The sequence below is a fragment of the Phacochoerus africanus genome, chromosome 14, assembly GCF_016906955.1.
Source record: "Phacochoerus africanus isolate WHEZ1 chromosome 14, ROS_Pafr_v1, whole genome shotgun sequence".
NCBI lineage: Eukaryota > Metazoa > Chordata > Mammalia > Artiodactyla > Suidae > Phacochoerus > Phacochoerus africanus.
Window position 1 is genome coordinate 21,328,094 of NC_062557.1, and position 68,610 is coordinate 21,396,703.

At 51.7% G+C, this 68,610-nt stretch overlaps 5 protein-coding genes across 6 annotated transcripts; all 5 read left to right on the plus strand.

Annotated features, from left to right (window-relative positions):
• Positions 1-7,280: 7,280 nt before the first annotated feature.
• On the plus strand, positions 7,281-11,760 carry LOC125115292 (keratin, type I cuticular Ha6). Of its 2 annotated transcripts, none has more exons than XM_047759342.1 (7): positions 7,281-7,786; positions 8,712-8,794; positions 9,056-9,212; positions 9,766-9,927; positions 10,236-10,361; positions 10,527-10,747; positions 11,369-11,760. In XM_047759342.1, the coding sequence occupies exons 1-7, from the start codon at positions 7,328-7,330 to the stop codon at positions 11,538-11,540; spliced, it is 1,380 nt and encodes a 459-aa protein (XP_047615298.1). In that variant the 5' UTR covers positions 7,281-7,327; the 3' UTR covers positions 11,541-11,760. The 2 variants fall into 2 exon arrangements, with proteins under 2 accessions (XP_047615298.1, XP_047615299.1); XM_047759343.1 differs by having other exon boundaries at positions 7,328-7,786; positions 11,432-11,677.
• A 6,267-nt stretch (positions 11,761-18,027) lies between these two features.
• KRT35 (keratin 35) lies at positions 18,028-23,238 on the plus strand. The gene is made up of 7 exons (XM_047757500.1): positions 18,028-18,502; positions 19,838-19,920; positions 20,124-20,280; positions 20,440-20,601; positions 20,888-21,013; positions 21,736-21,956; positions 22,746-23,238. The coding sequence occupies exons 1-7, from the start codon at positions 18,032-18,034 to the stop codon at positions 22,891-22,893; spliced, it is 1,368 nt and encodes a 455-aa protein (XP_047613456.1). The 5' UTR covers positions 18,028-18,031; the 3' UTR covers positions 22,894-23,238.
• A 5,140-nt stretch (positions 23,239-28,378) lies between these two features.
• Positions 28,379-36,776, plus strand: KRT32 (keratin 32). Its single transcript, XM_047758473.1, has 7 exons — positions 28,379-28,908; positions 30,026-30,108; positions 30,283-30,439; positions 31,763-31,924; positions 32,005-32,130; positions 33,985-34,205; positions 36,325-36,776. Exons 1-7 carry the CDS (start codon positions 28,423-28,425, stop codon positions 36,452-36,454), a joined length of 1,365 nt encoding a protein of 454 aa, XP_047614429.1. The 5' UTR covers positions 28,379-28,422; the 3' UTR covers positions 36,455-36,776.
• Positions 36,777-48,075: 11,299 nt separating this feature from the next.
• Positions 48,076-53,233, plus strand: LOC125113838 (keratin, type I cuticular Ha8-like). The gene is given in 8 exon segments (XM_047756789.1): positions 48,076-48,487; positions 48,490-48,536; positions 48,685-48,767; positions 49,757-49,913; positions 50,286-50,447; positions 50,543-50,641; positions 51,100-51,312; positions 53,156-53,233. Coding segments are annotated over 8 exon segments (1,251 nt in total).
• Positions 53,234-61,119: 7,886 nt separating this feature from the next.
• Positions 61,120-65,160, plus strand: LOC125114871 (keratin, type I microfibrillar 48 kDa, component 8C-1). The gene is made up of 7 exons (XM_047758474.1): positions 61,120-61,522; positions 61,717-61,799; positions 62,130-62,286; positions 63,314-63,475; positions 63,574-63,699; positions 63,883-64,103; positions 64,730-65,160. Exons 1-7 carry the CDS (start codon positions 61,175-61,177, stop codon positions 64,875-64,877), a joined length of 1,245 nt encoding a protein of 414 aa, XP_047614430.1. The 5' UTR covers positions 61,120-61,174; the 3' UTR covers positions 64,878-65,160.
• The last annotated feature ends 3,450 nt before the right edge of the window (positions 65,161-68,610 follow it).

Genomic DNA, 68,610 nt, shown 5'->3' on the forward strand with positions numbered 1-68,610 from the left:
CTGTGCTCAGACTGTGCTGAGTCTGGGGAGGCCTGGCGACAGCAGCAGGCAGGCGGAAGTTTGGGGCACGGGTCAGGGGAGCAAGCAATGGAGCAGAGAGGGACTTGCCAAATCTTGCCCAGGAAGATCTGAGTCACCATGGCAGCTGCCATCAGGGTGGAATGTCACCGAGGTGGCCAGGAGACAGAAAGGACCACTTAGCACTGTCCTTCTGAGTCCTGCTCGCCCGGCCTGTGAGGGCAAAAACAGCCGCCCCTGAGATGGGGCTACGAAGGACAGAAAGTCACAATTTTCTAAGGGAAGCTGATTCTGAGAGCAGCCCCCTGGGGTCACTGGTCACAGGGGGAGGATGGAAGGGACATTTGTGACTTGTTTGGCCAAGGTTCTCAACCAGTGAGGCTTCGTTACCGAGCATTACCAGGGAAAATGCAGGGCGCCTGGTTAAACTGGAATTGCAGATACCCAGTGAAAACCTTTAAAAAAAGTATATGTCCTAACTGTTGCATGTATTTTTATTTGCTAAATCCGGCAGCCCTGCCCTTAGCAGGTCGGCCAACCACCTTGAGCCTTTTCACCCTCCAAACCCAAAGAGCGAGCCTTTTCTCGGAGTTGCTGGACAAATGAAACTGGTGCTTCCAAATGTCTTTAATTGCAGTTTGTTTTCCCTCCCCTAATGCTTCCTTCTACTTTGTGTACCTGTTCCCGCAGGTCTGTGCGAGGATCTAACATCAGCTGGCAGGAGGTGTGGCCGGAGCTTTTGATGTGGTTATTTGACACAGAATGTACAGTAACTCTGCTTTTCAGGGAGGGGCCTGAAACCCAAGCGCTTTGTTGCTTGAACAAATTCTTTGATACTAAGAGAAAACACTGGCGTTCAGGGCAGTGAGACCGGTGTGGGTCTCCCTGTTTCTGGGTGACTTCTAGGCAGGTGTCTAAAATGTTAAGCCATGGGATCAGCATTGCTTTCTTTTTCTTTTTTTCTTTTTTTTGCCTTTTCAGGGCTGTACCCGCAGCATATGGAAGTTCCCAGGCTAGGGGTTGAATAGGGGCCCACCCCACAGCCACAGCAACGCCAGATCTGAGCCACATCTGTGACCTATGACACCACAGCTCATGGCAACTGGATCCTTAACCCACTGAACGAGGCCAGGGATTGACTCCATGTCCTCAGGGATACTAGTCGGGTTCATTACCACTGAGCCACAATAGGAATTCCCGGGATCAGAGTTTCTTAGATGCCTCTTAAGGGGGGAATTTCTGTGGGACTGTATGTGTGGATGCCAAAGATGGGATGGGTGGCAGGAGAAAAGTGAGAAGATGAAACCCAAGCCAGCAGGACACTCTGACATAGTTGCTGGGCTTTTTTTTTTTTTTTTTTTTTTCAGCATATAGAATTTCTCAGGCTGGGGGTTGAATCAGAGCTGCAGCTGCTGGCCTACACCACAGGCACAGCTTGGGATCTGAGCCCCATCCACAGCCTGTGGCAATACCAGATCTTTAACCCACAGAGCAGGGTCAGGGATCTAACCTGCATCCTCATGGATACTAGTTGGGTTCTTAACCTGCTGAGCCACCATGGGAACTCCAAGTCACTGGGCTTTTTGAATGGTCTCATTCCCCTTGGTGTCCTGTTGTAGGTGACCTGGCTATCCTAGGGTCCACTGCTTGCTTCCTCCGATGTCACCAGGACACTGTGGGTGCCGGCATGTTCTGACCACAGCCCAGGGGAGCAGGGCTCCTTGGGCACATGGTGACAGGTGCCTGGTGCCTTCTGCATTGAAGGGCCAGCTCACAGCTGAAGAGGAGACTCAGATTTGATTCCTTGGGTCTTTGCCCTTGGAGGAAATTGGCTTCCAGGTGGAAGCTCAGTTGAGGGTAGAGACCCCTTATTACCAAAGAAGGAGGTGCACACTTAGCTGTTGATTTTGAACTTGGTGGCCTTCCAAGGTGGGTTTAGGGAGAGTGGGGGTGTTTTCTGTTCTTGTAGCAGAATTCCCTCTCCTCTTCCTGGCCCCCAAGCTGGGGTCACAGTTGTCAGAGAGCATCCTGTCAGCTCTGTGGCCCCAAAGCCAGAACCTATGTCTGCAGTAGGTGGGGTCCGGGGGCCTTGGGGAGCTTCTAGTGTAAAGGTCAGAGGCCAGAAAGTCCTGGCTGAGGGGGCCCCTGTAGCGCTGGACACAGTCCAAGCCACAGCCTCTTGTTAAGCCTCCGAATCAGTATCTCATGAAACAAGGGTGAGTGGTTTGTGCTCTGGAAATAGCATTCAACTGGGGCTCAGATGCACGGGCTGTAAGCAGAGTTTTGATCTGTTAAACTGAGAGAGTTCCGTTTATCAAGCAGGTTTCAATCCAGTGGTCACAATCCTGCAAATGTGGCCTTAAGAGCTCCACTCACCTTTGAAGGAAACTGAGGCTTGGAGGAAGCAAGTAGCAGGCGCTTGCTGGCTGAGTCCAGGCCCAGGGCCCCTGCGGTCCAGCTTGATAGTGTCTCAAAAGCCCAGTCTCATTTGGCTCAGTTGGCCAGAGAAGTCATTTCAGCCTGGACCTTGCTGGGATGCCTGACCAATGTCCTGGTGACAAGGTAGTGTCGGAATGGGCCCTCCTGGGGACTGGCCTTGAGAGGTGGGGGTTACTATTGCTTCTGCCTTTGAAGGAAGGCTGGGAGGGAGCTGAGCCGTCTTGCTCTCCTGCTGGGCAGGTACGGGAGGATGGCTGGAGTGAAAATGGCCCACCCAAGGGGGACGGCATCTGAGACCAAACTAACAAACAAACAAATGAAAAACAAACAAACAAACAAAATGGAGGCAGGCAGCTCTATCCAATCAATGAATCCGTTTATTACAGGGTAACATACTCCTGGGGGGGATGGGATGCACAGTGATCCAGAAGCATTTGTGGCTACAGCCCACACCCCTGAGGGGCCACTGGGACAATTAACTTAAGGTATGGGGATAGGGGCTTGGAGATAGGATGGGATCTCCTAAGTCAAGATTTAAGATAAAAATTTATGACAGATTTATGGGGTAACTCATCTCATGGGCACGGGGGATATGTTATAAAGGTTTTCATCATTGTTTAGGGTCTAACAGAACCTAGAGGCTGCCTGGTCCAAGTGACTATTAAACAATATCTATTAACTACAAAATTTTTGACTATACGGAAGTGATTTACTGCCCAGTACAGTCCTGGGTAGGGTCAGAGGAAAGATAGGAGGGACTGAATGGGCCCAAGATGGGGTCAGTTATGCTAACGGCCATCCGTTGACCTGGAGGCACAGGGAGACTGAGGATCACGGGGGCTTGCAAAGAAAAGAAAACCCAGTTATATCACCGGCCGAACCTCCGTAACTCCTCTTTGTTCTGTGGTCAGTGACAGAGAAGGGACAGTGGCTGATCAATGAGTCACAGACACATCCAGGTGACTCCTGGCTAGCTCCACAGGACACACTTGGGCCTCAAATCCTATACGAGCTCACATGGATGGGACTTGAGTTCCCATTGTCCAGGCCCTACCTGTTCAGATGGGGACTCAAGTGGAGAGTCTGAGGCAGAGCTTGGCCAAGAGACAAGGCCCCCTGACTCTTAGCCTGGTGTATTTCACTTTTTTTTTTTTCAGTCAATTGTAGTTTTGATTCATGTTAGAAAGGATATCTGAGAATGGGACTCTACTTTGAGATAGCACCTGATGCATGGGTACCCCAGTGTACCCAGTGCATTTTCTCGGGGGCTTGGCTACCCTGGGGGTGGTGGGGGTGGGCTGAGTTGTCTCCAGCGATGAGCAGCCCTGTGTGTCCCAGATTCTCTCCTTGATCCAGGTAGAGGTTTTGTTCTACTCGGGCCTCCATCCCTCCAGCGAGGGTCTAGGCTTCTGTGATAGAACAGAGGGGTTCTGCCCATACACACTTTCCGAGAGGTGGCCTTGCAGTCGACACCATGGAGACAGGCTGGGAACCAAGGGTGACTGAAAGACCTTCTCTGGCCGGCATGTCACCAGTGCCAGGAGAGTTACATGCCTCTCCTTATAGTCCTGGAGCCACTTGTCTCGACTTGGCCCATGGTGGCCCTTCTTTTAATTTTTTTTTTTTTCTTTTTAGGGCTGCACCTGCAGCATATGGAAGTTCCCAGGCTAGGGGTCAAATCTGAGCTGCCTCTGTGACCCAGGCTGCAGCTGCAGCAACCTGGATCCTGAACCCACTGAGTGAGGCCAGGAATTGAACCCGCATCCTCACAAATACTATGTTGGATTCTTAACCAGCTGAGCCATGACAGGAGCTCCACGGTGGCCCTCCTGATGCCCAGGCTGAGTGATGGGGCCACCGCTGGAGCCACAGACACCTGCTCATTCAGTCGCCTGGAGAGAAACCTAGAATCAGCTTCCGATATGAATTACACAGGGAAGGGATTAACAAGGCAAGGAGAACATTCACTCGGAGGCCCAGCAGCCAGACACCCCAAACAGGGGAGAGCCGAGTCAGGGGCTTTGGAGGGGCTGACTTCTGGACGAGCACGCTGTGTCACAAATGAGTTAAGTTGGGGTCTGTGGGTAAGAATGGGTCCTGATGTGATAGCCAGACTCTGCCCTAGTTGTCCTAGAAAATAAAAGGGTTGCTCATAGGAGGTCTGCTCAGAGCCCAAGCCCCTGTCCTGAAGCGGTCTCAACGAGGGGCAGTTTTGCTGCCCAGGGGATATCTGGTGATATCTAGAGACATTTTTTGGGTATCACAACGGAAGGAGGGGGCTGCTCCCGGCATCCAGTGACAGAATCCAGGGATTCTGCTAACATGTCACAATGCACAGGAAGCCCCCCCCCCCAAATAGGAATTACATAGTCTATGACGTCCACGGTGCTGAGGCTGAGAAACCTGGAGACGGCTCCCTCCTAGGCAGCTGTTGCTGAGGAGCCATTGCTGGGGCAGCCAAGCTCTGGAGGGCTGAGGCCCCTGTGGTCGCTCCTAGGAGGGGCTGCCCGGCAGGTGCATTCCTCCTACCCCCTACTGGGAGCCCATCAGGTGGCTGTCGAGCATTCTGCTGAGGTGTCCACTGGACTGGGAGAGGCGCATGCACCACAACTAACCCTCCTGAGTAATATCAGAGAGAAGCTTATAAAGTGTTTTAAGAGGTTGCTAAATCGCAGCTTCAGAAGCACATAAATGCATCTATAAACGCCGACCGGCCCTGCTGTGTGTGCCTGCGTGGGAGAGGCGTGAACAGGTTGCTCAAGTCTTGGGAAAACCCACTTTGAGGGTGGAAGACTGAATTTACTTTTGGCCCTTAATTCTCAGGTTCTCCTCCCGGCTTGCTTAACTCTCCAGCTCCTGTCAGCTGCTCTCATTGCGTCCCTGTCCAAAAGATCTGCATGAACCGTATCTGTAGCCTGTTTAGGCACCAGGAGGTGGGCTGTTCAGGGGCCTGATTCTACCCTCCTAGCTGCAGGGAACTGGGCACCACAGAGGAAGCTGCCCCACTTGAGGGGTCACAGCCGTGACCCTTTTCCAGCCATAGCCACAAACCATCACCAAAAACTGTGCTCTTCGCCAGGCCAGCATTTCTACAGGACCTGATGGTTTTCAAAAACACTTTTACTTCTGTCCTTGTTTGACCCTCCTTGTAACTGTGTGAAGCAGGCAGGGCGCGCTGACAGTCTGTTGTCCCAGCGAGGACACTGAGGCTCTACCAGGGAGGGAGCGATGTGCTCGGCATCGCGGGATAGATTATCAGCGGGGCCGGGGTCTGAACCTAGGTTTCCTGTCCCGATATTCTGGGTGCCTGCACTTGACCTTCATGGTGTGAGAGAAGCAGTGGGACAAGGGCACAGGATTCGGGGTCCAAGAGCTCTGATTTCAGATCGAAACTCTGTACTTACTGTCTGTTCATCTTGAGTAGGCTGCTGCTGCTTCTTATTTTTCTTTCCTTTCCCTTTCTTCTTGGCTTCCTTCCTCCCTCCCCCACCCTTTCTCTCTCTCTCTCTCCCTTTCTCTTTCTCTCTTTCTCTTTCTTTCTCTCTTCCTTCCTTCCCTTCCCTCCCTCCCTCTTTCTTTCTTTCTTTCTTTCTTTCTTTCTTTCTTTCTTTCTTTCTTCTTTCTTTCTTTCTTTCTTCTTTCTTTTCTTTCTTTCTCTCTCTCTCTCTCTCTCTCTCTCTCTCTCTCTTCTTCTTCTCTTTCTTCCTTCCTTCCTTCCTTCCTTCCTTTCCTTCCTTCTCTCTCTCTTTCTCTCTCTCTTTCTTTCTTCAGCTGCACCTGCAGCATATGAAATTCCTAGGCTAGGGGTCGAATCAGAGCTGTAGCTGCCAGCCTATGCCATAGCCACAGCAACTCAGGATCTGATCCACATCCGAGACCTACACCATGGCTCACGGCAATGCCAGATCCTTAACCCACTGAGTGAGGCCAGGGATTGAATATGCATCCTCACAGGCACTATGTCAGGTCCTTAGCCTGCTGAGCCACAATAGGAATTTCTTCTTCTTCTTCTTCTTCTCCTTCTCCTTCTTCTTCTTCTCCTTCTTTTTAAATAAACCATTCTAACTTTCGGTTTGGCACTAGTAAAATGGAGACAGTATTGGTCACCTCCCCAGATTGTTGTGAGGTGTAAATGAAATAACTATGAGCCTGGCACATGACAGATGTTCTGTGAATTTTACTTCCCTTTGCTCCTTTTCTTTTCCTTTCTTTCTTTTTGTCTTTTTAGGGCCATACTCTTGGCATGTAGAAGTTTCCAGGCTAGGGGTGGAAACAGAGCTGCAGCTGCTAGCCTACACCACAGCCACAGCAACGCCTCATCCTTAACCCACTGAGTGAGGCCAGGGATGGAACCTGAGTTCTCATGGATACTAGTCAGGTCATGACCCCTGGGCCACAGCAGGAGCTCCCCCTTTGCTCCTTTACCTCCCCACGGCCCAGTCAGAAGTGAGCAGCTCTCAGGGCTGGGGGTAGTGGACGGAGGTGACAAGTGGGCAGGCGGGTCTCCTCAGGGGAAGGCACGCAGAGAAGGCAGGCACCAAATGTCATTTGTGGGCCACTCCCAATTTACGGGATCTGGTGCAAAGACTTTGAAGAGGCAATAAAATTCATGCTAGGAAATGACAATAATTGAGAGTCCTGACTTAGCAAACTAAATACCCCATTTTTTTTTTTTTTAACAAGGCAAGGGATTCTGGATGGGTAGCAAAAAATCGCATTCTAATGAGATTAGCTTCCTGGAATAGGAATAGTCTTTCCCAAGAGCAGCATATGCCCACACCCCACGGAGAGTGTATATAAACGCCCTGAGAGGCCATGAGAGCCCAGAACCTGAGCTCCTTGCGAAGCTACTACCTACTCTGCGAGCATCATGGCCACCCAGTTCTGCTCTCCCATCTTCTCCTCCGGGTCCGTCAAGGGCCTCTGTGGCACATCAGGTGGCATCTCTCGGGTGTCCTCCGTCCGCTCCGTGGGCTCCTGCAGGGTCCCCAGCCTTGCCGGCGTCGGGGGGTCAGCCTCCTCCATCAGGCTGGGCCTCTCCGGCTTCGGGAGCTACTTGCCTGGTTCCTGCCTGTCCTCTGGATACAACTCCTCCAGCTTTGCCGGGAGCGGGGGCTGGTTCTGCGAGGGCGCCTTCAATGGCAACGAGAAGGAGACCATGCAGTTCCTGAACGACCGGCTGGCCAACTACCTGGAGAAGGTGCGCCAGCTGGAGCGGGACAACGCGGAGCTGGAGAGCCGTATCCGGGAGTGGTACGAGTCTCAGATCCCGTATATCTGCCCAGACTACCAGGCCTACTTCAAGACCATTGAGGAGCTTCAGCAGAAGGTAACGGGGACCTGGTCCCTCTCCAGCCCAACCCCCCAAGCCCTGTTGGGGGAGCTGCTTCATCCTGCTAAAGATGGGACGGTTGCTCTTGGGGGATTCTCTCTTGCATCGGGACCAGCTTTTCTCTTTAGGGTCTTGGTTTTCCGGGAGACCCAGACCTCTCTGCGGCTGGGAACCTCCCTTCCCTTCCAGCCATTCCTCTAGCCAGCCATCCCCCCTCCCCTTCTGTCTCAGCCATGGGAAGGGCCATTCCACCCACCAAGTCCCTGCTGGACACAAGCTGGCGCCTGACGCCTTTCTATCCTTTCACTTGTTAATTCCTCATTTTGGAGTGATGGAGCTCCCTGGGTCCATTTAAAGATGCACAAGTGAAGGGAGTTCCCATCGTGGTTCAATGGTAACAAGCCCGACGAGCCTCCATGAGGATGCAGGTTCCATCCCTGGCCTCGCTCAGTGGGTTAAAGATCTGGTGAACTGTGGTATAGGCTGGCAGCTGAAGCTCCCATTTGACCTCTAGTCTGGGAACTTCAATATGCTGCAGGTGCAACCCTAAAAAGACCAAAAAAAAAAAGAAAGATGTAGAAATTGAGTTTTAGGGAGGTCCATCAACTTGCCCAAGATCACCCAGCCTGCTAGTGTTGGATGCAGAACCTGAATCCAAGTTGGCCTAGTTCTCTCCACTCACCCTGGTGCCTCCCTCTGTGCTGCTCTGGGGACTGCAGGATGTCAGGAATGATGGCTCCTGGCACTCCCGTGTCGCCCTTCCCCGGACGGATGCTCCTTCTATACCTGGGCTCAGGGCTCGGGGCTGGAGACGCCGAAGGTGTCAGTGGTATTTAGAAGAAAGGCCTCTGAAAGCTGGCCTGCCTCTCCCACCTGCTCCCACCGTGCTTTCCAAGCTCATAGGATGCCCCCTGTTCTCCAGATACTGATAACCAAGGCTGATAACGCCAGGCTGGTCCTGCAGATTGACAACGCTAAACTGGCTGCTGATGACTTCCGCACCAAGTGAGTGGCCTGATCTGGGCAGGTTGCTGTGCTGTTCTCTTGCCTCTGTCCCCTGCCTCTGGGAGCTGGTAAGGGGATAGTGGGGCCAGATGGTAAGTGGGAACTGTGGCATCAGCCCTGGGTCCCTTCTGGGTCAAGGGAAAGGAGCATTGTGCTGCTGACCCCACGTCCTCAGCCACTGCAGCTGAACAGCAAGGCAGTGTGTGCCCTGCCTGTGCATGGCTGCTTTGCTGCAGACTCAGCAGGGTTCTGTGCCTGCAGGTACGAGACGGAGCTGGGCATGCGGCAGCTGGTGGAGGCTGATACCAACGGCCTGCGCCGGATCCTGGATGAGCTGACACTGTGCAAGGCTGACCTGGAGATGCAGGTGGAGTCCCTGAAAGAGGAGCTGATATGCCTCAAGAAGAATCACGAGGAGGTGAGGCTGGTGCAAACTCCTGACGTTTCCCATCGAGCGGGGATCCCCTGCTGACCCCTGGGGATGACCCCTGTGACAGTTGTCTCCACAGTGACTCCATCTGATGTTTATTGGTGGCTCACTGTGTGCCAGGAACCCTAGGAAACACTTTGCATTTCATTCATGTTCCATGTCATCCTCATGATAATTTCAGGAGGTAGATACCATTACAAACTCCATTTTACAGATGCAAAAATTGAGGCCCAGATGGGTTGAGTCACTTGCTCAAGGTCACACGGATTCCATATGCCTGCCATGACACTAACTCTCCACTTGGACCATAGGGCCTGGTAACAATTCTATTTGCCTAGTGTTTGCATCATTGCTTTACTCCCTCAAATCCTCTGTGGAGGTAGTTAGAGGAGCATGAGGTGATGGAGGCCCAGAGAGGTTAAGTATCCTGTGTAATGTCACACAGCTGCAACAGAAGGAGGAGGGTTTTTAACCCAGATCAGTCGAACCCATATCCAGCATCCTTTTCACACACTTACACCTTCTCGCCTCCTCTCTGCAGGAAGTCAACACCCTGCGATGCCAGCTTGGGGACCGACTGAATGTGGAGGTGGATGCCGCTCCCCCAGTGGATCTCAACAAGATCCTGGATGACATGAGATGCCAGTATGAGGCCCTGGTGGAGAATAACCGCAGAGATGTGGAGGCCTGGTTCAACACCCAGGTGGGGCCAGCCAGCCCAGAACAAACTGCTGGTGGGGGGTGGAGTGGGGTCACCCACGACAGTAGTTTCACTTGCTCTGATATATGCTCTGGGTCCTCTCGTGCTTTTCTTTCTTTCTTTCTTTTTTTTTTTTGGCCGCCCCATGGCATATGGAGTTCCCAGGCTGGGGATCGGATCTGAGCTGCCGTTGCGACTTATACCACAGCTGAGGCACACTGGATACCTAACCTACTGCGGCGGGCTGGGGGTCAAACCTGCATCCCAGCGCTGCAAAGATGCCACACTGGAAACTCCTTCTGCTTTTTCAGACGGAGGAGCTGAACCAGCAGGTGGTGTCCAGCTCCGAGCAGCTGCAGTGCTGCCAGACAGAGATCATCGAGCTAAGACGCAATGTCAACGCCCTGGAGATCGAGCTGCAGGCCCAGCACAGCATGGTGAGTGTGCTCTGCCTGGGCGGCCAGCCCCCAATCCACCAGGCCTGGTTGTCGTGGGGTATGATCACAAGCGGTTCGCTATGCCCAGGGCTGGGGGGGTCTCTGGGTGGGATGCCCTGGGTGGGGATCCCTCTCACTGGCAGTGCTTCCTCTTTCCCATCGCAGCGGAATTCCCTGGAAGCCACCCTGGCGGAGACGGAGGCCCGCTACAGCTCACAGCTGGCCCAGATGCAGGGCCTGATCAGCAACGTGGAGGCCCAGCTGGCCGAGATCCGCTGTGACCTGGAGCGGCAGAACCAGGAGTACCAGGTGCTGCTGGATGTCAAGGCCCGGCTGGAGTCGGAGATCGCCACGTACCGCCGCCTGCTGGAGGGAGAAGACTGCAAGTGAGTGGCCTGTGGGACCTGGAGTCCAAGCTCGGGGAAGGGCTCACCTGGACCCAATCCTCAGTGCCGCGGGGAGGGCGTCAGTGCTGAAGGTCATTGCGCAGGTGAAGGGCGACTGATCAGAGCCTCTGGAGAGAGATTCCTTCCAACTCCCAGCTTTGCATGTTCATGGGGAGACAAGCTGGCTCCACTCACAGCGCTTCTCCAGCCATTGGTTTTGGCTGGGAGTTTCTGATCTTGGTCCCTGCAGCTCTTGGGGGTTTCAGAGGCACTGTCTGAGATCATTTGTCCTTGTCACCCACCTATCTCACTTGACCCCCTGTTTTTTTTCTTTTTATGGCTGCACCATATGGAAGTTGCCGGGCTAGGGGTCTAATCGGAGCTGCAGCTGCCATGGCAACGCCGGATCCGGGCCTCCTCTGTAAACTACAACACAGCTTGCGGCAACGCCGCATCCTTAACCCACGGAGCGAGGCTGGGGATCAAACCCACATTCTCACCGACACAATGTCGGGTCCTTAACCCACTGAGCCACAACGGGAACTCCTCTATGTACGCAAACATGAACGTCAGTCCAATGGCCAATGCCAAACGCACCCTGATTCAATCTCATTTCCTCAGGCTGCCTGCTCACCCTTGTGCCACAGAATGCCAGCCTGCTGTTAGAGTTCCTTATGTCTCCAGCGTGCCCTGCGCCCCGGCTCCCCAGCTCAGCACCCAGATCCGCACCATCACGGAGGAGATCAGAGATGGGAAAATCATTTCCTCCAGGGAGCATTTGCAGCCTCTGTAACCAGCCCAAGGGGCAGGCCCTGGCTCATAGGTCAGAGGACACCCCTGTGGGTCCCGGCTCTCAACGACCCCCTCCCCCTTCCTTAAAAGGACTCCCCGCTCAGCAGAATTTTCTACCAAAATACTTCTTAGGTTGTGTTTCTGGCTTTAACTGCTTTTAAGCTGTGTAAAACTGGGCTGCCCTGGAAACTTACCCAATAAAGTGTGTTCTCTTGGCATAGCAACCTGGCCTCTGTCTATTCTCTGTGGTTAGTAAGTGGGGGTGTTTGATCAGGGCCTTGCTCTGAAGGTGTGGATTTTGGTTTCAGGTCTGGCTTCTCCGAGGGATAGGAAGTGCCAGGGGGATTCAAAATAGTTCATAACTGGGATACTTCAGGGCCTGGTCCACGAGAACAGATGACAGCCCAATCCGGATGGCTGCTGGCCATAATCTACAGGCTTGGCCCTGCCCCGGGCACCGCCTGGGGTGGCCCCAGAGGAGGCAAAGCCTCCCAAGCTGTCCTCCCTGGTGGCTCCACCTGGATCTGGTGATTCTCTCTTCCCTTCAGTTTCTCCTCCTTATTCAGCTCCTATCACACTCCTGGCCCCCTCCAGGCCTGACACTGGGGACAGTGGAGGAGAAGGGGTTTCAGGGCCACGCAGAGAGGCAAACTCCAGGCAGCCAGCTGGGGAGCTGGGAGATGCAGGCGGGAGGGCCCAGTGAATGCATGTCCCTGACACTGGACACAGGGCTGAAGTGCAGGGCGGCAGGGACAGTGAGGTGGAGAAGATGGGGCCAGACGTGGATCGGGGGGAGGCGACAGCCAGACCTCACTGTGGAGCAGAGTCCAGAGTGTCCTGGACTCCACTGGCTGAGCCACGCTTGTCTGCGCATCAGGACTAACAGTGCCTGGCCATGCTCTCTGATCAGAGCAGCTGGCCCATGAGAAGCCTGTCCTGCTTCATTCTTCAGTTGAGACTCTAGGCCCAGAGGGGGCAGTGGCTTGCCTCAGGCCATACAGAGGTAAGTGGCAGGGAGGAGGCCATTGCTCAGCTATTCTTTTTTTCCTTTTCTTTTTCTCTTTTGCGGGCGCCCCCTCCGCATATGGAAACTCCTGGGGTCGGGAATCGACTCTGAGCTGGAGCTTTGACCTACACTATAGCTGCAGCAGTGCTGGCTCCTTAACCCACTGTGCCGGGCCAGAGATAGAACCGGCACCTCCACACAGACAAGCCAGATCCTTAACCTACTGTGCCACAGTGGGAACTCTTGCTCAGCTCTTCTGACTCTAACTTGGAGGCTCTTCCCAGCACATGGGTACTGTGTCACCCCCAACCCACCCCCGACCCCTTCCCTCACTTTGTTACCTCTGGGCTCTCACTTGAGCCCAAGACCTATGGGAAAGACCCACGGTTCTGCTCTATGTCACCAGGTGTTTGGTGCCAAAGATGAATCTTGGACCTGCTGAACAAGCCAGAGGTGCAGCAAACACATCTTGGACCTTAGGAGAAGATGCACTTCGGCTGAGATGGAGTAGCTGGCTCAGACCCTGGGTCTTTGTGCCGAAGCCATGTCATGTGACCTCGCTGGTCCAGCTGGCACATCTGTGAAATGGGACTGTAGGAGGCTCCAGTGTGTGCACAGCACCAGGGAAGTGGTAGCTACGAGTGCTGGTGTTAAATGAAGAGTCCCTGGGCTGAGTGGCAGGTGGGAGATCCCACTGGGTGAGTCGAAGCTCTTTGCTTAGTTGCAGGGCAGGATTCCGGTGGGGCCAATACCGCGGGCCAGCAGCACCCTCAGAGCTGGACAGTGAACCCAAAGGGCTTTGGGGCAAGAGGCCAGACAGGAGGGCCAGTCCATATGGTCTTAGCCCTGCCCTGCTGCTCTCTGAGCTCCGCACTCCTGCTCTAGGGCGTGAGGTCTGCAATTTCTGTCTTTGCCTGAGGCTCAGGCATGTGCAGGGCGCACTGCACCCAGTTTGCCGGTGCAGACATAGCCAGGGAGGGGCAGTGGGCTCAGTCTCTGTTCTGGCTCCAGCGAGGGAGCGGCAGACACTCTGCACAGGCTTGGGACCAGACAAAAAATCATGCTGTCAGGTCCTCCAACGGCACGCTGTGCTCCGTGCTAATGCGCACTCTGCGCTGCAAGCGTGCATCCTCAGCCTCGTGATGTGCATTCAAATAGCCTGTGTCTCGAGGGCACTTTATTTAGTAGCTTTCTTCACCATTTTTTTTTTCTTTTTATGGCCGTACCCGTGGCACATGGAAGTTCTGGGGCCAGGGGTCGAATTGGAGCTGCAGCTGTCAGCCTACCCCACAGCCACAGCAACACTGGATCCAAGCAGCATCTGCGACCTACACCACAGCTTGTGGCGCCGTGGGATTGTTAACCCACTGGGCGAGGCCAGGGATCGAACCCCCATTCTCATGGACACTATGTGGGGTTCTTAATCTGAACCACAAGGGAACACCCTCTTTAGCCTTTTGTCAAATTGTTCAGAGCGCCTACGTTGGTTAAGGAACCCCTGCTCTCAACCTCACCCAGGTCTGTAAGTGAGTTCCAGTTTCTACCTCTTGTCGGCATGTGTGCTGTTTGGAGCGGGCGTTCACACAGCAAGTGGCAGGCTTAGGACCCCCTTCTCAGCTGTTTCAACTCCTATGCCATCGCTCTTTTCTCGACATCAACAGAGAAAAGATATATTACATACGATCGAATTTCCCCAGAGTGAAGAGAATAGTTTCTTTCAAGGCAGGGTCCCATCTTCTTTGCACTTTTCAGCTACGGTGTCTGGCTGTCTTTCTCATTCACACATAATCAGATCAATCCGTCAATCAACAGCTAAGAACTGAACACCCTGTGCATGGAAAACGCAAGTGTGTGGGTTTATCTAGGGAAAGCGGGGGTGGGGGAAGCAGCTGGGCCAAAGAGGGGGCATCACGCATTGTTCCCTGGTTGCTGGTGGCGCAGCTGCAGAGACACACCCTATGCACCACCACACAGCCCCAGGGATGGCAGGTGTGTGTGGTGGGCTGGCTTTCAGGTTCTCCGGAGCAGAGAGAGCATTCCCTTGGAGAGTCCGGGGAAAGCCTGAGGGGAGGTCTGAAATTGATGGGAACATTGGAGGGTGGGCAGAAGTCAGAGGAAAGAGAGAGGGAGCTCCCTTCATGGCTCAGCAATTAATGAGCCCAACTAGGATCCATGAGGATTCGGGTTTGATCCCTGGCCTCGATCAGTGGGTTAAGGATCCCGCGTTGCTGTGAGTTGTGGTGTAGGTCATAGACCTGGCTTGGATCCTGCATGGCTGTGGCTGTGGCATAGGCTGGCAGCTGTAACTCCGATTTGACCCCTAGTCTGGAAACCTCCATATGCGACATGTGCAGTCCCCCAAAAAAAGCAAAAAAAAAAAAAAAATTCTGAGCCACACCTTGAGTGCTGCATTGGCTTTTGGCCCAGAGAACACTTGGTGTTTCGCCAAAGGTTCATCTGGACAGGTGCTGCACCGACACAGGGATGCTTTGATCTGCTGCCCTCCCTGATTGCAGTGTCCCCATCTGAAGGGGTAGGGAGAGTGAGCTTGACTTGGGAAGTAGCTTTCCCTCCCTGCTCTCTACTCACTTTTGCTCTCCTTCCTTCCTCTTTCCCTCACCTTCCATGCTCCTTTCTTCTCAAAAAAGTTCTTTCTTTGCTTCCTTACTTAGCACAATGTCCCAAAAGGAAAAGCATCCATCCATCCATCCATCCGTCCGTCCATCCGTCCATTCACTGTGAAACCTCCCAAAGCCCCCTACTATGGTTGACACTATAGAGGCTTCATAAGAAGTACGAGGTCCGTCCTGGTCCCCCAGGGCAGAGAAGGCTGGGACAGAAGACAAGTGGAGAGCACCCATGAAGGGAAATCCAGCAGATCAAACGTGGATCACCGAAGTGAGTGTTGAGAGCCAGGAGGCCTTGAAGGGCTGGGGTCCGGGGAAGGTTCTAGGGAGAAGATCAGGCTGGGGCTGGAGCCAGAAGGCCTGGGTCTCAGGCTCTTTGGGAAGACCAGGAACCAGCACCCTACCACCCTAGGAACCAGCACGCTACCACCCATGGTTGTGCTGCTGGGCGTGTGGGGGCCTCAAAGAAAAGATGCACCTTGAATGGTTGTGCAAAGGCTAGTTCTGCTGGCTCCGTGGCTCATTGGCTGTGTGAGCTCAGGCAGGCTCTGAAACACCCTGAGCCTCAGTTTACTCACCTGCTGAAGGGGGGCACTGGGGATGCTGTCTTAGGAGGCTGTTTTGAAGAGGGCAAGAGAGAATGGGTGGAGAGAGCCCAGTGAATGATGGCTGGTTCCCTTAGCCTCATGATTAGCAGAGTTGACAGGGAGACCCCTTTCTGGGAACCCACGTGACACTTGGGTGACATAAACAGCATGGGGCTTCCCAGGCCTTGGCTGCTGTGGCTCCTCTGGGTCCTATGGCTTCAGGGTAGCCCTTGTTGAGCCAGAGCACGTCCCCAGGAGGCTGTGGCTTATCACAGCTCCGGCGGAGCCTGCGCCCCTGTGGGTGGGGAACTTACACACCCAAGGAGGTGCAGCTGGGCTTTCTGCTGAGCTGCGTCCTTTGCACTGGAGCACAGCTTTCCAGGCAGGAGATGCTGAGGCAGCCAATGGGGACCTGGGCTTGTGCTGGGCGGGGGCCGGTCACACCAGGCCCCTGGGTGTGGGTAGGGCACGGTGACTCATGGGTGCTATCTACCTGAGGGCCCCAAACACATGCACCTGGCCCGTGGGTTGGTAGCCTCTGTGCTCAGAGCCCACTCATGCTCCCTGGTGACAGCTGCTTGGCATCGCCAGGCTGAGTACAAGATGCCACCCACGTGGGGGGACCGGCAATCCCAGCAGCTGCTGTCTCCAAGCACTTAACCAGAAACAGCTGCCCTTCTAGATGCTTCTAATGCAGGTAGTCCTCACAGCGGCCCTAGGAAATGGGTACTTTTATCCTCTTCCCATTTCACGGGGGAGGAAACAGAGGGAGGTGGAGAGACATGAAGTCACATGGTTGGTATGTGGTGGGGCTGGGATTTGAACCTACGGAGTTCACACGTAACCACAATGCTGTGCGGCTTCTACGGGGACCCCAGAGGCTGTTGGCCACCCCCTCGTGGAGCACATGCGCTGCAGTCCTTTTCACTCTCCTCAGAGCCCAACCACGTCCGGCAGCCTGGGGCAGGATGCTGGAGCAGAGTGGGAGGCAGGCTGTGGCGGGAGGGCCAGGCCAGCCCGGGGTGGGCAGCTCGGCTCTGTGGCTGGAGACACTTGGCAAGCTCTTAGCATCCCCTGGTCTTGGTTTCCTCAGCTTGGATGTGGGGATGGGGCGCTCGGGCTCACAGAGCCGTGTGAGGACCGACACGGTGCTTGGATGACAGTGGTTCTCCCGTGGGAAGCTGAGACTTGTCTCTAGAAGACTGAGCAGGACCCCGGGCTGCAGGGCAGGCCAGAGGGCAAATCCCCCAAGGCTCTGCCTGACGACCCCCGTCCTGGCTCCACCTGCCTGTCCTCTGCACAGCTCCTGGGTCCTCTTCCAGGTCCCACTTGTGTGGCAGGTGGGAGCAGCTGAAAAGCAATCCACACTTGTCAAGCTCTTGGCGTCAGTTCAGACAATCCCGATAGCAGAGAAGAAACCCCGAAAGTCAAGTTCTATGTGCTTCTGAGGAGGCCACTCACGTGCCCTCAGGTCCCCAGAAGAAAAGGCTTCCCTTTTACTCAGCCGGCCCCGGGGAAGACGTGCCTTCCCACACTGGGAGGGGTCACCACGAGTGGGGGCCCAGGGAGCTGACCTTTAGTCCTTTGGGTGAAGCTGAGACTGCACAACCAGAGCAGATTTCCCGGCAAGAAAGGAAGTGGGGATGTGTCCCCTGCGGCTCGGCTGAATCTGGGGTGACCACCTATCCCATGACTGAGGGGTCCCCTGGAGACGGGGCTTTATCGCAGTCCTGGGGAAATCGGGATGGTTGGTCACCATAGCCAAATTTTCTGGGCCATTCTAGAACCTTTTGTGTCTCCCCAGGCATGAAGCCCCTGCCTTCCAGCGACAACCAGGCTGGCTGGTCCATCTCCCAGGAGCCAGCCCTGGGCCTCCTCTAACTCCCTTAGGCTCATAAAAAGAGACACTGCTGGAGAAAGTCAAGACGGCTGGATCCCACCCCTCTTAACAAGGAGGCTGCGGTCTGGGTGCTGATGACAGGCCCCTTTGAAGAACAGACAGAGACGTGGTCCCCGAGGCGACACGGGGTGTTGGAGATGAGTCTCGACGTGGCCGCCGGTCCAACGGGGCTCCTTTTTTATGAGCCCGGGAAATGTTCATGGGAAGCTAAGTAACAGATTAATGAGGGGTTCTGAGAGCAAGTGGCATTAACTTTAACGAGGAGAAAACACTCTGCAAAGGCCAACGCCCGCCGGGGCAGAGATATAAACCCGGGGCGAGGAGCTGCCGCTCAGCCACGGGGTGTCTGGATGTGACCATCTCGCTGCAGCCATGGCTTCCAAGTGCCTCAAGGCCAGCTTCTCATCTGGGTCTCTCCAGGTCCCGGGAGGGGCCGGGGGGGCCTCTGCTCGCGTGTCCGCGATGTACTCCAGCAGCTCTTGCAAGCTCCCCAGCCTCTCCCGGGGGGCCCGGAGTTTCTCCACCTGCTCCGTTGGGCTGGGCCGGAGCAGCTGCAGGGCTGCCAGCTGCCTCCCGGCTCTCTGCCTCCCCTCCGGAGGCTTTGCCAGCAGCTACAGCATGGGTGGGGGCTGGTTTGGGGAGGGCATCCTCACGGGCAACGAGAAGGAGACCATGCAGTCCCTCAATGACCGGCTGGCCAGCTACCTGGAGAAGGTGCGGCGGCTGGAGCGGGAGAACTCAGAGCTGGAGGGCCGCATCCGAGAGTGGTGTGAGCAGCAGGAGCCTTACCTGTGCCCCGACTACCAGTCCTACTTCCAGACCATCGAGGAACTCCAGAAGAAGGTGAGGGGTCTGGAGTGGCTTTGATGATGCCACCAGCACTGGACTGCTAGCTTTGCTCCCATGGGGCACTTCAGAGATCACAAAGCCTGGTCACATCTGTGGCCTCCTTTGCTCCTTCCAGTAATCTGATGAGGGAGGTATCATTAGCCCATCTTACAGATGAGAACACGGAGGCTCAGGCTGGTTCACGGACTTATTCAAGAGGATCCAGATGGCAGTTAGTGGAGCCAGAGCTTGAATACAGGCTCTATGAACTAACTGGTGGGGAGACCTTTAATAGCAGAAGCCACTTCTTCGAATTTGAATTTTTTTTTTGCCTGTAGCATGTAGATTCTGGGGCCAGGGATTGAATTGTGCCATAGCAGCAACCTGAGCCATAGCAGTAACAAAGCTAGATCCTTAACTCACTGAGTCACCAAGGGACTCCTTTTTATTTGGCTTTTTTTTTTTTTTTTTTGGCGGGGGGTGGGGGGAGGCTGCACCCATGGCATATGGAGGTTCCCAGGCTAGGGGTCTAATCAGAGCTGTTGCTGCTGGCCTACGCCACAGCCACAGCAACACCAGATCCAAGCCCGCGTCTGTGACCTACACCACAGCTTGAGGTAACACTGGATCCTTAACCCACTGAGTGAGGCCAGGGATCGAACCTGCGTCCTCATGGATATTAGTCAGATTTGTTTCTGCTGAGCCACGATGGGAACCCTGGGACTCTTTTGAATTTTAATCTTCCTTCCTTCCTTCCCTCTCTCTCTTTCTTTTCTTTTCTCTTTTCTTTCCTTTCCTCTTCTTTCTCTCTTTCCCTCCTTCCTTCCTTCCTCTTCTCTCTCTGTTTTGTGGGTGAGGGGACTGGATTTGCTGTGTTTGGTGCAGTTATAGTTTTCCTATAACTAACTCAGGGAAGGAAGAAGCGGTCAGAAGTTTCCTTCTTGCCCAGCCTGCGTCCCCAGAAAGTCCTAGCTACCTCCTGAGAGGGACCATTTGTGTCCAGGGAACCAGAGAGTATGCTCTTGGTAATGACCTGCCCTGAGCCCTCTGGAGTCCGGGGAGAGAGGGAGACAGGAAGAAGGCGCCACGCCACGTCTTTCTGGCAGCATTTCCATGCCTCCCTCTCTCTAACTTAGGCTACAGTTTTTAGACGCTCTGCACTGGAAGGGACCATAGAGGTTTCCTGCTCTGACCCCTACAGCCTGCCCAGAAGTCTTCACGGAGCCTCAGCTGCCAAGAGCCCAGGGATGGGCGACCCTCTCCCCTCAAAGGCAGCCCACGCCAGGCGTGGGGAGCTCCAAGCAGAAGAATGTTCTTTCTTGCACTGAAATCGCTTCTCTGTTTCCCCAGACCCTGTGCACCAAGGCAGAGAATGCCAGGCTGGTGGTGCAGATTGACAATGCCAAGCTGGCCGCGGATGACTTCAGGAGCAAGTGAGTTGACCTGCTGACCCCTGGGTTGGGGGCTGGTAGAGCTGGACTTTGGTGATGCCCAGACTACATCACTGAGGGTTTCGGCTACACCGAGTCCCTGAGGCATAAGGCAGGACACACCGCACCAGGCCAGTCTGGGGTGGGGTCTGACTTGGACATAAAAATGAAAAGCAGTCTTAGGTGTCCCGCTATGTGCCTGCCAGGTATGAGACGGAGGTGTCCATGCGCCAGCTGGTGGAGTCAGACATGAATGGCCTGCGCAGGATCCTGGATGATCTGACCCTGTGCAAGGCTGACCTGGAGGCCCAGGTGGAGTCCCTGAAGGAGGAGCTGCTCTGCCTCAAGAAGACCCATGAAGAGGTGAGCACGGGCGAAGAGGTGAGGGTGGGGGAAGAGGTGAGCACGGGGAGCAGATGAGCACAGGAAGCAGGTAGGCTTGGGGGAGCACTAGGTATGGGGGAGGAGGGTGAGTGAGGCGCCATCTGGGGAAGCTAGTGCTGACCCTGGTCTGTGCCACAGGAAGTGACCTCCCTGCGCTGCCAGCTTGGTGATCGACTCAACGTCGAGGTGGACGCGGCCCCCCCTGTTGACCTGAACCGGGTTCTGGATGAGATGAGGTGCCAGTATGAGACCCTGGTGGAGAACAACCGCCGGGACGCTGAAGACTGGTTCAATACCCAGGTAGGCACCTGCAAATAGCAAGTGCAACAGAGACACAGGTGGGTCACAGAAGGGACCTTGAGGCTCTGAATCAAGAAGCTTGAGTTTGTGTCCCAGCTCTGTCCCAGCCTCGCTTGTGCACCTTGGGCAGGTTGCTGTCCTGAAAGCAACCATGTCCTCAAGGGGGAAGTTGGACTGGGTGATCTGGAAGGTCCTTCGTGGCTCGTGGTTCTAAGCGGCCTCCGTTGACCTCTGAAGCTGAGTCTCCGGTGTTCCTGACCAGGTCCTGTGTGTGTGTGTGTTTCAGACGGAGGAGCTGAACCAGCAGGTGGTATCCAGCTCAGAGCAGCTGCAGTCCTGCCAGGCGGATATCATGGAGCTGAGACGCACGGTCAACGCCCTGGAGATCGAGCTGCAGGCCCAGCACAGCATGGTGAGCCTGAGGCTGGCATGGGGCTGCTGCTGCTGGACCAAGCCTAGCAGTACATGGGCGGCCAGTCACCATGCTCTGACCTTGTGGGCAGGCTCCAGGGGCTCAAGCTTTTTTTTCATTCTTTTCCTTTTCTTTCTATGGCTGCACTTAGGGCACATGGAAGTTCTGGGTTAGGGGTCAAATCGGAGCTGCATTTGCGACCTAGGCTGAAGCTTGCAGCAACATGGATCCTTAACCCAATGAGCGAGGTCAGGGATCGAACCCACATCCCAACGGACACTGTGTTGGGTTCATAACCCACGGAGCCACGACGGGAACTCCTCAAGTTCTTGCGTGTCAGCAATTTTCTGTGCAGAGAAGAGGGAGTGAGGGCCCAGCTCCCATTCACTAAGGTACCAGCGGTAAAAGACCTTAGTAGCGGATGACATGCGCTAGCAGCAGCTTCTGTGTTTGTGTGAGCAGGTTCATTCTGCATAATTATCAGTTACTCAGAGACATCATTATTGCGGGAGCTGCTCTCCAGATCAGGAAGCCACAGGGGCTAACTGGCTCATCTCAAATGAGATGTCTGATGGCGGTTCATCCAGGCTCAAAGTGATTCTCTGAGCTTCCATTCCTGGATTCTGAGGCCTCACCGAGACCCTGATGGATCAGGTGTGGTTTCCTTGATGCGTCTCTGACCTCTGACCTTCTTCCTCTCTATACCTGCCTTCTCTTCAAAGAGAGATGCTTTGGAATCTACACTGGCGGAGACGGAGGCCCGCTACAGCTCGCAGCTGGCCCAGATGCAAGGCCTGATCGGCAACGTGGAGGCTCAGCTGGCGGAGATCCGGGCTGACCTGGAGCGTCAGAACCAGGAGTACCAGGTGCTGCTGGACGTGCGGGCCCGGCTGGAGAGTGAGATCAACACGTACCGGGGGCTGCTGGAGAGCGAGGACTGCAAGTGAGTACCACCGTGGCGTGCTTGCTGAACATAGTCCACCAAGTTCTGGAGAGACAGCGTGGTGTCTGGGAAACAGTGGGAGTCAGGAGCCCTGGGTTTTGGTTCGGGTCTTGTTTTTTTTTTTTTTTTTTTTGTCTTTTTGCCATTTCTTGGGCCGCTTCCACGGCATATGGAGGTTCCCAGGCTAGGGGTCAAATCGGAGCTGTAGCTACAGCAACTCGGGATCCGAGCCTCGTCTGCGACTCGGCAACACCAGATCCTCAACCCACTGAGCAAGGCCAGGGATCGAACCTGCAACCTCATGGTTCCTAGTCGGATTCATTAACCACTGAGCCACGACGGGAACTCCTGGTTCGGGTCTTGTTATACATTCATCTCGTGACCCTCCCTGGCTAGTCCCTTTCTTCTTTCTTTTTTCTTTTCTTTTTTAGGGCTGCACCGGCGGCATATGGAAGTTCCCAGGCTAGGGAATGGTGCCAGCCTACGCCACAGCCACAGCCACACAGGGATCTGAGCCGCACCTGTGACCTACATCACAGCTCATGGCAATGCCGGATCCTTAACCCACTGAGCAAGGCCAGGGATCGAACCTGGATCCTTGTGGATACTAGTTGGATTTGTTTCGGCTGCACCACAACAGGAACTCCTGCAATCTCTTCTTTTGCTGGGCCTCCAAGATTTTCCTATCGGTAGAATGAGGGGGTGGGACTAGGGGATTTTTAAGGTGCTCTGAGTAACTGAAAAAAGCAACTGGGAAATCCTAGTCATCTGTCCTTTTTCTTTTCCTAGGCTCCCCTGTAACCCGTGTGCCCCCGGCCACGCGCCCTCCAAGCCTTGCCTCCCCTGTCTTCCTGCAGCTTCCTGTGGACCTGGTGCAGCACGCACAACCTGTAGCCCCCGCCCCATCTGTGTGCCCTGCCCAGGGGGCCGGTTCTGAGAGGGCCTAGTCCAGAAAGCCAAGAACTTGGCCTTGGCCTCTGTTCAACTGTAACCCTAATCCCCAGGAATTCCCTGTCTTCGTGCTGAGCCTAGGCCCAGGCCTGGCCCTGGGAGGGCTCAGCAAATTCACGCCTTCACCTTTCTCAAAGCCTGTCGCCAAGGCTGGCCACCCCCGAAGGTCTCAGCACCTTCTCATTTCAACAGGGGCTAGAACCTCTGTTCTCAGACTCCCTCCTGGCTCAGGTTTTCCTTCTGGGTGCTGTTTCGGTGGGGTCTGAAATGCAGCAGAGGGCTTCTGTTGGTGCAAAAATAAAACACGTTTGCTCTGGCTCTCGATGCCTAATCAGCTCTGTCTGGTGCTGTTGGTCTGTGTTTCTGCTGGATGAAGAGGGGTGACTTGTGGGCAGATGAATGGGGGATGTTGGATCACGTGTGACCCTGAGGATGACTGGGTCCCGTGGCCCTATTTGGGGTGGTTGGAGGTCTGCAGTGGGGTGTCTAGCGCAGCCTTTCTGATTAAGAGCCTTCTCTAAGATTCCGCTGAGGTAACGGGTGCAACCACCCCGCTCCTACCACCCCTCTCAGTATATAGGGCCACCCTCGGGTCTCAGAGGAAGATGGCGAAGGCAGGGGTCAGTATAATGTGCAACATTTGGGGCCACTTCCTTGGCTTCACGTCTGTGGTCCGTGTCAGAGCAGCAGTGGAGAATCCCATACTGAGGGGACGCCATTCAAGTCCCCCGCTTTCAGAAGCTCATTTTCTTCAACCCCCTCCTTCACGGCCGCTCTTTCTCACGGCCCTTCCAGTTCAGCAACCTCCCCCCCCGCCCGACCCCCCGGCAAGACTCACAGCCCATCAAAAGCAGGGGAGGGAGAGTGAGCCCACCACTGCAACTTACGCCCACAGTCCAGAGTCTTGTTCCTAAGAGACTCACCAGGTTCTCATGTGGTCTTGACATCTGATGTGGGGCACCGTGCCTTTGGGTCCCGAGGCATTTCCACAGGGAAGCAAGAGCTCTCGGCATCTTGGACCAAAGACTCTCACGGGTGGCCGAAATGTCCTTCCTGAGCAGACCAGGCAAATAGCATGCACCATCAATCCCACTGGGAAGTGGAGAAGGACGAAGGCAAAACTTTCTGAGATAGAAAGGAAGGCAGGTTGTCCCCAGATGGTCTTGTGCTCTTTCTAGGATGTCAAGAGCCCTGCTAAGGAGCTTCAGGGACGTCAAGAGAGTTGTGACAGTGCCCGGGATGGAGAACAGATCAGTGAAAGATGCTGATCGAGGTGGTCCAGAGACCCCCACCCCTTAAGAGTATGGTTCACTTTGCTTTAATTTTAGCATCGTCCCCTTCCGTACCCCCTGTGAAGGAGGGTCTGAGGCTCTGGCCCAGCTCCCTCACGCTGCAGGACACCACCTCAGGGCCCATCTTTTTGGAGCACCTTGGCTGGGCCACCCAAAGAGGATGATGGCCTCAGAACCATTCAGTCACTCAACAAACGTTTACCGAGCGCCTCCCTGGGCCAGGCTATGTGTTAGATGTCACGGGCAGGAGTGACCCTCGATGGAGGGAGGCCTTGGAATGGGACAGGAAGGACACCCACTCACTGCCTCTCTCTGGTCCTACCTCCATGCTGGAAGGGGGCCAGCTGAAGGGGGGCCATGGCCTTGGTGGGATGAACGTGGGCTCTGATGGGATCAGTCTGACCTGGGTTCCAATCCCAGCCCCATCACTTACTGCCTGTCGTGGAGTTTTACACCAGGTCCCTTCCAGAGCCTCAGTTTCCCCATCAGTGAAATAGAGGATGTGTACTTACTGCACTGTCAGGTCCTGATGCTTTACAAGCCCATGCTGAGCATCTGAAAACTGATCACTGTCATTAACTCCACTCCGGCTGCTGCTGGGATGGCTCTGAGGCTGGGCACGCACTGCTCTCCTGCCCTGGGTTTCATTTCGGGTTTCTTTCCAAGCGGCAGTGCCGGGAGTAAACCAGGCCAGCCACAGTGGCTCTGCAGGTACATAACTTCATAGTGAATTCTGACTCAAAGTCCGTGGGGGAAGCTGCTGTCAGCGAGAAGCATGTGGGTGCTCACTTGAGTTTGTGGGCTCCAGTTAACTCTTTCCCATACGCCATACTCTTTCTCTTTAGGGCATTTTTTTGGTTTTTTTTCCTTTTTACAGCTGCACTTGCGGCATATGAAAGTTCCTGGGCTAAGGGTGGAATCAGAGCTGCAGCTGAGGCCTACGCCACAGCAACAGCAATGCCAGACCCGAGCAACATTTGTGACCTATGCTGAAGCTTGAAGCAACATTGGATCCTTAACTCAGAGGCCAGGGATGGAATGTGCATCCTCTAAGAAATAATGATGGGTCCTTAACCCACTGAGCCACTAGGAGAGCTCCTTTACAGCATCTTTTTTTTTCTTCTTCTGTCTTTCTAGGGCCACACCTGTCGCACATGGAATTTCCCAGGATGGGGTTTTAATGGGAGCTACAGCTGCCTGCCTACGCCACAGCCACAGCAATGTGGGATCCAAGCTGCATCTGCGACCTACACCGTAGCTCATGGCAACACCAGATACTTAACCTATCGAGTGAGGCCAGGGATCAAACTTGCATCCTCATGGATGCTAGTTGGGTTCATTACCACTGAGCCATGACGGGAACTCCTCTTTACAGCTTCTCTATGGTACAAGCCTCTTTCAAACCCATCCTAATTCTCTTCACGATGGAGCTAATCAGATCCTGCATGGCCCTGCCTTTAATGAGTATTTACTCCATTTGCTGGTGCTTTTTAATTATAACACTGTTTCCATTTGGCCTGAGGTTCTCAGCCTTGGCTGCTCATTGGAATGACCTGGAGAATTTTTAAAAATCTGCATGCCTGGTCAGACCCCCAGAAATCCTGATTTATGTGGTCTGGGATATGGCCTTGCTTTGGGCTTTTTAAAAGCTCTCTAAGTGATTCCCACATGGAGCCAGTATTGCGAGTCCCTTCAGTAGGCGGAGGGCCTTTTGACAAAGGCAGCTGGGAGCTTGGGGGCTCAGGGCAGCTCTGACATAGACCATGGCACCATCTGATCCCTATGTTGTATTTTGGCTATTCCTTAGTTAAAGCTTTTTTTCTCTTCTTCTGAACTTTATCATTTTTTAAAATAAAGAACTATTTTTTGTTCTCTGTTCCTATTTTATATTATTTATTTTATATTTTTTTGAACTTAAATTTATCATTTAAAAAATTAAATTTAATTTGCCATTTTAAAAATTAAGAACTATTTTTTATTCTCTGTTCCTATTTTACGTTATTTATTTTATTTTTGATTTTTAGGGCCATACCTGGCATATGAAAATTCCCAGGCTAGGGGTTGAATCGGAGCTACAGCTGCTGGCCTACACCTCAGCCACAGCAATGTGGCACCCGAGTGTCTGTGATCTACACCACAGCTCATGGCAGTGCCGGATCCTTAACCCACTGAGCAAGGCCAGGGATCAAACCTGCATCCTTAGGATACTAGTCAGGATTATTATCGCTGAGCCACGGCAGGAACCCCGGTTTGTGGCGACTCTGCATCGAGCAAGTCTATGAGCGTCATTTTTTCTGGCAGCATTTGGTCACTTTGTGTTTCTGTGTCACATTCTTGGTAATTCTCACAAATGTATTCATTTTTATTATATTTGTTATGGTATCTGTGATCAGTGATCTTTGATGTTACTGCTAGGACTTTCTGAAGGCTCAGATGATGGTTAGCATTTTTTTTTTTTAGCAATAAAGTATTTTAAAATTAAGGTGTGTACATTTAAAAAAGACATAATGCTATGGAATACCCCAGAGTCTATGGCATAGTGTAAATATAATTTTATATTCACTGAGAAACCTAAAAATTCATGTGACTGGCTTAATTGGGATATTTGCTTGTCTGTCATGGTCTGGAACTTGAACCTGCAGTCTCTCCGAGGTATACCTGTATCTTCTGCTATTTGGGTGAGAATTAAATGGGCAATTTAATGCCAGGCACCCAGCACAGTGCCTGGCACTTGGATACACTGAGTAAGTGCTGGTGATGATTTTGAAGGCTGGTCTGATGGGTCTCATTCCACGTAGCTGCTATTTGCATCAACCCTCCTGCCCGATACCACTGTCTTCTCCAAGCAGTTAATCCAGACTCAGAAACTGCGACTGGCTGTTGCAGGAAGTCAAACTGAGAGCTGAGGTACTCTAACCCTTTCAATTTTGCAAGAAGAAACTGAAGCCCAGAGAGATCAAGTGACTTTCCCAAGGTCACACAGCTAGTTGGAAGATAGCATCTCTGTCTCGATTTTTCTTCAGCAATGCATTTCAGGGAGCAGGGCCGGGTGGCATTTTCCTTCCCTACCCTTTCACCGACTCCTCTAGAAACATATGAAAGATAAGACAAGTACTCACACTTCACTGAAACTTCAATATTATACAGAGAAGATGCTTGAATAAAACGTGGTTCTATACCACACACATATGAAGCGCGAAATGTATGAGTCTACAAGTATCACAGGCGGAACCAAAAACCCACTGGTCTCTCCTGCTGCTTTCTTGGGAGGTGCCTAAGGGCTTCTACAACTGGAGGCACCTGCTCCTGGTCTCCTGGCTTCACTCACTGGGGGGCTGATTCACTCGGGTTCTGGTCTCCGTGGTCCCCAAGTGAGCGCCCCACTGCAGAGCGTGAGAGCAGAGCCTGTTCTCACCTGTTCCCCAAAGAAAACCAAGGGGAGGATCCGGAGAAGGTCAAGACCAGCATCCGCCCACAGAGATGCTCGGGGCCTTGACCTCCTTTCCCAAGGCGGGGTCCCTCACCTGCCCTCACTCAGGTGCATCTGGCTGAAAGGATGTCCTGATTCTTAGGCTGTCGTTGTGCCTTGACTTGGTCCTCTCCTCCCTCATATAATGTTCTTCCCCCGGGGAGGAGGAGGAGGAGGAGGGCGCCGAGGCTCTTTCTCCTCCCTCCCTGGGTATACACCCCCGCCAGGATCAGTGCAGCTTCTGCCACCCACACATTTTCTCCCTCAGAGGCCAGGCCTCTTCCCACAGGGCAGATGCTCTCATTAAAAGGAGGGGTCGCTGCCCCACGAAACTGCAGCCTTTCTCAGGGCTCTTCCGGATGGGGGTGGTGGTGCAGGGGGCAAGGTCATTGGTGGCAAAGGGCCAGGCCTGGCAGCCCCGCCCTGGTAATGAAAGCCCCGGCATGGAGCTGGTCCTTTGAAGCTGTGTCCTGAAGGTGTGTCCTGGTGATCAATGACCGGCGCCTGGAGTCCTGTGTTAGGCAAATGACAAGCTTGGCATCTTTTATGACAACAGGAACTCCTTATTGGAAACCAAATTATAAATTAATGAGCAGCTTCCTCTGGGACCAGGTAGTAACATCAACCCCCCTCTATGATGACTTTCTAGCCTAAGCCCCCTCACGCCAAGGGTATAAAAAGGCCCGAGCAGAATGGAGTTGGCAGCACTGGCACCTCAGGTAGCTGTGGTCGAAGTAGTGGCAGCTTCCCCACCATGACGGCTAAGTGCTCCCCGGCCTCCATCAAGAGCTGCCCCCGGCCCTCATCCGTCTGTTCCAGCAGCACGAGCTGCCGGCCGGAGCTGTGCCTGGGTTACGTCTGCCAGCCCGTGACGTGTGTGCCCTCCCTCTGCATGCCCACCACCTACCGGCCAGCCAGCTGCCTCTCCAAGGTCTACCTGGCTGGCTCCTGCCGGCCCAGCAGCTGCCGCCTGATCAGCGGCATCTCCAGCTCCTTGGGTAGCTACAGCTCCGTGGGTAGCTATGGTGGGTACCACGAAGGCTCCTTCAATGGCAACGAGAAGGAGACCCTGCAGTTCCTGAACGACCGGCTGGCCAACTACCTGGAGAAGGTGCGCCAGCTGGAGCAGGACAATGTGGAGCTGGAGAGCAAAATCCAAGAGGCCTCCCAGTCTCAAGTGCCCACCTTGAGTCCTAACTACCAGTCTTATTTCAAGACCATCGAGGAGCTGCAGCAGAAGGTGAGGGCAAGTGGCAACAGACTCCCTGGGAAAAGGTGACCTGAATAGCTGGTCATCTGGATTTGAAACTCATTAATTTATTAAGCTGTGTTCGGGGAAATGAGACTTCCCTGGGGCGTGGGATCATCTCATAATCCGAGCGCTCAGCCGGAGCTCTAACATGGAAAGAGGCCTGGGATCTAGTTCCCGTTCGGTCACTGATTCATTGCATGACTCCAGGAGGTCCCGTTCCTGGGCTTCGGTTTTCTCATTTGTGAAATGGGGAAAATAAGGGTCCTTCTGTGCAGAAACTTCCATGGGTTGATGCAGGCCAAGTGCAGGCACAGTCCCTGGTCCATGGTACGTTTCTGGTAAATGTGAGTGCTTGTTCAAGACCAGCCATAAAAAAGAACAAAATGATGCCATCTGCAGCAACATGGTTGTAATTAGAGATTCTCGTACAAAGTGAAGTAAGTCAGAAAGAAAAGACAAATACCATAGGATATCATTTATATGTGGAATCTAAAATATGGCACAGATGAACCTATCTACGGAAGAGAAAGAGACTCACAGATATAGAGAACAGACTTGTAGTTGCCAAGGGCAAGGGAGAGGGAGTGGGATGGACTAGGAGTCTGGGCTTAGTAGATGCAAACTATTACATTTAGAATAGATAGGCAATAAGGTTCTGCTCTACACCACAAGGAACTATATCCAATCACTTGCGATCGAACATGATAGAAGATAATAGAAATTTAAATGTATGTATGACTGGGTCAGGTTGCTGAACAGCAGAAATCGACCCAACATGATAAATCAACTATACTTTAATAAAAAAAACCTAAAAAAAATAGAAGACCCTTCTAACTGTCGCCTGAATGAATTCAGACTTAACAAAGGCGTTTCTTTCCATGTTGCTCATGGCACCCAAAATGGGGCAGATTTATGAAAACATGTACGTTTAAAAAATAAACTTAAGGACTAGCAGTTCACTGAATGTCCCCCAGAGTTCCAGGGGCTTCTGTAGGGATGGCTATATGGGACTGCTAAGCCACTCTAGCTACCGGCTTCTCTGTATCCGGGTTCTTTTTCCTTCTTCTTGTCTGGGACTGAGCCCTCTGTGTGCTGTGGCCCCCAGATTCTGTGCACCAGGGCAGAGAATGCCAGGATGATCGTGCATATGGATAACGCCAAGCTGGCGGCTGACGATTTCAGGACCAAGTGAGTTTGGCCAGGGCCTGGGGCGGGAAACCGGGGCGGGTCCTTCTGCCCTCACATGCTTGGGGGCAGCGTTCCTTTAGTTTCACAGACAGCTGGAAAAAGCTCCAGTGGCCCAAGGTCTTCCCTGAGTTCGGTACTCAGTGTCACCCCAGAGCTGACCTTGTCCTTGAACAGGTACGAGACGGAGCTGGCCATGCGGCAGCTGGTGGAGGCTGATACCAACGGCCTGCGCCGAATCCTGGATGAGCTGACGCTGTGCAAGGCTGACCTGGAGATGCAGGTGGAGTCCTTGAAAGAGGAGCTGATGTGCCTCAAGAAGAACCACGAGGAGGTGAGGCCCGGAGTCCGGCCCTGGGGAGCAGAGTGGGAAGAACGGGGCGATGGGGATTGGGGTGGGCGTTGGGTAGGTGTTTGTGGAAATTCCTGGACCTGCCCCATATCCTTTCTGTCACTGTGCCCAACTTAGTCCACCTTTCTGGACCTCCTCATTTGTAAAATGGGACTGCCTGTATCAACGAGGCTGCGGTGAGAAGGAAATTCGGTGAGAAGGAAATGCGGTCGTGGGTCTCAGACCCCCGTCCCTTGGCTGGTGGGAAAGGCGCAGGCCCTTCCCTTCCGCATTTCCTGGCCTCGCGAGACAACCAGGTGCTTGTGGTGACTTGCTTTTCTCGCGAGACCCGCAGAGCAGGGGCGGGGCGGTGCTCAAAGACCAGAGAGGTTGCTTTCCGGAAGTGGTGCGGGATGGCCCGTCTGTCGCTACCAGGGTGGACGGCGGGGTGACCCCATGGCTTCTCGGGGGAGCGGGAACGGCGGTGCTTTTCTTCCTTGTTCTCCCCCCATCCTCGTGCCTCTTCCTCTCTTCCATTCACACATAAGTACACGTAATCCAAGAGCCACACATCAACCCTCTTCTTTCTGATTTTTTCTTCTTTCTTGCAGGTCCTTAGAGAGAAATCCCTCCATTCAGGTGCCTGGGTGCTGCCAAGCCCACCTGAGCCCCGGGTTTTTTGTTTTGTTTTTTCTCTCTGCTTCCCTGGGTTGACTCTCACCCTCTTGATTTGGGATTTGAGCAAAGGGCCTCTGAATCTTGGCTGGGTTTCCTTAGGCTTAAGAGGCCACCTCAGTAACTATCAGTCACCACATACTTGCGGAGCGCCCGCGGGGACCTGACTCAGACCAGCTAAATCAGAAAACTGGGAACTGGCCCAGGAAGCCACTAATGAGGTCTCACACAGTCGGCAGCCTCGGCAACCACTTTCTCTCCTTGGCAGCCAAGCCTGGGAGGCGGCTGCCCTAATGTGGGCCTTGAAGCAACTGACACCAGGCTTCTGCTGCCCTCCTTCCCAGCTGAATGCAGGCTGGGGGGTGGGGATGGGGTCAGGGAGACAGAGCACAGATTTCCCATCTTAGTCCCCATGGATCAAACAAGCTCCCATGCTGCTTGCTCTTGGATTCTGCCAAAGTGACAGGAAGCCCCTCCCATCCCAGCGGTGTCCCCGTGGAGCTGGCAGACCACTGGATACCAGAGTCCACACAGGGCCCCTCTAATGCAGAGGTCTTTAGCATCCTTCGTTCCATCTCTTCGCACCTCCCTGGGGAGGTGAGCCACGATCGTGTGACTTCACACTAGCCTGGTGCTCTTGTGTCTTTCCAGGAAGTTGGTGCCCTCCAGGGCCAGCTTGGGGACCGCCTGAACATCGAGGTAGACGCCGCGCCCCCCGTGGACCTGAACAGGGTGCTGGAAGAGATGCGTTGTCAATACGAGGCTCTGGTGGAGTCCAACCACAGGGATGTGGAGGAGTGGTTCACCATGCAGGTGGGCCTCTCGCAGGGGGACTGACCTCCCTGGGGTCCCTGAGAGGCACTCCCAACCTTCTCCTGTCTCCCCCATTGCAGATGGAAGAGCTTAACCAGCAGGTGGCCACCAGCTCTGAGCAGCTTCAGAGCTACCAGTCGGACGCCATTGATCTGAGACGAACAGTCAACATGCTGGAGATTGAGCTGCAGGCTCAGCATAGCCTGGTGAGTGCGAGGGGTGGGCACCTTTCCCCCAGCTCTGGGTCCCAGGCATCAGTGAGTGTAAGTGGAGGCATCTAGGGAGGAAGAGGAGGAGGAGGAGAGGGGAGGGGAGAGGAAGGGGGGAGGGGGAGGGGGAGGAGGTCCGGATTCAGCCACCATGCTTGCCTGTCCAGCCGACCTCTCCTGGAGGGAGATTCCTCCCAAGACCCAGCTCAGAGATCAATGTGGGTTAAATGCCACTCCCCAAGAAGGCTCGTTCTCTGCTTAGGTTGCTCTTCCAACCCAAGCTTCTAGACCCTGCCTGTGGAGCTTTAAAAAATTCTCCATGGAGTTCCTATCGTGGCTCAGCAGAAACAGATCTGACTAGTATCCATGAGGATGCAGGTTTGATCCCTTCCCTGCTCAGTGGGTTAAGGATCTGGTGTTGCCATGAACCGTGGTGTGGGTCACAGATGTGGCTCGGATTTGGTGGTGCTGTGGCTGTGGTGGAGGCTGGTGGCCACAGCTCCGATTAGACCCCTAGCCTGGGAACCTCCCCATGCTGCGGGTGCAGTCCTAAAAAACCAAACGACAACAACAACACTCCAAAACCCCCCAAAACATCCATGCCTGGCTCCTCCATGTGTGAATTAAATCAGAGTCTCTGGAAGTGGGGCCTGGGCATGGGTGTTTTTTAGACGCTCCCACGTGATTCTAACATGCAGCCGGGTTGAAGCCCACTGACCTCAGTGATGCTATGGTGGGTGTATGTGTGGAGGAGCCTCGTGAACCCCAGGACCAAGCCTGAAGAAGGAATAAGGGAGTTAGGATGAATGCGGGCTCAAACCCTGGGCTGTCACTTCCCAGCTGTTTAACCTTGAACAGGTCACTTGACCTTTCTGGGCTTCAGTGCAGCAGGCCCTTCCTACCTGCTCAGTGACTCAGGTAGGGGGGGCTCATTCCCAATTCCAAAGAGAGACTTGGCTCTTCCTCTTCTTTTTTTCAATTGAATGAAAGATCCTTTAAATCATATAGTGCTTTACCATTTTCAAAAGTTTCATACACATGCTTTCATATAATCCTATAATCATCCTTTCCCTCTACTGTATCTCCCCTTTACTTTCTCCCCACTGGTAACCACTAGTTTGTTTTACTTTTTAGATCCCACATATAAGTGATATCAGAGAGTAATTGTCTTTCTCTGACTTATTTCACTCAGCTTAATGCCCTCCAAGTCCATCCATGTTGCTGCAAATGGCCAAATTTCATTCTTTTTTTTTGTCTTTTGTCTTTTTTGTTGTTGTTGTTGTTGCTATTTCTTTGGGCCGCTCCCGCGGCATATGGAGGTTCCCAGGCTAGGGGTTGAATTGGAGCTATAGCCACCAGCCTACGCCAGAGCCACAGCAACGCGGGATCCGAGCCTCGTCTGCAACCTACACCACAGCTCACGGCAACGCCGGATCCTTAACCCACTGAGCAAGGGCAGGGACCGAACCCGCAACCTCATGGTTCCTAGATGGATTCGTTAACCACTGCACCACGACGGGAACTCCAAATTTCATTCTTTTTTATGGCTGAGTCGTATTCCATTGTGGATCAAGGGTTAGGTTGACAGTTAGGTTGCTTCCATATCTTGGCTACTGTGAATAGTGCTGCCGTGAACACTAGGGTGAGTATATCTTTCTGAATTAGTATTTCTGTTTCCTTCCAATATATACACAGGAGTGGAATTGGTGGATCATATGGTAGTTCTATTTTTAACGTTTTGAGACACCTCCATACTGTTTCCCACAGTGGCTGCTTCCTGGTTCTTTCTGAGCCAGGCCACGGAACATAGGTCCACTCTTCATAGTCATTTTGTCTTTCCTTTTGCCGTAGAGGGACTCTCTGGAGAACACGCTGACGGAGACGGAGGCCCGCTACAGCTCGCAGCTGGCCCAGGTGCAGAGCCTGATCGGCAACGTGGAGGCTCAGCTGGCGGAGATCCGGGCTGACCTGGAGCGTCAGAACCAGGAGTACCAGGTGCTGCTGGACGCGCGGGCCCGGCTGGAGTGTGAGATCAACACGTACCGGGGGCTGCTGGAGAGCGAGGACTGCAAGTAGGTGGCATGGGTGGAGTTTGGTGCAGCTTATAGGAAGCAACAGATCTACCTATAAGATAGAACCCTGCCATGACCAGGAAGGGATCAGGAAGCTGGGATGATCCGAAGAAGCCAGGTGGGTATTCAGCTGCCATCCCAAACCTGGCCCATTGGGACGATTCTGTTCTATTTCCAGTCAACCGACTCCAAGGGCTCAGCATGTGCCAGGTGCCATGGGGGACTCTGAGGGGGATGATGACAAGGCACCTGTCCTCAAGTTTTTTCTGTCTGTTTGGGGAGAGAGACAGGCAACCGGAGATCGGGGTTGGGGGCTGGTTTGGGCACTTGGGAGGACTCGGCACCTTCACGTGATGAGCTGTGGTGGGAGAGGAGGCAGAAAAGATCAGGCGAGCCCTGTTCAGTGGGGGAACCATGAGGGCCACGTTGGGGAGGCGGGGCTCGACTTTACGGGCAACTGGGAGGCCTTGCTTTTTTTGAAGGGGAAATGCCTGGCTCCCCCACCAGACGGTAAACGTCTGGAACTCGGAGACAATAGAAAAAATTTTTATCCCCTGCCTCTGGTGCATAGCAAGTGTTTGGTAAATATTTCTTGACGGAGTCAGTAACAGCTCAAAGCAGCTTTCCAGGAAGATGGCACAGATGGCAGCAAGAAGGGCTGAGTAGAGAGAGGGAGGAGGAGCTGGGGGGAGCTGATCAGGAGGCCCTGGTCATGGTCAAGGTAATCAACAATGGGGAGGGTCTGAACCAGGGCAGTGGCGGCATCTGACCCCAGCGGCATTACAGGGAGAAGCGAGTGGCAGGGTGTGGTGGCTGTCTGGGTGCAGGATACCTCTGAGCCTTGGGTACCTGGTGTGCTGATTATAGGTAGACATTCCGCCTCGTTGCTCTGTCATTTAGCATCTTGTCCTCCAGGGCAAGAGTTGCAAAGTCAGATGTTTTTCAAGGAGCAGGCCGTTAACACGCATGAGTGACATAGGTCACGGTGCGACACTGGAGAAGCAGGGAGCTATGCCTTGTCCAGCAAGGGTGGTGCCGCCTCCGCTCAGGGCCATTTCTACATGAGATGCAGATCCAGTACTGCCGGATCTTCTTCTTATTCAGGGAAGCTGGGAATCTGGATTTCTTTTCTCTTTTTTCCCTCTTCTTTCTTGGCTGCCCTGCGGCATATGGAGTTCCTGGGCCAGGGATCAGATCTGAGCCACAGTTTCGGCTTACATCATAGCTGTGGGCAACACCGGATCCTTTTAACCCACACGCCGGCCTGGGAATCAAACTTCTGGGCGCTGCAGAGATGTGGCTGATCCTGTTGTGCCACAGCGGGAACTCTGGGATTTCTTTTCAATGTTAAGTTCTCCTGATTCTTTAACTATCTTCAACCAATTAAAAAAAAAATACAGTGCCAGCCAAGTAAAACACATTCTAGGCTGGATGCCCATCGCAGTCTCTGGGCTGTTTGGCCTCTGTCTAATGCCAGTGGGTCGTTTCTTGTTTTGAGCTCACACCCATTAGTTCTCTGAGATCATTCTTTTTCCTTTTGTCATGTATTCCTTCTATATTAATTGATGAATTTATCTTATTCCACACATTCTTGTTAAGGGCCCACTGGAGGCTAGGGAAGCAGGGTGGGCATCCATACATAGCTGCTGAAATCACTGCCTGGGGGGAGGCAGCCCACCGGAGAATAGAATAATGACAGATCACTCTGGAAGGCGGTACATGGTCCCATAGGGGGATTTGACACTGAGATCAGGGGAGGCTCCAGGGAGGATGTGACAGTTGAGTTGGAGGAGGCTTCCTCCTGGCAAAAATGGAAGCCACTGAGGTTTTGGGGCTGGTGGGGGCGGTGATGGGGGGAAAGGCTGATATGGCTGTTTGTAGATCACTCTGGCCACGAAGCTGAGGATGGGTAGGAGGGGCAAGAGTGGGTGGGGGAGACCAGGGAGGAAGCTGCTGGGGTCACGGTGGAAGAGGATGAGGTTAGGACAGGGGAAAACGGAGTGGAGAAGGCGGGCAGTGGGTGCGATTGAGAGGCATGGGGGAGGGGAGAGCATTGATGGGACTGGTTCCCAAGCAGAGCTGCTTTTTCTAATCCTTCCCATGGGCCTTTCTCCTTCAGGTTGCCTTGTAACCCATGCTCCACTGCTTCCTGTCCCCAGAGTGCATCCTCCTCCAGTGCACCCCGCCCGGTCGGCGTGCCCTGCACGGTCTGTGTACCTGGCATGCCTTGTCCCCAGGGCCGCTTCTGAAGTCCCTCCGCGTCGCTGGATCCTGGAGGGACGGGAGCTGGGTGGCTGGTGCCTCCTCAGGCGGAGAGCGGTTCGGTGGCCACCTCGGGAGCAGGGCCAGCCCAGTGGGCAAGCAGGGCCACCAGCAGTGCCAGGAGGTGGGCTGTCCCCAGGGTGCTCTGATGTTGCAGGGGGCGCCCTAACTCCCGCTTCTTAGAAATGTCAACTCTCCTTACCGTGGGCTAGTGGCTCTCTTTGCGGATGTTTCTTGTGGTCCCCGCTGCCTCAGAGCGGCGCCCTTTGTTAACTGGCCAATAAAGCCTCATTCACTGGCCCTTGCAAACATGACTTTCTCTGCTCATCACTGATGCTGCTCTCTCCACCGGCCAGATCTCCTCGGTTGCGCTCCAGAGGAATGTGGCCAAGTTCTATCTTTATTTTTATGCCTTTTCTGTTTGGTGGAGAATTGAGAGGTATTTACTAAAAAGCCTGCATGCCATAAACCAGTTAAAACCAGGCCATTGGGCCGGAGTCAAGTACTAAAAGAATAAAGAGAGAAGGGAGATGATTATGCCAGAACGGCGCGCTAGACCGCTCTTAATTAAGAATAATACTGTGGAGTTCCTGTCGTGGCGCAGTGGTTAACGAATCCGACTAGGAACCATGAGGTTGCGGGTTCGGTCCCTGCCCTTGCTCAGTGGGTTAAGGATCCGGCGTTGCCGTGAGCTGTGGTGTAGGTTGCAGACTCGGCACGGATCCTGAGTTGCTGTGGCTCTGGCGTAGGGCGGTGGCTACAGCTTCGATTCGACCCCTAGCCTGGGAACCTCCATATGCCACGGGAGTGGCCCAAGAAATAGCAAAAAGACAAAAAAAAAAAAAGAATAATACTGTGATAACTCCGCCCCTAAACTTCATTACAGCTGGTACAATGGAATCATTGAATCATTCGTTCATTCAAAAAAATCTGCATGAGCACGGTCCACCTTAGGAGCTGGCAAACCCACGTGATCGTCCTCCAGCCCCCTTGTTAATGCCCCATTTAATCTTTGGCACGAATCTGTAAAAACAGTACTATTATTTTCTTCCCTCTATAAATGAGGAAACGGAGGCCCAGAGAGGTTAAGAAACTTGCCCAAGGCCACACAGCTAGACAGTGGTGGACCCAGGACTCAAATATAGGCCTTCAGTTCCCAGAGATGCTCTAGCAAGTCATATTCTGAGTCCTTGTTATTTGCAAGCACAGCTGGGTGCAGGGGATACCACCCCCCCCCAACCAAAAAACAAGAACAAGTGATTTTCACTGTCCAGACACTTCTACTTAGAGAGGGAGCTTATCAGTGGAAGGGCTCACTCCTTCCTCAGTAAGAGCCTAATAATAATAACAACAATAATAACAATGATCGTACCACTTATAAGGCACCTAGTCCTGGGTACTGTGTGGGTACCTGGTACTGTGCTGTACACCTTACATAAACGAATTTATGCAGTTTTCATGACCACCCTGTAAGGGAGGCATTGTGTCCATTTTAGATATGGGAAACTAAGGCTTGGAGAGGGGTTTAGTCAGTTGCCCAAGTTTACAGGCAGGGACAAAGATGCGAACCCAGGTCTAGCTGGTTCCACTGCAGCCTTGTTCTAGCCCTTCTGCTATACTCCCCAAATTCCTACCTAGAAAGAGTAACACTGACAAAGATGGGGAAAGTACCTGCCGGAGGGAGAGTCAGGGCTTCGTGTAGCCGGCCGCACTTGGGATGGGCTTGGAAGGTTGACTCGTTTGTCTACGAGCACAGGACAAGTACAGGTATGTGGGGTCGGCAGGAAAGCAGAAATCCCGCCCAGGAGGCTGTGAGTGGCTCTGCTGGCTGGAGCGGCAGGCTCTGGGGAAAGACTGCTTGGGGACGAGGCTCAAATGGTAGGAAAGCGTCAGCCCATGGGGTGCCTTAGGTACCCCATGAAGAGCCTGGACGCCATCCTGAAGGCAGTGGGAGGGCTGCCGCAGGATTTGAGCCCAGGGATGACTGGAGTGGCATTTTAGAAAGTTCCATGGAGGTGTGTAAACAGGATGGCCGAGAGGCAGGGAGAAAGCTGGCGAAAAGCATATGAAGACACTAACAGGGCCTCAACTAAGGCGATGACAGTGGAAATGGAAAAATCAGGGGTCAATCTGAGAGGCTCGGTGAGGGGACCCCAGGGGGCAATAGATCGGCTACGGCGGATTCAGAGGAGAGCGCCAGGAACAGGAATCTTGAACATGTTTCTGAACCTCACCCTCCAAACACATAGTTCCTCCTTAATGAGCTGAGGTGATGTTTCTATTAAGGATCTGCCCTCTGGACTTGCCAAGAAGTGGTAAGAAACAGATTGGATCCTGAAGCTGCCTGGGGCTCTCCAGACATGAGCCCTCATGCACACCTGGCAGGAGACACAAACACACTGCTTAGCCAGCTGTGGTTACTGGCTGGAGGTGGGGGTAAAACTTCAATGAGCTGGAACGTCAAGAGAGAGGCGCTTCTGGCTCATGGGCTATTCCAATAACTGAGCGCCAACCAGCATTCCCCCTTTTTTTTCTTCCTTCCTTCCTCCCTCCCTCCCTTCCTTCCTTGGCTGCACCTGCAGTATCTGGAAGTTTCTAGGCTAGGGATCCAAACTGGAGCTGCAGCTGCTGGCCTATGCCACAGCTCATGGCAACGCCAGATCCTTGACCCACTCAGCGAGGCCAGGGATTGAATCTGTGTCTTCATGGATATTGGTCAGGCTTGTTGCCGATGAGCTATGGCAGGAACTCCTTTCCTCTTAATTTCAATTCCTGTGCCAAATTTGTCTAGACTGTGCTTGGCTTAATACACACAATAGACTGAACAGAACCAAGTCTTTGGTTCTAGAATCCCGGGCCTTTTCTATCCAATATGGTAGCCGCTAACTACAGGGGGCTATTTTAACTTTCAATGAAATAAGATGAAGTAAAATGGAAAAATCCAGTTCCTCGTTGTACTAGCCGCATTTCAAGTGCACAATACCTGCACGGGGCTGTTTTGTAGGTATGTGCACTTGAAATGTGGCTAGTGCAGATAATGGAATATTTTCACTGTTGTAGAAAGTTCTGTTGGATACTGCAGTCTTAAACAGTCAGAATCCTAAGGAGTCTTAGGAGCTGGCCCAGCTTCTCTCATTTATAGACAAGGTGTCTAAAGCCCAGGGAAATGGAAAAATGTGCTCACGGACACACTACACAACAGGTGGAAACTGGGGCCAAGCATTACATTGCCAAGCCTAGTGGGTCTCCCCGCGCTATTTATGCTTTCTCTAAGTACCGGGTTTATTATTATCTCGGGCTAATAAATGTTTTCCCCTCTCCTCTGCTTTCATATCACTAAGAATAGAGACATAGTCTCTGAGATGAGGAAACTCTTTCTTGGGAATATAGTTGTCCTTTCAGAAAGAACTGGTAACCACCAAACTCAGAATCCCCTCCATCCTTTGAGCATTTGACTCAGTTGGAGCCTGGACCTCAGAGCTGCAGCAGGAGCAATCACACAGGAGTCCCAGGCTGGGAGTCCAGGCCCCTTGGACTCCTTGGGGGCATCTGTAGGCTCCTTGTCCCCCATCACAAGCTGTCCCATCCAACCTGGTCCCTGTTTCCACACCTGTGTGTCGCTCTGACTTGCTGAGATCTGTCTGATCACCCAAATCCCCATTCAAGCCTTTTTATAGGAAACCAAGCCCCACAGCCCAGGGCCAGGAGTTCCGCCCCCTGCTGGACACAGGTGGCCGCCACCTTCCATATTTGGATGGTGCTTTCAAGTTAGAGAGGTCCCAAGCTATCCTTGGGTCCAGCCCTTTTCTCTCATTTGATGGATGAGGAAGCCATGGGCTAGACTTTGGGAAATACTTATGCCCACCGGCACCAGGACCTCCTGAAAACTCATCCAGGGCTACACATGTGGGGATCCTCAGAGGAACTCTGTCCTCATATCAAAGCATTTGGATTTAATTAACTCAGGTTTATAAGACAACCTAGGCAGGGCCATGGTAAAGCAATAACACCTCTGGTGCATTTGATGTTTGGGAGAAACTCCCACAAGTAGCAGGATCCTCCCAGAGTAGGGCCTAGGAAAAAGGACCTGTATTTCAAAGATGTGACTTTCCCTGAGGCCATTAAAGAGATGGTGCCTCATGTCTGCCACTCACCACCCTAGAGCGAGGCCTCCTTCTAGGGGAAGTGGGGGCCCACTGGAGCAGAGCGGCTATTCAGGGAAGCCTCGCTAGAGGGCGACACTTCTGGAGAGAAGGGCCCAGGAGTTGGACCCAGTGATTGAGAAGCTGGGTGGTTTGTGGACTGATTTGCACCTAATGGCACCCTTCCTACTATGTTGGGAAAACTTTTACAATATGATCAAAACAGGATATGCCAGGTAACAACTGGGAAAATCATTAACCATTAAACAGTTCTCTCTTTGGGTTTTGTAAATTTTAGCCTAGGAATGTGATGATCTTAATTTTGCTCAACAGAAATTTCCAAGATGATTTGATGTCTATCTTCTCGAACAATTGGTAGAGATAAGTTTATTTCCAAATAGTCCTCCCCCTCAGCCATAAATAAGTAACCAAACACATTCACCAGCATCTTGCCATAATGGAAGTGATTGATGGCTTTGGCTTTAGAAAAAGCTAGGTTAGAACTCCAATGCTACCATTAATCGGTGTGAATTGCACCTTCTCCAGCAGTGGGTGGATGAGAGGTCTGGGCGAGGACATGCTCTTACACTGGGGTGCTCGGCCCTGGTAACCTGCAGCTCAGTTTTCTAGGACCATGGCTTTTTTTTTTTTTTTTTTAAGGCCGTGCTCAAGACGTGTGGAATTTCCCAGACCAGGGATCGAATCTGAGCCGCTGAAGTGATAATGCTGGATCCTTAACCTGCTGTGCCACAAGAGAACTCCTAGGACCATGGCTTCTAACTGTAGCAGAAACTCCTGCTCTTCAGGCTCTGGAAAGAGCTGTTTGCAGGCTCCTGGCTGTAGGCAGGCTGCGCTGGGAACGCCACGCTCGATGGCACCGCAGCTTTCTGCACTGCATGGGGACACATCTGAGAGAAAGTAGCCAAAGAGTAGCCATCTTCCCAGTGCCTTTTGTTTATGACCAGTCCAGCCTGGCCCTTGGAGTGGTCACCCAGGAGTCGGTGGGGACCCTCTGGTCACTGTGAATGAGAGTGACGTGGGAAACAAGGGACTCACCTGTGGCTGAAGCTTACCTCACAGATGGCTCATCTCTGGTGGGGAGGGAAGCCCCTGGAGATCTGCAGCTGCTCGAGACTTTTCAAGTTTTTTTAGTTGGGCCACCTTCTTTCTGTAGCACGTGGGAAACTGCATCTCTCTCTTCTGGATTCTGGCCAATAAATGAAATGAATAAATTAGTAAATGAAGTTGCATATTGAATGTGAGTCTATCGTTGTCAGCTTATTTCACTGAGTTACAGTGGGCACTGGTCCAGTATTTTTAATTTTATTTAAAATTTTTTTAAAACAATTAATTCATCTTTTTAGGGCTGCGCCTGCAGCATATGGACGTTCTTGGGCTAGGGGTTGAATCAGAACTGTAGCTGCTGGCCCACTCCATAGACACAGCAATGCCAGATCTGAGCCACATCTGTGACCTACACCGCAGCTCACAGCAATGCTGGATCCTCAACCCACTGAGCAAGGCCAGGGATCAGAACCATGTCCTCATGGATACTAGTTGGATTCATTTCCACTCTGCCACAATGGGAACTCCTGGCATCAGAATTTCTAAAGTTTCCCCAGAGGCACCTACTGTACAGTCAAGGTTAGAAGTTGCCCTTGATGGGGCTTCAAGGGGGAAGCATTTTGTTGCAGATGTTTCCAACTGCTGCATTCTGGACAGTCAGCCCTGCCTTGGAGCAGTGGTTATCAGATTTGAGCATCCACCGGAGTCTCCTGGAGGGTTTTAAAAACACAGCTTTGCTTGGCTCCACCCCCAGGGTTTCTGAATTCCGTGACCTTGGTGTGGGATCTGAGAAGGTGTACTTTAACAGGTTCCAGGCAATGCTACTGCTGTGGGCAGAGAACCAGACTTTGAGAAAAACCACCCTAGAGGCTGACAGAGCTAGTTTAGACAACGTCCTGACACTGTTTTTTTTGGCAGTGTGAAAACCAGCATGACCCAATATAGTGTTTCTCATCAAAAAGTATCTCCTCTGTGCTGGCTCATCCCTGCCTAACCCTTGCTGAAGCTTCAGTTGGGTTAGTACATTTCATGGGTCAGTGTCAATATCTGAGAAATGTAGAGGAAGCACCCAGCACTATCAGAGCAGGGCTTGTCCCATGATGCACAAACCAACCAGAGGATTCTGCCCTCTCCAGGGGTTGTCTGGAACCCGTGTTGCTATGGCTCTGGTGTAGGCCAGCAACTGCAGCTCTGATTCGACCCATAGCCTGGGAACCTCCATATGCCACGGGTACAGTTCTAAAAAGCAAAAAAAAAAAAAGCCTATTGATAGAGTACCCCGTCTGTAACCAGGGTCTGTGCTGGGTTCTGGGGATACAGAAATGAACCAGGAAAAAGTAACAAGAGACTCCATGACCTCAAGGAGCTTCCAGCACAGAGGCGAGGAGAATACACCCATGATTTCCAGGGATGGGAGGATGGGACCTGCAGAGAGAATGCTGCCTGCCTGGGAAGCCCGAGGAGGCTTTGCAGGGAATGTGACTTAGCCCATGAACTCCCTCATCTGTGGTAGACACTGGCCACTCAGGTGTTCTATTTATTTATTTATTGCTTTTTAGGGCCACATGTGTGGCATATGGAAGTTCCCAGGCTAGAGGTTGAATCAGTGTTGCAGCTACCAGCCTATGCCACAGCCACAGCAATGCCAGATCTGAGCTGTGTCTGTAACCTACAGCACAGCTCACGGCAACACTGGATCCTTAACCCACTGAGTGAGGCCAAGGATTAAATCCGCATCCTCATAGATACGAGTTGGACTCGTTACCACTGAGCCACAAGGAAAACTCTCGCTCAGGCATTTTAGACTCAGGATATTCAGTAAGAATGAGTTTGTAATGAGCAAATAAAACCATTTCCAGTATCTTCACCTTTCCCACCATCAGGACCTTTGAACTATGTAAAAAAACCTATTCTGAGTCCTGCTGAAACCAATTCTGTATCTTTCTCTCTCCCTAGAGCACTCTACCAATCCCCCTCTGGAGTCTTTCTCCCAACCATCTTTAGCCGGGGCAAGGTAGATGGATTGCAGAGAAGAAGCCCGGAGCAACGGAGGATGAAACCTGAGGAAAGTCGAAGACTCACAGGCACCACCACGTGCGCTCTAGTCCAAGTGCCCGTGAACGGAGGTGGAAGGTCATGACCACAGCACTTCACACCTCCATCCACAGGATACAAGAGGACCTGTTTCCCCACACTCTTGCCAACATCATGCAGTTATCCAATTAAAAGATCCATTAAGGAGGAAATGAGCATCTCATTATCTTAGTTTGTATTTCTTTAAAAAAAATTTTTTTTAATATATGACACATTTTTATTTTTATTTATTTATTTTTGTTGTTGTTGTTGTTGTTGCTATTTCTTGGGCCGCTCCCGCGGCATATGGAGGTTCCCAGGCTAGGGGTCGAATCGGAGCTGTAGCCACCGGCCTACGCCAGAGCCACAGCAACGCGGGATCTGAGCCGCGTCTGCAACCTACACCACAGCTCACGGCAACACCGGATCGTTAACCCACTGAGCAAGGGCAGGGACCGAACCCGCAACCTCATGGTTCCTAGTCGGATTCGTTAACCACTGCGCCACGATGGGAACTCCCTTTTTAAGTTTTTTTAAAAAAATTAGAGTATAATTGATTTACAGTGTTGTGCCAATTTCTGCGATACATCATAGTGACCTACTCATATGTATATACACACACACACACACACACTGTTTTTCTCATAGTATGTTCCATCATGTTCTATCCCAAGAGAGTGGAGATAGCTCCCTGTTCTATACCATAGGATCTCATCTCAAGCTCATCCATTCTATAGCTTGTATTTCTTAATCCTAAGTGAGCATACATTCATATATTAAGCCATTCCTATTTTCATTTTTCTGAAAACACTAAGATTTTTTTAAAAAGGGGTGATGGTAATGGTTGGCGATCCCGAAGAGGAGGGGAATCTAACATTTATTAGATGCTTCCTCTGTGCTAGGTATTATATTTGGCGTACTACCTACTTGGTATCCTGTATTCTCACCAGCAGCCTCATTACCATAATGCTCATGAAGAAAGTAGATGAATTTAAAGGTTAGGTAATGTGGTTGAGGTCAGGTAGCTCAGAAATTGGGGGTTTTGTATTTTCTATTTCTGTGGCTCTGAAATAGTAGGAAATATGTCTATGGGTCTCTGTCCCTGGTTTGTGTCATGGATCTCCTAAATCCTTGTGGTTTCCCAAGTGATGAGAGCATCTTTCATTTTAGTATTTGGTCTTTGACACCAGCTACTGACATAGAACTCCTACATTTCTTGGAATTTCCTGGGTGATAGGAATGTTTTTTGTTCTAAGGAGGTGATTCCGGGTGGGTTCCTGCATAACTTTGTGATGGCAGCTGGTCACCAGCAAGACAAACCCATGATTGGAAGCTTGGAACTTTCCACTTCATCCTCATCTTCTGGGAAAGGGAGACTGAGTTAAGGACTGATCATGTCTACATGATGAGCCCTCCTTGAAAATCCCCCAAATACGGGGATCAGAGAGTTCCCAGGTTGGCAAACACATGGAAGTGTGGGGACAGTGGCACCCTGGAGAGGACATGGGTGCCACAGTGGCACCCTGGAGAGGACATGGGTGCCACAGTGGCACCCTGGAGAGGACATGGGTGCCACAGTGGCACCCTGGAGAGGACATGGGTGCCACTGTCTTCTGTATCCTTTATCTTATCTTTCATAATAAACCAGTACACTTACCCTGGTTTATTATGAAACCACATACCTTGCCCTAGGTGTCTTTTCCTCTGTATCCTTTATCTTTTATAATAAACCAGTACGCTTACACAAGTGTTTCCCTGAGTTCTATGAGCCATGTGAGCAAATGATTAAACCCAAAGAGGAGGTTGTAGGAACTCTGATCTATAGGTGGTTGGTCAGAAGTACAGGTGATAATCTGGGACTTGCAAGTAGTGTCTGACGTGGGAGCAGTCTTGTGAGACTGAGCCCTGAACCTGTGGAATCTGACACTAACTCCAGGTAGATAGTGTCCGAATCGAGTTGAATTACAGGACGTGTAGGTGGTATTGCAGAGAACTGCTTGATGAATTGCTTCTGAGAATTCCACAGAAAATCCATATACTTGGGGTCAAAAATACTGCGAGGGTAAGAGTAAAGAAAAAACAGGCTTTTTTTTTTTTTTTTGAGACAGTTGCAAAGGAAAACTAGTTTCACCTTTGAACTTCTCTTGGACACGGGGTAATGGGAAGAAAGATGGCGACGTGTAGAGACCTCAGAATAAATGGGGCCCCACCTCCACAGTGTGGAGCCTTGTTACTAATGTCTCCTCCTATTTCCGGGAGGGACCATGTCTTTTAGATGTGCTCCTCGTGTCTAGAACATGTCATGGTAGGTGGAAAAATAACATTGATAAATGACTAAACTTTGTGGGTGATGGGGCTGGACCTAAGACATTAGGTGGTCAAAGGTGAATAAAAAGGTGCATTTTCCATTCACTGAAGTCTCAGGATTTCTATACCTAGAATAATGAACTGATAGGCTCAGCCTCTTCTTTAGTCTTCATGGCTTTCTTGCCTTTGGCAGCATTTCCTAACACCTAGGAGACGTGGCATACAAGGCTCTACACCCAGGAATTGTTTTCAATCTTTACATCCACTGCCATGTCTGATGGGTGATATTCCCACTCAAGGCACAGTCTGCTGGGGGCCCTCATGCATCTTCCTGCAGCAGAGGCCATGCATAGAAAAGGTAGGCTGTGGGTTAGGCACATTTTTAGTGCGAATCTGCCACTCCACGCCTTTCTCTCCCATGGGTTGAGACATGTGCACATATATCCACATTGTATTTGAAAATAGCACCCCAAGAACACAGCTCTCCACTTCCGTGTGCAGTAGACTTCCTGCTTCTAGATATTGGTATTTCAAATTAGAGGTTGTGCAGAGAACTTTGTGCTCACAGGAGAATGAAGGAGGCCTGAACCCTCCTATCTCTCGTGCTCCATGTTCACCACTTCTTGTCAATGAAGCTGGTTCACCAAACGCCACAAGGACTGTTTTTATTTATTTTTAAAAAATTAATTTTTTTTTTTTTTTTGCTTTTTAGAGCCGCACCTGTGGCATGTGGGGGTTCCCAGGCTAGGGGTCTAATCTGAGCCACAGCTGCCAGCCTACACCACAGCCACAGCAACGCAGATTCCGAGCCGCGTCTGCGACCTACACCACAGCTCACGGCAACGCTGGATCCTTGACCCACTGAGCAAGGCCAGGGATGGAAACTGTATCCTCACAGAGACCACACTGGGTCCTTAACCCACTGAGCCACAACGGGAGCTCTGAGCTCCCTTTTCTCATCCTTGATCTTGATGGTCTTCAGAGTTGCCCTCGTACTGAGAAGTTTCTCCGACACTGTTTAAAACACCGCTGGTTACCCAAGTTGTGGTGCTTCCTGATGGACAGGAAAAATATCATGTTTAACCAACTGTGTGTCAAGTATGCGCCTGGCATATAGGATGTGCCTGGAGCTGTGTTGAACAAATGGTTTTATCAAAGTCTTATTGCCTCTTTAGAGGGAGACCGAAAGGCAAACAAGTGAATAAAGAAGACATACAGAACTTCCCGAAAACCAAGACGCCCATAACATCTCCTAAGGACCAGTTTCTTCCCTGGATAGAATCTTCACCCAGGTCAATGCCACTGGACTCAGAGAAGTTTGTCTCTCTTGCCACCCCAGTGACCAGCAGGAAAGGTCACTTCTTCAGGGAGGACACATCAACAAGGAGGCCACACCCAGTCAAAGCACAAACGTCTCGGGGCTGAAAGGCCTTTTGTCCTTTCAAAAATGATAAAAGCCTTCTGACCTCCCACCAAGAGCCAACCTGATATCAAAGAGCCAAGAGCCAACCTCCAATTCATCAGCATTCTCTGAATGAGATGAGAAAGACTTTTTTTTTTTTTTGGACTTTTTGCCTTTTCTAGGGCCACTCCCGCAACATATGGAGGTTCCCAGGCTAGGAGTCGAACTGGAGCTGTAGCTGCCACCCTACGCCAGAGCCACAGCAACGCGGGATCCGAGCCGCATCTGCGACCCACACCACAGCTCACGGCAATGCCGGATCCTTCACCCACTGAGTGAGGCCAGGGATCGAACCCACCACCTCATGGTTCCTAGTCGGATTTGTTAACCACTGAGCCACGACGGGGACTCCGGCGAGAAAGTCTTAATGGTGAATGTAGCAGCTGAGTAACAGGATGACGGTGCCACAGTAGGCAGAGAATCAAGGCAATGAGGTCAAAGCCTGGAGCCCACACCCACCTGGGATGGGGTATAAAAGGGCCAGGAGGGAAGGGGTTGTCAGATTCGGTGGCTTGGTTTTCCCAGCGGCTCTGAACCTCCTGTGCATCCTCAGCCCAACATGACTTCCTCTCGCATCAGCTCGTCCCACGCCCTGGGCTGCACCAACACCCTCGGCGCAAGAAATGTCTGCGTCTCCTCTGCTGACCTTGGTGGCCAGCCTGCGGCAGAGGTCAACGCCGACCCCCTGTGCCTCTTAGACACCCTGGCCCATGCCAACCGACCCTGCCTCTGTATGCCCCAGAGCTGCAACACCACCTGCCCCTTGCCAGGGACCTGCGACATTCCTGGCACCATTGGGGTCCGTGGGGCCTATGGTGAGGGCTTCCTGAACAGCCACGAGAAGCTGACCATGCAGTTCCTGAATGACCGGCTGGCCAGCTACCTGGAGAAGGTGCGGCAGCTGGAGGAGGACAACGCGGACCTGGAGAAGCAGATCCTGGAGATGAGCAAACGCCACGAGTCCACCATGCGTGGGACTACCAGGGCCACGTGTGCACCACCAAGGAGCTGCAGCAGAAGGTGAGGGGGGGTGTGGCGTGGGTCGGGTACAGGGTCCGAGGGAGGGGGAAGGACTGAGGGCTCAAGAGCTATGGGTTCTCGGACTCTCCTGAGTGTGAGTGTGGCCAGCACACAGAGAGTGGGTGCTGGTCTTCCTGCCTTTCCTCAGACCCTGTGCATCAAGGCTGAGAACGCCGGGCTGGTCGTCCAAGTCGACAATGCCGAGCTGGCCGTCCATGACTTTGGGACCAAGTAAGTGAGGGTGAAAGAGGGCTTAGAGCAACTCCATCCTTCCCCCTCCCTCCCAGTGCCCAAGTACTTTTTTTTTTTTTTTTTATCTTTTTGCTATTTCTTTGGGCCGCTCCCGTGGCATATGGAGGTTCCCAGGCTAGGGGTTGAATCGGAGCTGGAGTCGCCGGCCTACGCCAGAGCCACAGCAACGCAGGATCTGAGCCGCATCTGCAACCTACACCACAGCTCACGGCAACGATGGATCGTTAACCCACTGAGCAAGGGCAGGGACCGAACCCGCAACCTCATGGTTCCTAGTCGGATTCGTTAACCACTGCGCCACGACGGGAACTTCCCAAGTACTTTTTGAACGAGTGAATTATTATCCTTTTTCTTCCTTCTTAAATTCCCCCAATTAAAAAATTTTGTTCCAAGCCAAACACAGAAGGTAGATGAGAAAAAACACTGTCAAGCATCTATAGCCTGGTGTTAGTCCTTCCTGATTTATGGTCCATAAAAGTGTTGTAATAAGGTGGTCTGAGTTTATTAACTGGGAGCAAAGTGAGGTGATTTCAAGAAAAACAGAGCTATTGACAGCCACTGAATTTCATATGTAAGTCAGGGGATCCTCTTACAGATAGGTCAGGTACCGAGTCTTTCCACTAAACAAAGAGGAGAGGTGGAAAAAAAATCCAACCCAAGGAATAAAGGAGCAAATCAATGATCAGGCAGCTGATTATTGTGTATCATGCTCAGGAACGAGCCCTGTATCAAATTCTAAGATATGTGACCTTAGGCAGGTCCATTCATTGTTCTCAACCAAAGTTGCCTCAATTCACAATGAAATGTGCTCTGAGCCGTTTGAGAGTGGGCTCTGCGGCTAATTCATCCCCGAGGCCAGTGCTGGGCCCAGTGAGCCAATGAGGGTCCCAGCTGGTGCAGGAGGTGGGGGTGGGGCAGCCCAGAGGCTTCCTTGGCGTCCTGCTGACTGGCACCTCCCGTGATGGAAGGCACGAGACTGAGCGCTCCCTGCGCCAGGTGGTGGAGGTGGACCTGTGAGGGCTGCACAAGCTGCTGGATGACCTGAGCCTGGCCAAGGCTGACCTGGAAGCCCAGCAGGAGCCCCTGAAGGAGAAGCAGCTCTGCCTCAAGAGCAACCGTGAGCAGGTCTGGTCCTGCAGCTGCAGACTCTGGTGGGGGGAGGGTGGGGAGGGGGCGGGGCTGGAGAGCAAAGGGAGCCCTTCCACCCACTGGGCTCTGGGATTAGAACCTGGGCTCAGCTGGTGCCAGGGGGAGAGGATTGGTCTGGGTCTGAGGGTCAGGCTGTGCCAACAGGAGCAAGCTTCTCTGCTCTGAAGCTCTGCCTGGTGAATTAGGAAGGTCTCCCGATGAGCCTTCCCACTGGACCCTGGGCAAGTGCTTTTGCATCAGTGTGGGTTGGGGTCACCCCACCGGCTGCTCGTGGGGGAGGCCCTGGTGGCTGTGGGGTCTGGAAAAGCCCTTCTCTCTCTCTGGGTGTTGGTGCGGGTGTGCCCACAGGAAGTGAACACCCTGAAACGCCAGCTGGGGGACAAGCTCCGCATTGAGCTGGACGCGGTGCCCACCATGAACCTGGGCACGGTGCTGGAGGAGACACGGTGCCCGTACAAGGCTATGGTGGAGACCCACCGCCGTGATGGGAAGCAATGGTTCCAAGCCCAGGTGAGGACGCAGCTGCGGAGCGGGGAGAGACCAGGCTTCTGTTCAGGGTCAGTGAGCTGACCTGTGTGCTCTCTGACCCACTCACTGTGCTTCAGTCTGAAGGCATCAGCCTGCAGGCCACGTCCTGCTCGGAGGAGCTGCAGCGCTGCAGGGTGAACGCCCTGGAGGCAGAGCGCCAAGTGCAGCACGACCTGGTAGGACCCTCTCCTCCCTCATAGCGACTAGTTTGGAGTCCCCACTACCCTGTGGGAGTTCCTCCCTCCTCATTGCATATCGGTTTCTTTATATTTATTGTCAAGGTCATGTCTGACCCAGAAACACACCTTGAAAAGTCAGTCTTTTTACTTTTGGAAAAGATAGTGACGCATAGGCATTCATTACCCAAAATCTGAGCCCTAACTTGTTGGGGTCAGTTAATGGAGCTGTAGGGATGACTCATATGCAGACAGTTAAGCTTTGGAAGCAGAACTCTTTGGGGAAAAGTCTTGTTCATTGTTGATTTGATTTATTCAGAGCTCTGGGGTGTGAGTTCCTGAAAATTTTCTGGGTTTCCATGCCGTGGCAGCTCCGGCCATCGTTATCATGGGTGAGGTTTAGTGCATTTAGCTTCCGCGAGGCCTTGGGTCTCTCACCCCATTATGCCGCATGACAGAAGGACCGTCTGCAGAACTCGCGGTGTGACGCCAAGGCCCACTTTGGCGCCGAGCTGGCCCAGACGCAGACCCGCATCAGCAACGTGGAGGAGCAGCTGTCTGAGATCCCGGCGGACCTGGAGCGGCAGAACCAGGAGTACCAGGTGCTGCTGGATGTCCAGGCCCGGCTGGAGGGTGAGATTGCCACATACTGGAACCTTCGAGGTCTGCAAGTATGTAGCCTGATATTGTTTAGCTCAATGTCATATGTCAAAGCAGAAACCTTTTATTAGGAGTGACCTAAAAGGAGAGAGTGGCATTGCAGACCCCATCTTTGGGGACAAACTTACTTCCTAGTAAGCTTGGAGGTCTGCCTGGACGTAGAGGACTGTGTGCTGGAGCTCAGCAGCCTTGCCATCCGTCCGGTGAACTGCTTTATGCTCCCAGATGCTAGTCTTTGCCACAGGGCCTGGGGTTTTGAGAGGTCTGTGCGTTTAGGTTTTGCTGAATTCTCTCTGGAATGTTCCAGGGCTGCTTCTCTCTAAGCATTTAAAGTTATCGAGTAGGGGAATTCTGCTGTTGGTTAAGGATCTGGTGTTGTCGCTGCTGTAACTCTGGTTACAGCTGTGGTGTGGGTTTGATCCCTGACCTGGGAACTTCTGCATGCTGAGGACACAGCCAAAAAACAAAAACAAAACCAAAACCAACCAAACAAAAAAAACCCAACTGAAAAAGAAATAGATGTTTTAATGGAGTTCCTGTTGTGGCTCAGTGGGTTTAAAAACCTGACTAGTATCCATGAGGGTGCAGGTTTGATCCCTGGCCTTGCTCAGTGGGTTAAAGATCCGGCATTGCTGCAAGCTGCAGCGGAGATCAGGGATGCGGCTCAGATTTGGTGTCGCTGTGGCTTGGGCTCCGATTCAGCCCCTAGCCTGGGAACCTCCATTTGCCAAGAGAGTGGCCCTAAAGAGACCAAAAAAAAAAAAAATTGCATAGGGCATTTGTACTTCTTCTTTAATTAATTAATTAATTAATTAATTAATTTATATTTTAGGGCCACACCCGTGGCATATGGAAGTTCCCAGGCTTGGGGTTGAAACAGAGCTGCAGCTGCCAGCCTGCACCGCAGCCACAGCAACGCCAGATTTGAGCTGCGTCTGTAACCTATGCTGCAATTCACGGCAATGCCGGATCCTTAACCCACTGAGTGAGATCAGGGATTGAACCTGTATCCTCATGGATACTAGTCAGGTTCTTAACCTGCTGAGCCACAATGGGAACTCCATATTGTATTTTCTCATTAAAAAAATCTGCCATTCTTTATGACTTATTCTCTCATTTTGGTTCCTTAATATGGTTGTGACAAAGGGAGGACAGGCAGTGCAACCCTGCGAGCAATAGGAACAAAAGCTGTGTTTAAATGAAGAGAGTGGCTGGCCTTGGCCTGTTCCTGCTGCGCCAGTCTCTCTGCTTTTCTCTCTGCCATTTTCCTTTCCATGTGGGAGAGGACACTGGCTTTGCACACGGGCCCTCGGAGCTCTGGCTGCAGCCTGACTATGACAAGCCACTTTCTTAGCCTACAGGGACCTCTAAGGTCTAAGCCCCCTCTGTTCTTCCAGTTCTAAAGTATCTCTTTTGTGCTTTCATGCATGTCTCATGCCAAAGCTTAAACACCTTTTTATTTTTTTATTTTTTTTGTCTTTTGGTTGTTTTTTTTTTTTTTTTCAGGGCTGCACCCATGGCATATGGAGATTTCCAGGGTAGGGGTCTAATTGGAGCTGTAGCCACTGGCCTAGGCCAGAGCCACAGCAACGCAGGATCCGAGCCTCGTCTGCGACCTACACAACGGCTCATGGCAACACTGGATCCTTAACCCACTGAATGAGGCCAGGGATCGAACCAACACGGTTCCTAGATGGATTCGTGAACCACTAAGCCACAACAGGAACTCCAAATACCTTTTTAAAAATCTCTCCACAGGCTTCCCGGCAACTTGTGTGCAACTTTAGTCTCCAGCACCTGATCAGCCCCTGCAGCCTGCACCCCCCCTGCCCCCTGCTCTCCCTGTCTTTCCAGGCTTCCTCAGGCCTCCTGTGGGTCCTGCTCATCACCTCGAGGCTGACAAACTCCTCAGCCAGAGGCGCCAGAAAATAGGAACCATCTATAGCCTTAAACTCCACCCAAAAGCCTGCTACCCCAGGCCTTTCTTCCCCAGCCAGCCCCGGGGGGATGGAAGCCAGGCAGTGCTTCCCTACAGATGGGTTTTCCGGTCCAGCAGCTCAGCCCCAGCCCCTGGATTTGTGCTTCCTCTCTTCAGGGTATCCATCTTGCTTCATTTCCTCTCTTTTGCTGCCTCCTGGTCTCTCTGAGATGAGGCAGGTCGCCTCGCTTTTATTTTGCTAATAAACTTCACTTCTGCAGTGGAAGGAGCCCAGTGCCCTTTGGTCTGTTTCCCCATTCCTCTCTGGGAATAATGCTGGGAGCTCCCTGAGCCAGCCGTTCCATAAAAATAGGGGTTGTAGTTCATTCACCAGAGTGGTTCTGGGAGATGGCAAAGCCAGTGGGGAGAGTGATTAGAAATGGAATTGCAGGAGTTCCCTGGTAGCCTACTGGTGAGGGACTTGGCATTATCACTGCTGTGGCTTGGGTTAATGCTGTGGCATGGGTTTGATCCCTGGCCCAGGGATGTCTGTGGCCAAGAAAAAAAAAAAAAAGTGGAAGTGCAGCAAAATGGCAAAGATGAGAGATACTCAGCTCTTGGCCTGACCAAACCTGTTTAGAGCCAGATTCACAGAGCCTTTAAAATACAGACTAATACAGATTAAATACCACCCCCCCTTTCTGCGTGATGCCATCCGGTCCTTGTACAAAGGAAAAGCTCAGGTCAGAGGTTTTGCCTGGCCCCTCTAGAACACTCTACCTATAGTCAGCTTTTGTGATCACATGCCCATCATGAGCAAGACACTGAGCCAGGGCGTCATAGGCATTGTGACACAGAGTCCCATAAAAACCCTGCAAAGAGGGAGAGGCTGTTACTCTTCTCAGCTGGTGGCTGAATCAAGGCTTGAACCCCAGTCTCTTTGAACTAGATGCAAAGCCCATACTTTGGAAACTTTGAAGGGGCAAAAATATTAAACATGAGAAGGTGTAGGGCGCTGGTTCTAAAAGTCTGGCCCTCCAATCAGTAGTACCAGCATCACCTGGGAATTTGTTGGAAAGGCAAATCCTTGGGCCCCACCCCAAGTTTTCTGAATAAGCAGTCTATTTCTTTTGATCCTCCCAGGTGTTTCTATGCACACTCAAATTTGAGATCCACTGGATTAGGGGCTTTATTTGGGGTGTGAGATCTGACTGGCCAGACCCTCTCAGAAGGGATGGGCCTTACTCTCCTGATGGATCTCATGCATGAGGAGCTATCCCATTATGATAGTGCTGAACATGTTAAATGATGGTAACTGCCGAGCCGTCACACTATTGGTCTAGAAAAGACCAAACTCACCCACCCAGACCACCCCTCTGACCGTCCCATGGGCTCCAAGGGCAAGTCCTTCTGGCGGCTGTCCAGTGTGGAACTTGCAGTCAATAGACACATGAACAAGGAGTTCCGTATTTAGGCAGCCGCGGCCTTCAGAGAGCAGCATCAGAGCTAGCCAAGCAGTGAGTTCCCTGTCACTGGAGGCATTCACAGATGGCCTTTCCAACAACCTGATGAGGACATTGAGGAGGTCACTCAGGCATCTGATGAAGCTGGATGAGATGGTTGTAGAGGGTCTTTTAGCCCCCACATTTGATGACTCCCTGTTTCTAGGTCCTATGAATCAGTGAAACTACAAATGGAGGCCTCACATTGACTCTGGTAGCTGGTTATTGTCTTTCGTCCTTACTACGTGAACTCTCTGAATCAGAGAAACTTGCTGAGAAATTTACAAAGTCCAGCTGATGGTTGTTGAGTCCAGCCCATCCTGATGCAGGAGGGACAATAAGACCCAGTGGTGGAGAGAGATTAAGCCAGGATCTGTTGCTGTACCTCCAACAGCTCTCAAACCTGGAATCCTGTCTATTGGCCACTGTCTATGAAGACAGGACTGACAGGCTTGGGAGCCATCAGGACTTCCACCATAGAAAGTTCTGGAAGGGTCAGAGGCTGTCACACCCTTTCCCTCTATTCTTTTTCCCAAGCATAGAGGTGTTTGGGCACAGATGACGCATGCCTGAGGTGCTTACCCAAGAGTAGTTCCCAATAAGAAAGAGCAGTCTGCACCAGTCTTAATTTAGCACCTGGCCCATACACCTTCACCTCTTCCTTTGTACTTAAATAGCTCCTTTCATCCAAGTTCAAAGCTGTCTAACAAAAGAAAGCTACTTATTCTTGCACCACGAGAGAGGAGGCAAGCCTTGTTCTTCCCACATAAGGAGAGGGAGAGAAGATGAGTCACTTAGTGATGGAGGGATTCTTCTGGGGACATGAGGTGAGTCAATGGGGCCCCAAAGTGGCCCCAAAGTGATTGACCTGTGCTTGTAAAGTTCATGTCATCTGTAATTAGAATATTAGCTTTGATGAGAAATTGTGTGTGTGTGTGTGTGTGTGTGTGTGTGTGTGTGTGAGAAGTGATTTGGGTTCCTTGGAAGGAATGTTGGGTAGAGGATAATTATTCTTGGGGAGGTGAGAAGAACTTCCTTGGAGACCAGAGACTCCATCACTACTGCCACCACCACCATTATTATCCTTTTCATCATCTCATCACATATCTTCATCATCATCATTGATGCTCATTCATCGAGTTCTTACTATGAGTCAGGGATACTCATGTTATGATCTAAGTTAGGGATACGTTTTTATTTTTATATATGTATGTCTGTACGACTTTTGAGGGCCACACCCACTGCATATGGAAGTTCCCAGGCTAGGCGTTGAGTTGGAGCTACAGCTGCCAGGCTACACCACAGCCACAGCAATGCCAGACCCGAACCATGTCTGTGACCTATACCACAGTTCACCACAACGACGGATCCTTAACCCACTGAGTGAGGCCAGGGATCGAATGTGCATCCTCACAGAGACAACTCCAAGTCCTTAACCCATTGAGCCACAATGGGAACTCCTACAAAGAACTGTCATATATGTCATCCAATTTGAGCCCCCACTCCCCAAACCTGAGAGAGACAGAATAGGCTTCAAAATCCGCATTTTGCAGCAGAAAACATTTATGGCTATGGAGGTAAAATGCCCCCCCACCCCATCCCCCTCAAACCCAAGGCTTTGCATTCCTGGCCCATTGCCCCTTCCCTGCACCAAACTGCTAAGGACTTTGCTGGAGGTATGTGTGGATAAAACTTCACTTTCAGACCCAGTCTCCAAGGCTGGGGTCGGGTGGCTGAGATGGAATTTGAAGGACCTGGAATCGTCCTAAGAATAATCTTCCTGGCGCTTCCTCCCAGCCTGCAATATCCTCCCCATCCAAACACATTTCAGACTGAACTTCTGGTCTCTGGTTGTCTCCTAGCTTCTCTCAGCTGAGGCTCCCCCTTGAGGCTAGTTTTTGTACCCAAGCCTTCCTCGCGTCATCTCTTCCTCCATCTTCCCCCCTGGTGGTCAGATGTTCTAAGCACGTGCCTCAGTCATTCACATTGGCTCCAAGACCCTCCACCAAGATGCCTCCACCCCGAGTAACTCTCTCTGATCCCGAGGGTGGAAAGCTCTGTCCACTCACCAGCAAGGTCACACGTCACTCCATTTCTTCCATTAGTCTCGTTCCCTTTTCCAGGAAGAGGAAGCTCTTTCACTTGCTTGACTTAGCATGGCCTCTTTTCTGTCTTCTGCCCTATGTCCCATCCCCGGAAGCCTTTTTCTCCTGCTTTGAAACTCAGCAAGCACAGATCCTACGGGGTTGCTGCAGGGCTGAAGCACTGAGCATTCCCCGTCATCACCCCATGGCAGCAACAGCCAGTATCAAATAACTAATGGCCAGGCCTGGTTAAAGAAGAGATTCTTCAAGTGATTAGGAGTCTAACGAGAGCAGTCGTTTGAAGCCTACCTGTGCGTCACCTTGAGAGTGGAGTCACCAATAAATCTCCTTTGGGGGAGGGCAGGAAAATAATCTGAAATGGCCTCATCCTTCTCCTCCTGGCTGAGAACTATGAACTGGGTTGAAATGGCCTGACTGGAGTTTGGCGCAGGAATGGGTGTGGGAAGAAGTGGGAGGAGGGAAGGAAGGAACTCGGGGGAGGATGAAGGACCCACAGGTACTCCCTTATGTTGGGGTTAGTTGTAGACCTGGCTGTCTGCTCAGCAGGACTGAGAGCATGCCATCCTCCCCTCCCCTGTCCCCACCCTCCCACCATTCCTCCCCCCCGCCCTTCCCCATCCTTCCTGGGACTGTGTCAGGCTCTTGGTAGAAGTTCAACAAATGAGTGTTGCCCTCAATATCATATGTATAGCTTTCTAATTACATCAAGTGCAAATGTATTTCCAAACATCCATCTCACACTTTTTAAATAGCTCAACTCCTTATCTTGATATTTCTCATATACTTTGAGGCCCCATTTTAGCCTGAGTTGATCATAAAAAGATAATCCACCATGGGAACGATGACTCTTCTGTTTCAACTTAGTTCCGTGCCCAGCATGGAGAAGCTGATACATAAATGTGTTTTGAGAAAACTGAATTCTGTAGCAGCACTATTTACAATAACCAATACATGGAAACAACCTAAAGGTCCACCAGATAAATGGATAAAGAATATGTGGTACATATATTCAATGGGATGCTACTCAGCCATAAAAAGAATGAAATAATGCCCTTTACAGCAACATGGATGGACTTAGAGATTACCATACGAGGCGAAATAAGTCAGAAAGAGAAAGACAAATACTGTATGACATCGCTTGAATCTAAAATATGGCACGAATGAACTTATCTACAAAACAGAAAAAAAGACTCATAGGCATGGAGAACAGACTTGTGGTTGCCAAGAGGGGAGGGAGTGGGGAAGGATGGAGTGGGAGTTTGGGATTAGCACATGCCAAGTATTATATACAGAATGAATAAACAACAAGGTCCTACTGTACAGCACAGGGAACTGTATTCAATAGCCTGTAATAAACCATAATGGAAGAGAATATGAAAAAGAATAAATATATGTAAAACTGAATCACTTTGCTGCACAGCAGAAATGAACACAACAATGTAAACCAACTATACTTCAATAACATACATTTTAAAAAAGAGAAAAAACTGAACTAAGTAAAAAGGTGGGTTTAATAGTGCCTTGACCGCTCAATTTCTCTCTGAATGAATACAATTTGCAAGTAGTTCAATGAGAAATCAAGAGAGTACATGAAGTCAACTTCTAATTTATATGAGGCCATGGAGAATTTACAACTCCAGAGTCCCATCTTCCCAATTCAAGAAGCAAATTCACTCAAGCCTATTGATGTTGTGAAAACATTGCAAGAAAGAAGCTAGATTTACAAGGGACAGTAGCATTATGTTTACTTACCAGCCAGTTCATCCGTTGTCTCCCTCCTGAATTCTTGTGCCATTTCACCTTCTGCAGGGAAACAAGGACTCTCCAGGAGAAACGAGCAGGTGACAAAGTATAGCCTGTACTTTGCTGCATCTTCTGTGGGGTTGCCACTTGCCCACGGCCTGAAGCCATGCAGGTCTGACTACACTGTTCCTTTCTTCCTTTCTCCTCCTCACACTCAGGAGCAGGTGCCCCTTTAGGACATTTTGCCTCCTGGGTGTTGACCACAGTGCATTTCTCAGTCACAGGCAGAACTCACACTGGGTGGTGGAGGTGCTGCTCTGGTCTGGACACCTTAGAGCAATGTCATTTCTGTCCGAGGCCTCAGAAGCTGTGGTCCCATGTCTGTAGATATTTTCTGAGTCCTCATTTACATCTTGCAGGACACTCAGCAGGCTGGACCACTTTTCTGTGCATCAATTCAAGTTACCCTGGCTACTTCTCAGCTTTCCATCCTCATTGAAGACAAGTTAGCTTTGATCAGCATGGCCCGGCGTGGTTCTGAGCAGTCTTTCCAGGTTTCCTCGTAGCCTCTTCTTTGTGTTCTTATATCTTATTAAACACACCTCTCCCTGTTTCCATCTCTCCCCATTTCTCTGGTCTTTCTGCACTGCATGCAGATTCTCCTTTTGCGTTTTTGCTGACCCAACCCTTGAGTCTTCTCATACCTAGAACCTAGACATTCTCCTTTGCTTAAAGTCTCCATGATGCTATGCTGGCCAATCAGTAGATAAGACCAAAGAGCTTGGAGGCTGCTGCTGGCATTTAGTGTGGGCTCCCTGTGGGGAGGAAGGCAGGACTGCATTCCATATTGCTGGAAATCCAGTGCTTTGGAGCAGGCTGACAAGAGTTGCACAGCAGAGACCTGAGCTGCTCCCTATGAGCAAATGCGCATCAATCTGAATCACAGGGCTTTCTATTTGTTCCAAGCTTGGATGAGTGAGGCAGGAGCTCTCTGTGACCGCCGCCTCTGCTTGGCCTTGCTTCCTTCCTCTGGGAAGTCTCAGTGATCTGCCTCAGGACCCACCTATTTTTTCCCCCTTAATTGCCTGGGAGGAAAACAAGAAATTTTGATTTTATTAAGCGTCTGGAGCTTTTGGTTTGAATTGCATTAGAGTGAGTGGCGAGGATGGCTTTAGGGAGGGTAGAGGAAAGACCTTTCATCTGGACTCAAGCAGAGCAGCACGAATACTGTCATGAAAGCTCACCCGGGAGAAGGACTCCAATAAGTTGTCAATAAAACTGCCTCTGGCAGGCAGCCAAAGCCACAGTGGGGGTTGAGGAGCTGATGCAGAAGGTACTTGGGAGTGCCTATAATTAGGCAACTTTTATATGTCTGAAACTTTGGTCACCCCTTCCTCAGACCTTCTGGTGCCTCCCTTCACCTCCCAAATCTACCCCAGATGACTCCAAGTTTGCCTTGCAAAATCTCCTGCTTATGCTCTGTCCCCTCGTTTTCACTCCTAGGTGCCCAGGTCCTCAGGTTCAATTATATGACCACAGAGCAACCCTTTGGTACCTTTCAAAGTTTCGTTCTTGAACCATATTGCATATAACCCCATAAGGCTGATGGTGGGAGCCCAAGACAGGATACGGTGCCTCTTCCTAGGGTGTCAATTTTACTTGGAGAATTGGGCAAAATGTTAGTAAGTCTAACTGGACATTTTAAAGTGTTTTATGTTAAAGCCAACAGGAAGTTTTCATGCCTGAGGAGGCTCCGTTGGGCTATTTCCTTACTGGAGGGACTGATTTATTCTTTTCTCACACCTGCCTCCGGATACTTCCCCTAGATAATTTAAATGCATTTTGGGGGATCTCTCAACTTGCATTTTTGTCAGCTTTTTTTTTCCAGACGATCTCTCCTTCTAGAACCTTCCCTGTTCTCAGACTAATTCTCAAAGCCTCTATCGTTCAAATTCCTCTCTAGTCCTTTAAAGGGAACTGCATGTAGCATTACACAAAGAGCTGTCCATTCTTCTTGGCCATGGCTGGAGTCAATCCTTATCCATCTCAAGGTTTCCAAAGTTTGAGCTGCTACATTGCTGAAGGATTCTTCTCTCAATGCAGATGGCAAGGGAGTCCACTGCTGCCTCTAAATGCATCATATTCCTCGATTCAATCCCAGTCCCTCCCTGGATGTGCCAGGTGGGCCAGGAGATGAGCATGATGATGGTTTTACTGGATCATGTGTTGTAAAGAAGTGTCATCGGATGGACTGACTCCTAGTTAACGAGGGCAGTTACTTGGGCTAGACCATGGGGCCGCTTTGAAGATCTACCGCAGGACTCTGTGGTATGGGTGTAAGCCTGAAGAGGAGTCCTGACTTAACAGGAAGCCCAAGTAAAAAAAAATTTATGGGATAAGGGACTCTTCTGAGGAAGGCCAATAACAGACTGAAGCAAAGGGCATTTGAAAAGCAGAGAAGAAGTAAAAAGAAAAATGACGTTACAGACCTTGTCCACACCCTCTGCAGAGGGGGTATAAATGCTCCCTAGAAGCTGGAGACTCACAAGCTCCTTGGAGAACTTGGGCTCTCTCTTCAGCCGGGTACCTCACTCCCTGCAGCATCATGCCTTACAGCTTCTGCCTGCCCAACCTGAGCTGCCGCTCCAGCTCCTCCTCCAGGCCCTGCGTGCCCTCCAGCTGCCAGGGTATCACCCTACCCGGAGCCTGCAACATCCCTGCCACTGTGAGCAGCGGCAACTGGTTCTGCGAGGGCTCCTTCAATGGCAACGAGAAGGAGACCATGCAGTTTCTGAACGACCGGCTGGCCAACTACCTGGAGAAGGTGCGCCAGCTGGAGCGGGACAATGCAGAGCTGGAGAGGCAGATCCTGGAGCGGTCTCAGCAGCAGGAGCCCCTGGTGTGTCCCAACTACCAGTCCTACTTCCGGACCATCGAGGAGCTCCAGCAGAAGGTGAGGGACCTTGCTGTCATCTCTCAGAGAGGGGAGGTGGCTATGCCTCTCAATCTGTGGGAGAGAACCGTGTTTCTTGTGTCTGAGCCATCATGATCCTGGCTTCCTTCTTTTACCTTCAAAATGGCTTTTTAAAGAAGCCAATGCCTTTATATTTCTTTTCAATCCCCACTTAGTAACTCTCATGCCCCCAGATCCTGTGCAGCAAGTCCGAGAACGCCAGGCTGGTGGTGCAGATCGACAATGCCAAACTGGCCGCCGATGACTTCAGGACCAAGTGAGTTGTGCAGAATTCACACTGGGGACCACCGCCTTCTGTTCAGTCTCTAAAAGGGATTTCCATAGCTTCCTGGACAACAGTCCAAGCCATCAGCTGTCAAGGGTTCTGCAGAGGATCAAGGGGGAGGAGAATCAAGCAAAGGAATCACAGAAGTAGACGGAGGACTCGAATTTTTGGATCAATTTTGAGTCTTGACTGAGCCTCCAGAACCCTCTGTCTCCTGGGTCTATTCATTGCTGAACATGGGAAGACAGGGTAGGATTCTCCCAGGTCATTCCTGGGTCTTCAAGTTCTGCCCATCACTGCTCTGACCCTATCCTGGTGCAGGTATGAGACGGAGCTGGGCTTGCGGCAGCTGGTGGAGTCAGACATCAATGGCCTGCGCAGGATCCTGGACGAGCTGACCCTCTGCAAGGCTGACCTGGAGGCCCAGGTGGAGTCCCTGAAGGAGGAGCTGCTCTGCCTGAAGAGCAACCATGAGGAGGTGAGTCCAGAAACCAGAAATGAAGAAACCTGACTCAGCCTCAGGCTGAGGGCAGCTTTTGTGATTTGGGGGTAGCAAAATCAGAAATCAGTCTTTTAAATGTCCTTTAAAAACGCCAAAACTTCACGATGAAGGGAAACGTCCAGAGAGGAACCCTATCCACCATCCCAGATAAGCTGTATCTTTCACTTGAAACCGGCGCATGCATCACTTGACCAGCCCAGAGCACCTCTGTGGGCTTGTGATTGGTTGCTGTGTTGGAGGATGAATCCCAGGGTTGCTCATATGTTGTGCAAAATCGTTTCTCTCCCCTCAAAGCCAAAATATCCAGCCTGGTGACTATGAGTCTCCACTCTCAAAGTCTTGGAGAAGAATAATCTGAGGTTCCTTCTCACTCTTGGGAGGCCCTGTGACAAGATCTGAATGGCAAGACCTGTTTGATATGCAATCTGAAATTGTGCCACCACTTCTTTTCATTTTGAGATCAGCAGCAGCCAATCTGCAACCTGGGAAAGCTGGGTTATAGTCCTTCCTTGAGTGGCACCTGAGAAAACCCTTGGGAATTTTTTTTTGGCTCTTTTTTTTTTTTTTTTAAAGGGCAGCACCTGTAACACACGGATGCTCCCAGGCTATAGGTTGAATCAGAGTGGCCGCTGAGGCCTATGCAACCTGAGATCCGAGCTGCGTCTGTGACCTACATACACCACAGCTCATGGCAACGCCGGATCCTTATCCCACTGAGCAAGGCCAGGGATCAAACCCGAGTCCTCATGGATACTAGTCAGGTTTGGTACTGCTGAGCCATGATGGGAACTCTGGAAATTCTCTTTGAATCCAAGCGCCATGGCAGAGCCATGGTGGGAAGGAGCTATGTGTGTGGAGCACAGGCCACCTTGCTTTCCAAGGCCACACTGTTCCACTAGAAGTTCCTTTCCCAAGGAAATGGACCAACAGGACTTCAACAAGCAGTGCCATAGGGTCCACTCTTCATGGTGGACAGTCACTCTCTCCTTCTCTCCATTCACAGGAAGTCAACTCCCTCCGGAGCCAGCTCGGGGACCGCCTCAACATCGAGGTGGATGCCGCTCCCACCGTCGACCTGAACAGCGTGCTCAGCGAGACCAGGAGCCAGTACGAGGCCCTGGTGGAGACCAACCGCAGGGACGTGGAGGAATGGTTCGCCAGGCAGGTGGGCATCCCGGGCCCCGGCCACGCGGGCCCCTGGGCCCCTCCCTCGGGGCCCCGCAGGCAGGGTCTGATCCCGTCTCCTCCCCGCTGGCCTTTCAGACCGAGGAGCTGAACAAGCAGGTGGTGTCCAGCTCGGAGCAGCTGCAGTCCTACCAGGCGGAGATCATCGAGCTGAGACGCACGGTCAACGCCCTGGAGGTGGAGCTGCAGGCCCAGCACAACCTGGTGGGTGTGGGGGAGGCTCCTGGGGAGGAGGGGAGCTGGGCGGGGGTGGGGGGGGTGGTCAGGGTCCCCGGGAGGCCCTTGGGCTGTCCTGTCCTCAGCTCGTGGGGCTCGTGGCCTCCTGGGACCGCGTGCAGAAGCCCTTGGGGGAGCAGGCGTGTGACCCCGGCCCCCTTGCCGCCGCAGAGGGACTCTCTGGAGAACACGCTGACGGAGACGGAGGCCCGCTACAGCTCGCAGCTGGCCCAGGTGCAGGGCCTGATCGGCAACGTGGAGGCTCAGCTGGCGGAGATCCGGGCTGACCTGGAGCGTCAGAACCAGGAGTACCAGGTGCTGCTGGACGTGCGGGCCCGGCTGGAGAGTGAGATCAACACGTACCGGGGGCTGCTGGAGAGCGAGGACTGCAAGTGAGTACCCAGCTGCAGGTGCTTGATGGAGCCATGGCATCTGTCTCAGTCGGACGCCTGGCCAAAGTTGCATACCTTGGAAAGGAAATTATGCCCTCAGAGCAGACAGGCTGAAACAGAACTCAGAAAACAGTGTGGCTATCATGAAAACATACAAAGGCGGGACTTGCTTGATGTACACACTGACTTTGTACAGTCGAGTCTCTGCCTTTTGCTGTGATGATATGGAAATGGGATCAAGGATATTTGTTCGATTTTATAATGCTGTATTGTGTGGCGGGTGAATTTCCAAATGCTACCTAATCTGACCTTGTAGTTACCACGAGACTGGCAAGCCCCCCTATTGTCCTCCTTCTGGGGCTTGGAGGGGTTAAGTGACTTATCCAAGGTCACCAGCTGGAAATTGAAGTGGGTGGGGGGCTGCGACCAGAGTTTCTGAGCCTCTGTCCAGCGCTGCAGGACAGAAAGTCCTTGAGCACTGATAGTGATGGTAAGAGCAGGGGAGCCCGTGCCCTTCTTTGTTACAGGTCAGGTCAAGTCCAGACGGGCAGTGCACTCTTGGGGTCCCTCTGGCATACATCACAAGCCCCCCTCAATTCGTTGTTCGCATCTCTCTCTTTCTCCAGGCTGCCCTGCAACCCCTGCGCCACGACCAACGCCAAGACCATCACGCCCTGTGTGTCCAATCCCTGCCCCCCCTGTGCCCCTGCTGTCCCCTGCACACCCTGTGTCCCCCGCCCCCGCTGCGGGCCCTGCAACTCCTTTGTGCGCTAGAGCCCAGGAGTTGCCAGAGGAGCAAGGAGGCAGGGCCCAGGCTTCTAGAGCTTTAACCTGGCCCTGGTTCATTCCACCAAACTGGCCTGAAAACCCAATTTGCGTGGTTGGAGCTGCCCCAGGGAGGCAGTGATGAAACCCACCCAACCTACTCCAGACCATTCCCTGACTACCCTTTCCTGCGTTGGGGACTGTTTCTTCTTGGCTTGCCCAGAGAACCCTCTGACGTGCCAGCGGCCCTCCCTCGTAACCTCCCAATAAACTTGATTTCCTTGGCAAAGCAGATGCCTTTCTCATTGGTATTCATTTGTCTCACCGCGCCCGTCACTCTATAAAAAGCCACTTGAATGCAAGGCCATGTCATGGCTTCACTCTTGGATACAAGAGCCATTCCATGCCTGGTAGGCAGAGGCCTGGCTCGGTGCCCTGGCCTCACGGATGAGGAGGCAGGGTGGTAAGAAAGAGGGCACTGTGTCCCCATCTCCCCTGGGCCATTTCTGGATTCTTCTCACCTCCCCCTCTCGGCCGGGACATCTCTTAGAGCAGATTGTATCCAAATCTCAAGTGAGCACATATGAGCCAGGAGCTGGAAAGAGGCTCATCTTTCTCAGCAGGAAGTTGTAGGTCCAGCACTGCATTATTATTATGGGTTATTGGTGGTCCAGGCAGCCTCAGGACCACTCGGCGAAGGGGCCCTCTGGCTTGGCAGCTGTGCCCATGACTTCTTCCTTCCCCCAATGTCCTTCCTGGGGATCCTTCTCAGCCTGGGCTCCAGCTGCTCGCTTCTCCTCCCCGATTCTGGGGCTCGGGGACCCCACCCACTTTTCCTTTAATACTTCCACTTCCTCTGTTTGATTCAACCAATACCTGTTGGACGCGTGTTCAGAGTCTGGATGGTGGTGGCAGTGGTGGTGGGTGGGGGGAGACCCATAAAGAAAGACACTCTCCTGGCTGCATGTTATTTCTAATTTGTTCAAGGGATCAAATTAGCCCTGGTGCTGTTAGAAGCATCGTCCCCAGCCCTGTGAACACTCAGGTTGGTGCTGCAGGCAAACCTCAGGGTACTGAAAGTGGCATCAGCATTCAGCAAGAATGGGTATCTTTCAGAGATCCTGTGGAGGCTCAACTAGTGTCCATCTAGTATCCATGAGGATGCGGGTTCACTGGCCTCGCTCAGTGGGTTAAGGATCAGTGTTGCCATGAGCTTCGGTGTAGGTCCCAGACACGGCTCAGATCTGGCATTGCTGTGGCGGCAGCTTAGGCTGGTAGCTGCAGCTCTAATGGGACCCCTAGCCTGGGAACTTCCATATGCCACATGTGTGGGGGCCCCCCCCCCAAAAAAAAGGAAAAGTAAAAAGAAAGAAAATAAAAAGAAGAATGGGTATCTTTCCTTCACTCTTATGAAGAGCTTACAGAGAGGAGCAGAGTGCTGCCAACACCCCGATTTTTTAAAATTTTGATAAAATGTATATAACATTAAAGCGACCATTTTTACCACTTTTAGCATACAATTCTGTGGTGCAGCCATCACCACTACCCATCTCTAGAACTTTTTCATCATCTCAAATGGAAGCTCTGGACTCATTAAACAATAACTCCCCAAGCTCGCCTGCCCCAAGGCCCTGGTAACCTCTATTCTATTTCCTGTCTGTATGAATTTGACCATCCTGGGTTCCTTGTGTAAAGAAATGGAATTGGGAGTTCCCATTGTGGCTCAGCAGGTTAAGAATCTGACATAGTGTCAGTGAGGATGTGGGTTCGATCCCTGGCCTTGCTCAGTGGGTTAAGGATCTGGCGTTGTTGCAGGCTGTGGTGTAGGCTGCAGACATGGCCCAGACCCAGTGTTGCCGTGGCTGTGGCGTAGGCCACAGCTGCAGCTCCAATCGACCTCTGGCCCAGGAACTTCCATACATTGTAGGTGTGGCCATAAAAAAAAAAAAAAGAAAAGAAATGGAATTGTATGTTATTTGTCCTTTTGTGTCTAGCTTATTGCACTTTGTATATTTTTAAGGTTCATACATGTAGCATATATGTTTCAGAATTTTGTTCTTTTTTAAAGACTGAACAATAATCCATTAATTTTGTTCTTTTTTAAAGACTGAACAATAATCCATTTTAAGTATTTAACACATTTTCTATGTTCATTTATCCATCAATGGATATTTTGTGTTATTTTGACCTTTTGTTTATTGTTACTAATCCTGCTATTTACATTGATGTACACATATCTTTTGTTCAAGCCCCTGCATTCAGTGTTTTTACGTGTATATACCTAGATGTGGAAATACTGGATCATAAGGTAATTCTATGTTTAATTTTTTGAGGAACCACTATGCTGTTTTCCATAGTGGTTGCACCATTTGACATTCCCACCGGCAATGTACAAGGATTCCAATTTCTCCTCAATACTCATTTTCTGAGCTGTGGTGTAGGTTGCAGACTCGGTTTGGATCCCACATTGCTGTGGCTCTGGCCTAGGCCAGTGCTACAGCTCTGATTAGACCCCTAGCCTGGGAATGTCCATATGCCGCAGGAGCAGCACTAGAAAAAGCAAAAAGACAAAAAAAAAGAAAAAAAGTAATTGGCTTTTGAGTCAATTATGGGCCACAAATATATAGAAATTTCTTTTTTTTTTTTTTGAATATCTAACTTCACGGTCTACTTATTCACAAGGTTTCTCTTTGAATGGCTTGCAAAAAAAAACAAAAAAAAATCCAACCTATCATTAAAGTACAAAGGTTTGCAATCATCAGACTAGATACAAAAAGGTATAGACATCGTCAAAACAGAAAGCTCCAAACAAGCTTTGAGCAGAGAGAGTGTAGGGGGAATAAAGGAAAATTCTGGCCAGGGGCAAAATTTTTTGGATCCATAAATATGCTATTTTTTTTTTTTGGTTTGTTTTTTTCCTTTGGCTGCCCCTGCAGCATAGAGAAGTTCCCAGGCCAGGGATTTATCCAAGCCAGAACATGGCAGCTACAGAAACACTGCATCCTTAACCCACTGAGGTGGTGGGGGATTGAACGTCGCCTCCACAGAGACAAGCTGGATCATTAACCCACTGTGCCACAGCAGGAACTCCTGCCATGGTTTTTTTTTCTTTCTTTCTTTTTGGTCTTTTTAGGGCTGCACCCGTGGCATATGGAGGTTTCCAGGCTAGGAGTCGAATTGGAGCTACAGCTGCCGGCCTACGCGGCAGCCATGGTAAGAGCAGATCTGAGCCATGTCTGCAATCTTCACCCCAGCTCAGGGCCACGCTGGAACCTTGACCCACTGAGAGAGGCCAGGGATTGAGCCCGCAACCTCATGGTTCCCAGTCAGATTCGCTTGTGCTACGCCACGATGGGAACTCCCCAGGAACTCCTGCCATGGTTTTTAAAAAACAAAAATCTCCATCTTTGTAGCTATACTTAATTTTGTAAATAAATATGTTCTACATCCCCTTAAATACTTCCACGTGGCTTTTACATGGTTTATAGATGTTCCTTCATTATCAGCAAACACACACACGGGGGACATGGCTCTCAACTCGATAGTGCTTTGGAATCACCCAGTGCCACTTAAAAATATGCTGTGAAATATGCGTGAAATAGGTCAGAAAGAGAAAGACAAATACCATAGGCTATCACTTATAACTGGAATCTAATATACAGCACAAATGAACGTCTCCACAGAAAAGAAAATCAGAGACGTGGAGAACAGACTTGTGGCTGCCTGGGGGGAGAGGGAAGGA

Coding starts and splice junctions, on each gene's coding strand:
- LOC125115292 (XM_047759342.1), top strand. CDS start 7,328: ATGGCCACCCAGTTCTGCTCTCCCATCTTCTCCTCCGGGTCCGTCAAG. Junction 10,362..10,526: donor TGCAGGCCCAGCACAGCATG/GTGAGTGTGCTC, acceptor TTCCCATCGCAG/CGGAATTCCCTGGAAGCCAC. Junction 10,748..11,368: donor CTGGAGGGAGAAGACTGCAA/GTGAGTGGCCTG, acceptor TCATTTCCTCAG/GCTGCCTGCTCACCCTTGTG.
- KRT35 (XM_047757500.1), top strand. CDS start 18,032: ATGGCTTCCAAGTGCCTCAAGGCCAGCTTCTCATCTGGGTCTCTCCAG. Junction 18,503..19,837: donor TCGAGGAACTCCAGAAGAAG/GTGAGGGGTCTG, acceptor CTGTTTCCCCAG/ACCCTGTGCACCAAGGCAGA. Junction 20,602..20,887: donor AAGACTGGTTCAATACCCAG/GTAGGCACCTGC, acceptor TGTGTGTTTCAG/ACGGAGGAGCTGAACCAGCA.
- KRT32 (XM_047758473.1), top strand. CDS start 28,423: ATGACGGCTAAGTGCTCCCCGGCCTCCATCAAGAGCTGCCCCCGGCCC. Junction 30,109..30,282: donor GCTGACGATTTCAGGACCAA/GTGAGTTTGGCC, acceptor GTCCTTGAACAG/GTACGAGACGGAGCTGGCCA. Junction 30,440..31,762: donor TCAAGAAGAACCACGAGGAG/GTGAGGCCCGGA, acceptor GTGTCTTTCCAG/GAAGTTGGTGCCCTCCAGGG.
- LOC125114871 (XM_047758474.1), top strand. CDS start 61,175: ATGCCTTACAGCTTCTGCCTGCCCAACCTGAGCTGCCGCTCCAGCTCC. Junction 62,287..63,313: donor TGAAGAGCAACCATGAGGAG/GTGAGTCCAGAA, acceptor CTCCATTCACAG/GAAGTCAACTCCCTCCGGAG. Junction 63,700..63,882: donor TGCAGGCCCAGCACAACCTG/GTGGGTGTGGGG, acceptor TTGCCGCCGCAG/AGGGACTCTCTGGAGAACAC.